The sequence below is a fragment of the Neoarius graeffei genome, chromosome 2 (assembly GCF_027579695.1).
Source record: "Neoarius graeffei isolate fNeoGra1 chromosome 2, fNeoGra1.pri, whole genome shotgun sequence".
Taxonomy (NCBI): domain Eukaryota; kingdom Metazoa; phylum Chordata; class Actinopteri; order Siluriformes; family Ariidae; genus Neoarius; species Neoarius graeffei.
In genome coordinates, this window is record NC_083570.1 from 28338853 (window position 1) to 28410941 (window position 72089).

Here is a 72089-nt window from a genome sequence, read left to right on the forward strand (position 1 = left end):
TACCTCTCCCAGGGACTCCAAGAAGGCCGGATACTCTATACTGCTATTTGGGCCATAGGCACAAACAACAGCAAGAGCCCTCTCCCCAATCCGAAGGCGCAGCGAGGCGACCCTCTCGTTCACTGGGGTAAACTCCAACACATGGCGGCTGAGCTGGGGAGCTATAAGCAAGCCCACACCAGCCCGCCGCCGCTCACCACGGGCGACTCCAGAGAAGTGGAGAGTCCAGCCCCTCTCGAGGAGCTGGGTTCCAGAGCCCAAGCTGTGCGTGGAGGTGAGCCCGACTATCTCTAGCCGGTACCTCTCAACCTCCCGCACAAGCTCAGGCTCTTTCCCCCCCAGCGAAGTGACATTCCATGTCCCAACAGCCAGCCGCTGTGTCCGGGGATCAGGTCGTCGAGGCCCCTGCCTTCGACTGCCACCCAATCCACATTGCACCAGTCCCCTACTGCTACCTCTGTGGGTGGTGAACCCACAGGAGGTCGGGCCCACGTCAGCTCTTCGGGCTGAGCCCGGCCGGGCCCCATGGGCAAAGGCCCGGCCACCAAGCGCTCGCATACGAGCCCCAACCCCGGGCCTGGCTCCAGGGTGGGGCCCCGGCTGCGTCATCCCGGGCGACGTCACGGTCCTCGGATTTTTCTCCATAGGGGTTTTGGTGAACTGCTCTTAGTCTGGCCTGTCACCTAGGACCTGTCTGCCTTGGGAAACCCTGACAGGGGCATAATGCCCCCGACAACATAGCTCCTAGGATCATTCAAGCACACAAACCCCTCCACCACAATAAGGTGGCAGTTCAAGGAGGGGCGGAATTAACTGGGTAGACTTATTTAATTTAATTTAATACATTTGAAGTTCTTCATACTAATATAAATGTATGTAGCCTCGAAAAATAAGTCTACCCCGGAATTAACTGGGTAGACTTATTTTTCGAGGCTACATACATTTATATTAGTATGAAGAACTTCAAATGTATTAAATTTATAACCAGGTTTTTGTGTTACACCTAGATAATCATTATAAATAACCGCAACACCTCCTCCTCTGCCAGTTAGACGAGGCTGGTGTATATAACTGTATCCAGGAGGACTCGCTTCATTTAATGCTATATATTCATTTGGCTTAATCCATGTTTCAGTTAAACAAAGTACATTAAACTCCTGATCAGTAATGAGTTCATTAACCATTAGCACTTTAGATGTAAGAGATCTAATATTTAATAGCCCCACCTTTAGATCAAAGGTGCTGGCATCTGCTGTACAGTCAGTATGATCTAATTTTATATTGATTAGGTTACTGGACCAAACTCTCTGAATATTTCTACCTTTTTGTTTAGCTCAGGGAACAGACACAGTCTCGATGTAGTGGACCCTGAATGGAACAGCCTTCCAAGTAGTGTTCGGGAATCAGACACCGTCTCAGTGTTTAAGTCTAGGCTGAAAACATATCTGTTTAGTCAAGCCTTTTGTTAATGGTGTTTATGAGGTAAAGGTGTAGATCTGGAGGGTCATCAGACATAGTGTGTTTTGGTAAACTGGGATGTATGGATGCTGTCAGTCCCCACTCGCTTGCTCACTCGAGTTTGTTGACGGTGTAGTGGCTGGCTGCTTTATGTCCTGGGGCGGTCTCATGCTTGTGTTACCTTCTCCCTCTCCCCTTTTAGTTATGCTGTCATAGTTAGTTGCCAGAGTCCCTGCTTGTACTCAGTGCAATATGTATACTGTTCCTACTTATTCAGGTGACATTGGGCATACCTAACAACCTGTGTTTTCTCTCTCTCTCTCCCTCCTCCCAAATCTGTCCCTCTGAGTTACATGCTGGTCCTGCTACTCGGACCTGCTTGATCCATCCTGGTGCCCTGTGTCTGGTTGGAGTCTCATCACATCGCTCCTGTGGAGGACGGCCCCATGAGGACAGTTGAAAGTCACACCTGGAGGATGCTCTGGACTCTTACAGTAATGCTTTAATGGCTGAGGACTAAAGTTGACTTGCTAACTTTAGGACTGCAGTTGTCATGAACAGTTTTGCACTCAAGTTTCCATCAATGAAGAATTTATAACATCAACTAAACTGACTTCAGGTTAAAACTGTTAATGTTTGTGGCAGTGGGGGCGTGGTCAAGCATCAGTCTGTGAATGGAGGGCAGAGTTAGGGAAGGTAAGTGGCAGAATCACTACACCTGATGGGAATTAACCTGTGTCTGCGTGTCTTCCCTTGTGACCGTGCCCTATAAAGGAGAGGGAGAGCAGAGGAAGGGAGCTCTCCCCCAACCTGGATGCTTGTGTGTGTGTGAGAGTGAATATAAAAGCTGAAAAGCTAAATAAAAGAGTTTTTGAGAACTCAGTTCTGGCCTGCCGTGCTTCTGTGCTCCACCCACCTAGAACTCTTGCTACAGTGGTGCTGAAACCCGGGACACGGAGTACGGAAGAGAACAGCCCCATGGAGTCCTCCCCCTTCAAGGACCTGGTCCATGCCCTCGCCACGGCCCAACAGAGCCAGCACCAGGCGCTGGTCGCCCTCCGGAAGGAGCAAGAACAACGGTTCGAAGCCCTGGTGCTGGCGCAGCAGGATGATCTCCAGGCGTTCTGGCACCTGCTCGCGTCAGCGGGGTCCGCCATCACCACCGGCGTGGACCCTCCTCACCTCACCCTAATGAAGATGGGTCCGCAGGATGACCCCGAAGCCTTCCTCGCTCTTTTTGAGCAGGCAGCAGAGGCGTGGAGTTGGCCGGTGGAGCAGCGCGCGGTGCGCCTCCTCCCCCTGCTAACGGGCGAGGCGTAGCTGGCTGTGCTACAGCTCCCCGCTGACAGCCGGCTGGTCTATGCCGACCTCCGCAGGGCCGTCCTCCAACATGTGGGGTGCAGACCGGAACAGCAGTGGCAGCGCTTCCATGTGCTGTGCTTGGAGAAGGTCGGCCGGCCATTCGCGTTTGGCCAGCAGCTCCAGGACGCCTGCCAGTGGTGGCTGAGGGCCAACAACCGCGACGCCGAGGGAATCATCGACCTGGTGGCGCTGGAACAATTCGTCGCCCGACTTCTGGGAGGAACCGCGGAGTGGGTCCAGTGCCATTGCGGATCGGGCCATCGAGCTGGCGGAGGACCATATGGCAGCTGTTCCAACAGCAGGACAATGTGTCTCCTCTTCTCCCCTCTCTTCTCTCTTTCCCTCTCCCCCTGTTCCTCATCCTCGCCCCGTTCCCCCACCGCAGAGGCGGGGGCCAGCTCTACCCCAGCTGGCCCGCCGCACCCGGGGTGCCCTACTGTTTCCTACTTCCGTGTCTGTGTCCCCCCCCCTCAGGTGAGTGAACTCCGGAACACCGGTGCAGAGGGAGAGCCTGGGCCGGTATGCTGGCGCTGCCTGGAGCTGGGGAACCTCCAGCATCAGTGCTGAGCAATGGAGGTGGGCGCGGTGGTCTGGATCCCCGATGCACCAGAGACCACCCTCGATTGGGCCGGAGCATATCGCATACCGGTGAGTATCCATGGGGATATGTATCAGGCTTTGGTGGACTCCGCTGTAATCCACCAAAGCCTGGTGCAAGACGAGGCATTGGGAAGAGCACAATTGCTGAAGGTGTTGTGTGTGTGCACAGGGATGTTCACAACTACCCTTTAGTGTCGGTCCACATTCTATTTCGAGGGGAGAAATTTAGACTACAGGTAGCGGTTAATCCTCGCCTTTCCCCAAAATTATCGAATGGGTCTGATTGGCCGGGATTTGGGGAATTAATGACTCATTTAGGGAAGAGTGGGGCCTGCCATAGTTTAGCGGGGGGAGGTCCCGGTGTGGCATTGGTGGGAGCAGCTGTCACAGAGCTGTCTACATCATCACCGCGTCAGAGTGAGGAGCAGCAGGCTCCTCCTCCCTCTGTCGGGGAATCCCTCACGGATTTCCCATTAGAGCAGTCACGAGACGAGACTCTGCGGCATGCGTTTGACCAAGTGAGAGTAATCGATGGTCAAATGCTCCAGCCAAATGCCACCCCTATTTCTCCATTATGAAGGATAGGTTATACCGAGTGACGCAGGACACTCAGACTAAAGAACTGATAACTCAGCTTTTGATCCCAAAGAGCCGCCGGGAACTTGTATTCCAGGCAGCTCACTTTAATCCCATGGCCGGACACTTGGGGCGGGATAAGACACTAGCCCGAATAATGGCCCGGTTCTATTGGCCAGGGATTCGCGGCGATGTCCGTAGGTGGTGTACAGCATGCCGCGAATGCCAGTTAGTAAATCCAGTGGCCATTCCAAAAGTGCCTTTGCGCCCTCTGCCATTAATCGAGACCCCGTTCGAAAGAATTGGGATGGATCTCGTTGGGCCATCAGATCGGTCAACACGAGGATATCGCTTTATTTTAGTTCTGGTGGACTATGCAATGCGATATCCGGAAGCAGTGCCTTTTCGCAATATCTCAGCATGCAGTATTGTGGAAGCGCTCTTCCACGTCATCGCCCAAGTCAGAATCCCCAAAGAGATTCTGGCACTACGTTTATGTCACGCACACTGCGCGAACTGTATGGGTTACTGGGAATTAAGCCTATCCGCACCAGCGTTTATCACCCACAAACGGATGGCTTAGTCGAATGGTTCAATCGCACCCTCAAAACCATAATTAAAAAATTCGTAAGCGAGGACGCACGCAACTGGGATAAATGGCTCGAGCCCCTGTTATTCACAGTGCGAGTGGTCCCACAAGCCTCCATGGGGTTCTCCCCGTTCGAATTATTATACGGGGCGTAAGCCGCATGGCATTCTAGATGTGCTGCGTGAAAATTGGGAGGAGGGACCTTCAACAAGTAAAAATGAAATTCAGTACGTTATCGACCTGCACGCCAAACTCCACACTCTCACGCACTTAACCCAGGAGAATTTGCGGCAGGCCCAAGAACGTCACGTCCGTCTGTATGACAGGGGCACACGCCTTAGGGAGTTCACACCGGGAGATAAAGTACTCGTGTTGTTGCCCACGTCAAGCTCCAAATTAATCGCCAGGTGGCAAGGACCCTTTGAGGTCACATGGCGAGTCAGGGACGTTGACGTATGAGGTGAGGTGAATGGACAGGGGTGGGGCGTTAGAGATTTAACACCTCAATCTGTTAAAACTTTGGAACAAGGAGGTCCCTGTGGTGTTGGTGTCGGTGGTTCCAGAGAAGGCGGAGCTGGGGCTGGAGGTTCAAAAAGGAAAATTGACATCGCCCACCGCTCCGGTCCCCTGTGGAGCCCACCTCTCCCTGACCCAACTCACGGAGGTTGCCCAGTTGCAAACAGAATTTTCTGATGTGTTCTCGCCCTTGCCCGGCCGCACCCACCTCATAGAACACCACATTGAGACGCCCCCGGGGGTCGTAGTGTGCAGCCGCCCTTACAGACTGCCCAAACACAAAAAAAAGGTGGTTCGGGAAGAACTCGAGGCCATGCTCGAAATGGGCATCGTCGAGGAGTCCCACAGTGACTGGAGCAGCCCGGTGGTCTTGGTGCCCAAGGCCAATGGATCGGTCCGGTTCTGTGTGGACTATAGAAAAGTCAGTGCGGTGTCTAAATTCGATGCATACCTAATGCCTCGTATTTACGAATTGCTCGATCGACTAGGCACGGCTCGTTTTTATTCAACACTGTTTTTGACAAAGGGATATTGGCAGATCCCCTTGACTCCGCTAGAGAAAACTACCTTTTCCACACCGTTTGGCTTACACCAGTTCGTCACACTTCCTTCTGGGCTGTTTGGGGCGCCCACTACATTCCAGCGGCTTATGGATAGGGTTCTCCGTCCCCACGCCACCTACGCGGCTGCATACCTTGATGACATCATAATTTACAGTAATGATTGTCCACGGCACCTAAAACACCTGAGGGCTGTCCTTGGGTCGCTGAGGCGAGCGGGTCTCACAGCCAACCCAAAGAAGTGTGCAATTGGGCGGGTGGAAGTACGGTATCTGGGCTTCCACTTGGGCAATGGGCAAGTGCGTCCCCAAATCAACAAGACAGCAGCGATTGTGGCCTGCCCGAGGCCCAAGACCAAAAAGGGGGTAAGACAGTTCCTGGGGCTGGCTGGCTACTATCGTAGGTTTATACCTAATTATTCGTACGTCACCAGCCCGCTGACTGATCTCACTAAAAAGGGGGCACCAGATCCGGTCCAGTGGACAGCGCAATGCCAGCGGGCTTTCTCTGAGGTAAAGGCTGCACTGTGTGGGGGGGCCACAATTACACTCCCCTGACTTCGCTTTCCCCTTGGTTTTGCAGACAGACATGTTGGACAGGGGGCTGGGGGCTGTTCTGTCCCAGGAGGTGGAGGGGGAGGACCGTCCAGTGCTGTACATCAGCCGGAAGCTGTCGGTGCGCGAGGGCCGCTACAGCACAATGGAAAAGGAGTGCCTCACCATCAAGTGGGTGCCCTTTCACCCTCTGTTCAGACCACGCGCCCCTGCAGTGGCTTCACCGCATGAAGGATGCCAATGCGCGGATCACCCGTTGGTATCTGGCACTCCAGCCATTTAAGTTCGAGGTGGTCCACAGGCTGGGGGCACAGATGGTCGTGGCAGACTTCCTCTCCTGTCAGGGGGGGAGTCAGCTTCAGGCCGGACGGCTCCCCGGCCTGAGTTGGGTGGTGGGGGTATGTGGCAGCGGGGGCATGGTCAAGCGTCAGTCTGTGAATGGAGGGCTGAGTTAGGGAAGGTAAGTGGGAGAATCATTACACCTGATGGGAATTAACCTGTGTTTGTGTGTCTTCCCTAGTGACCGTGCCCTATAAAGAAGAGGGAGAGCAGAGGAAGGGAGCTCTCCCCCAACCTGGACACTTGTGTGCATGCGTGTGTATGAGAGTGAATATAAAAGCTGAAAAGCTAAATAAAAGAGTTTTTGAGAACCCAGTTCTGGGCTGCCGTGCTTCTGTGCTCCACCCACCTAGAACTCTTGCTACAATGTTATAGTCATGTTGTCTGTTGTTGCCCAAATGAGGATGGGTTCCCTTTTGAGTCTGGTTCCTCTCAAGATTTCTTCCTCATGCCGTCTGAGGGAGTTTTTCCTTGCCACCGTCACCACTGGCTTGCTAATTGGGGATAGATTAGGGATAAAATTAGCTCTTGTTTTAAGTCTTTCAAATTCTGTAAAGCTGCTTTGCACCAATGTTTATTGTTAAAAGCACTATACAAATAAACTTGACTTGACTTGACTTGATGAGTCTGTGCAGCTAGCAGACAGTCGGTTTAGCCTGTCCGTCTGCTCCCTGCCCTTGGCTCTGGATTGTCAGAAATTAACTAGGCCTGTTCTGAGACTATGACCTATGCTGCAGGAAATGACAGCAGCACTTTCCCAAGTGGGATGGATACCGTCCCGCCCTAACAGGCCAGCAGTGCCCTCAAAATTAGCCCAATTATCTATAAAGCCCACACTGTTTCCAGAGCACCACCTGGACAACCAGCAGTTCAGCGACCATAACCTGCTGTAAGCTACTTTGCCTCGCCGCATTGGGATGGAGCCAGAGCATACTACAGCATCGGACATTGCCTTCGCTAATTTAAACACCTCCTAGAAAGTTACTCTTAGTAACCTCAGACTGACGAAGGCATATATCATTAGCTCCTGCATGGATAACTATCTTTGAGAGCCTGTGTTTGCCTAGGACCCTAAGATTACCTGCTATGTCCGGCACCCTGGCTCCCGGTGTACACCTGACTAAAGCTGCTGGTACCCCTAAAGGCTGAGCTAATTTCACGTGCTGTATGATAGAATCTCCTATAACCAGTGCTCTTTCAGGTTTCTCAGCGGGTGCATCACTAAGGAGAGCAAACTTGTTCGACACATGATGCGGAGAGGAGTGGTGGTGCTCCTGTGGGCGAGCCTCAGCGGTAGCTTTGGCTCTACACTTAGGCCGCCGAGTCATCACCCATTCGCCCCGCTGTAAGGGCTCTAATGCCGGAGTTGGGGGATTACTAACTCCACCTAGGGCATCCAGACTTTCTCCTACAGAAACTACACTGTTCTCATTCTCACTGGCCTTCTCTAAAGCCTGGACACGTGCTTCTAGCACTGTAATCTTCTCCGTCAGAGAGCTAACTTAATCTGCACTTATCACAAATAAAGCTATCGCTAGCGATGGAGGAAGAATGACTAAACATCCTGCACTCAGCTGAAGGTTTGCCATGATGAAAAGATTCACGTACCTTAATCGAAGATCTGTTGATATTAAAGCAGATCAGATGTGGATGGCCTCTGCTTATGGTCTTTACGCAGGAGGAGAAAAAAAAGAAAGCTTCCGGTCTTGGCATTCTTCCAAAAAAAGAGAGTGAAGGGGAAAAAAAGCAGAAAAAGGAAAGTGCAAGTGGAAAGTACAAAAAGGAAAGCGACAGTACAATAAAAATGAAGAGGATACTGAGAATTATCTGTAGAAAATGTTTTTAAAAGATTAGTAATTAACGCCAACACTCGTGGAAAAAAAGACTCGTCACAAACAACTCAGGAACCAGGAAGTGTGTAGCACATCACCTGTCATTACTACTGTCTTATCTTACCTTTCACTTTTGTTTGGACTTTCCTATCATAAATGACTCCCGAAATCCTTCTCCAACTGCTCCACCCTGCCTGCACTCTCTTTCTCACCTCACTATCGCAGCCCCTATTTTCCTGCACAGTTGACCCCAGGTACTTGAATTCACCAACTTTCTTTACGTCTACTCCTTGCATCTTCACTACACTCTCATCCCCATTCTCACTGATGCACATGTATTCTGTTTTGCAGCTGCTCACCTTCATTCCTCTTCGTTCCAATGCATACCTCCGTCTCTCCAAACCCAGCTCAACCTCCTTTCTACTTTCACCACATATCACAATATCATCCGCAAACATCATGTTCCATGGTGACATGCCTCACTTCATCCGTCAAGCTACCCATCATGAATAAATACTGTAGTAATATACAGGGTTTTTTTTCATAACAAAGAAAAACACGACAGTGAATACATTCTGGACCATCAGTATGAGCTGAATTTCCTGTATTTATATTGTCATAACTTGACTTTTAATCACTTGAATGGCTTGACAGTGATGTCATGACAGTCCTTGCGAATGCTAATTTTAGTTCAATCACTATATACTCTGGGGACAAAGCATTGTGCATATGTGTGGGAATAGGAGATGGACTGAAGGAGTAAAAAAAATAAAATAAAAAATTGAATCTTATTCAACTCTATGTATTTAACCATCAAAGACAGTGACCGTCTCGACAAATTTGGACAAATCTTGTTTAGTGCTCCTTTAAAACACCTTCTGACATTTAATAAATTGATATTAGTAAATGCCACCAGTGGTTTTGGTATAGCAAATGTAACATGAGAACAGTTTATGCCCAAGACTGTAGACTTGCTCACTTGAGTTTGCTGACAGTGTAGTGGCTGGCTGCTTTACGGTATGTCCCGGGGCTCCCTCATGCCTGTGTTACCTCCTGGCTCTCTCCTTTTAGTAATGCTGTCATGGTTAGTTTTGCTGGAGTCCCTGCTGGCACTCAGTGCAAAATGTATACTGTTCCTACTCATCAGGTGACATTGGGCATACCTAACAACCTGCATTTTCTCTCTCTCTCTTCCTCTCCCCCCAACTCTGTCTGTTCCTCTGAGTTACATGTCAATCCTGGGATTGAGATGCTGACCTCTTCTGCTCCTCGGACCTGCCTGCTCCATCCTGATGCCCTACGTCTGGCTGGAGTCTCATCACATCGCTCCTGTGGAGGATGGCCCCATATGGACAGTTGAAAGTCACACTTGGAAGACGCTCTGGACAGTTACAGTAATGCTTTTATGGCTGAGGACTACAGTTGACTTGCTAACTTTAGGACTGCAGTTGTCATGAACAGTTTTGCACTCAAGTTTCCATTAGTGAACAACTTATAACATCAACAAAAACTTCATGTTAAAACTTTTAAAAATGTCATAATCATACTATCTGTTATCACTCAAATGAGGATGGATTCCCTTTTGAGCCTGGTTCCTCTTGAGGTTTCTTCCTCATGTCATCTGAGGGAGTTTTTCCTTGCCACTGTCGCCACAGGCTTGCTCATTGGGGATAGATTAGGGATAAAATTTACTCATGCTTAAAGTCATTAAAATTCTGTGAAGCCGCTTTGTGGCAATGTCTATTGTTAAAAGCACTTTAAAAATAAACTTGACTTTTGCCTAATAACGCTGCTGTAATCATAAAGACTGGCCTGGGCTCATCCAACAATGTTCACAATATGCTCAAAGTAAATATCTTTTCAACACACTTGTTGTTTGGAAGAGTGATGATTTATAATCCCACAATCTGTTGTCACCCAGATGAGTCTGGTTCCTTTCATATTTTCTTCACATGCTGTCTCAGGGAGTTTTTCCTTGCCACTGTTGCTACAGACTTATTAGGTATGGAGGATGGATTCTGATGAAATATTAATTTCATGTATTTTAATTATATATACATGGCACATAAAAAAATCTAAAAAAAAAAACTTTTATGTAAATGGGGATATTCAAGATTCCTATGGAGAAGTAAGACCAGTGATTTTCCAAATAAATAAATTTTTATCTTTTCATATGTGTGTTTGCTTTGATCAAGAATTTCAACGTACTGAGAAAAGAACAGAAAACATGTCCGTCAACTTGAAGCTCACTTATAATTGAAGATGTTGGTGACAATCAGTACAGCATTTATGCAAAACCTGTATTCTGGTAAAACACCTCCCTTCATTAATTCTACAGTGAATGGTATTTCTCAAATCACTAGAACAGCCACCGTTTCCATTTGTGAACTAAAGGGCAGGCTTTTGTCCCTAAACTTTTGAGTCAATAATTAACCTCAATAAACTCTATCAATAAACATTTATCCAAAACACATACTTTGGTAAAATGCCACAGTTTCTTGGTAAATGAAGGTCATCATAGACACAGAAACACCAAAGTGCCTTAGTTTTGACCTGATCATGTGCTCAATTGGTGCTTGAAAGTTTGTGAACCCTTTAGAATTTTCTATATTTCTGCATAAATATGACCTAAAACAACATCAGATTTTCACACAAGTCCTAAAAGTAGACAAAGAGAACCCAGTTAAACAAATGAGACAAAAATATTATACTTGGTTATTTATTTATTGAGGAAAATTATCCAATATTACATATCTGTGAGTGGCAAAAGTATGTGAACCTTTGCTTTCAGTATCTGGTGTGACCCCCTTGTGCAGCAATAACTGCAACTAAATGTTTCTGGTAACTGTTGATCAGTCCTGCACACCGGCTTGGAGGAATTTTAGTCCATTCCTCCATACAGAACAGCTTCAACTCTGGGATGCTGGTGGGTTTCCTCACATGAATTGCTCACTTCAGGTCCTTCAGCAACATTTCGATTAGATTAAGGTCAGGACTTTGACTTGGCCATTCCAAAACATTATTCTTCTTTAACCATTCTTTGGTAGAACGACTTGTGTGCTTAGGGCCGTTGTCTTGCTGCATGGCCCACCTTCTCTTGAGATTCAGTTCATGGACAGATGACCTGACATTTTCCTTTAGAATTCACTGGTATAATTCAGAATTCATTGTTCCATCAATGATGGCAAACCATCCTGGCCCAGATGCAGCAAAACAGGCCCAAACCATGATACTACCACCACCACGTTTCACAGATAGGATACAGTTCTTTTGCTGGAATGCAGTGTTTTCCTTTATCCAAACATAATGCTTCTCATTTAAAGCAAAAAGTTCTATTTTGGTCCCATCCATCCACAAAACATTTTTCCAATAGCCTTCTGGCTTGTCCATGTGATCTTCAGCAAACTGCAGACAAGCAGCAATGTTCTTTTTGGAGAGCAGTGGCTTTCTCCTTGCAACCCTGCCATGCACACCATTTGTTGTTCAGTGTTCTCCTGATAGTGGAATCATGAACATTTAACATTAGCCAATGTGAGAGAGGCCTTCAGTTGCTTAGAAGTTACCCTGGGGTCCTTTGTGACCTCACCGACTATTACACACCTTGTTCATGGAGTGATCTTTGTTGGTTGACCACTCCTGGGGAGGGTAACAATGATCTTGAATTTCCTCCATTTGTACACAATCTGTCTGATTGTAGATTGGTGGAGTCCACACTCTTTAGAGATAGTTTTGTAAGCTTTTCCAGCCTGATGCGCATCAACAATGCTTTTTCTGAGGTCCTCAGAAATCTCCTTTGTTTGTGCCATGATACACTTCCACAAACATGTGTTCTGAAGATCAGACTTTGATAGCTCTGTTCTTTAAATAAAACAGGGTGCCCACTCACACCTGATTATCATCCTATTGATTGAAAACACCTGACTCTAATTTCACCTTCAAATTAACTGCTAATCCTAGAGGTTCACATACTTTTGCCACTCACAGATATGTAACATTGGATAATTTTCCTCAATAAATAAATGACCAAATATAATATTTTACCTCATTTGTTTAACTGGGTTCTCTTTATCTAGTTTTAGGACTTGTGTGAAAATCTGATGATGTTTTAGGTCATATTTATGCAGAAATATAGAAAATTCTAAAGGGTTCACAAACTTTCAAGCACCACTGTAGATCACACAAAACCTTTGAAGTGTGAGTAACTGAAATGGCTTTTTGCTGCAGTGTTGGAAAGCTGGATAAAAGTATATAAACTACATAAGAGTAGTTTGGACTACTGGTATACCCAGTGGTATAGCAGGGATAATCCCTCTGTCTTTTAGAGACAAGAAGACAACAATAAAAGCTTTAATTTTTGCCATTTACATCAAACTACTGGTTGTGAAGAGCTGCCTTAAAGCTGATTATTTTAGATTTTTGTGGAACCATGCACAACAGCACAACCTTTGGTCCCAAAAAGAATCGGCCCAGCAAGCTGAACAACTTCCAACTGGTGGCACTCACTTCACATCTGATGAAGACGTTGGAGCGGCTCTTCCTCAGCCTCCTCAGACCCCAGGTGCAACATGCCCAGGACTGTCTGCAGTTTGCGTACCAGGCAGGTGTTGGTGTGGAAGACGCCATCCTCTACCTGCTACACCGAGCCCACTCGTATCTGGATAAGGGAAACAGCACAGTGAGGATCCTCTTCTTGGACTTCTCGAGTGCCTTCAACACCATCCAGCCCCTACTGCTTCAGGACAAACTGAACAGGATGCGAGTGGACCCCTGCCTGGTCACCTGGATCTCCAGCTACCTCACTGACAGGCCGCAGTACGTCAGGCTGAAGGATATCATGTCTGACACTGTAATTAGCAGCACCAGAGCACCCCAGGGCATGGTGCTGGTGCCTCTTCTCTTCACCCTGTACACCACGGACTTCTGCTACAACTCAGAGCTGTGTCACATTCAGAAGTATGCCGATGACACAGCCATTGTTGGGTGCATCAGTGACGACAGAGAGGAGGAGTATAGGAGCCTGGTAAGGGACTTTGCTGTGTGATGCAATAGGGACCATCTGCAGCTCAACACCTCAAAGACCAAGGTCATTGACTTTGGGAGGTCCAGACCAAGGTCACGACCAGTTCTGATCGAGGGAGTCAAGGTGGAGGCTGTGGACTCCTACAAGTACCTCGGGCTGTGGCTGGACAGCAAGCTGGACTGGACTGGCAACACCAAACACTTATACAGGAAGGGACAGAGCAGGCTATACTTCCTTAGGAGGCTACAGTCCTTTAACATCTGCAGGAAACTCCTGTGGATGTTCTATCAGTCTGTGGTTGCCAGTGTCCTGTTTTACACCGTGGTGTGCTGGGGGGGGGCAGCACATCCAAGAAGGACACATCCAGGCTGGACAAACTGATCAGGTGGGCCGGCTCTGTGGTCGGCATGAAGCTGGACTCTCTGGTGACGGTGGCAGAGAAGAGGTCTATGGACAAACTATTGAACATCATGGACGATGCCAGTCACCCTCTGCACATCGTCATCAGCAACCAGAGGAGCCTGTTCAGTGACAGAATGCTCCTTCCCAAGTGCAGGACGAACAGACTCAAAAACTCCTTTGTCCCTCACGCCATCAGACTGTACAACTCCTCTCTGGGGGGGAGGAGGGGTAACAGGAGGACAGAGGACGGGAAGGAGCAGTAGCCTAGCCTAGCCTAACAATAAGCAGTACCGGACAATGTGCAATATAATGTGCAATATAAAGTGCAATATCTTTCCTTACTCCCCCACACACACACTTACCCTAACCCCACTTCTCCCCCCTTTCCCCCCTCCCCCTTCCTCTCTTCCCCATATCTTATTCTTTTATATTTGTATATGTAAATACTTAATTTATTTTAATTTATCTAGAAGTTTTTCTCTATTTCTTTTCTCTGTTTATCTATAATGATGCTGCTGGAATCTAAATTTCCCTGAGGGAACCCTCCCAAAGGGATCAATAAAGTTTTTTCTAATCTAATCTAATCTAATCTAATCTAATCTAATCTAATCTAATCTAATCTAATCTAATCTAATCTAATCTAATCTAATCTAATCTAATCTAATCTAATCTAATCTAATCTAATCTAAGAAAATTACATACAATGATATGAAGAAGTGAGACTGGGGCTGATTTCTTTCTAGCTCAGACTGTGGATTTGTGCCAGCTATCAGTAACAGTCATATCAAGTTATTATACAGACTGAAACACTACCTAGATTTGATCTCCATGTAGGCTATAATTTTTTAGCACCTCACATGACAAAATGTCAGTGATCAGTCACATGTCAGTAACAGGTCATCAGCAGTGATCGAGAAGACACATGTGAATGAAACATCGTCACTCAGCAAAATCACAATGTGCTAATACATATATATTAAAATCAGGACGTGAGAATATAATTTTTTTTTAATTTTAATTCAATACTCAAGCCTGGTAGCATTTATATTTTTATAATGTTCCTTGGTAAAAAACAATTTAAGTCAAATAATCCCTGAAATGTTTTGTGCCACCTTTCACAATTAATAATCTGACATTATAATTTAAAATCATATGACAGAAACCTGCCTACTAAAGCATCATTTATAAATCGGCCGACGGGGGCCTTTCTGTGTGGAAACCCTTGTCTGTGTGGGTTTCCTCTGGGTGCTCCGGTTTCCCCCACCGTCCAAAGACATGCAGTGAGGTTAACATGGGGCAGCCTTGGGCTGAAGTGCCCTTGAGCAAGGCACTTAACCCCCAACTGCTCTCCGGATACTGTAGCATGGCTGCCCACTGCTCTGGGTATGTGTGTGTGCTCATTGCTCATGTGTGTGTTCACTGCTTCAGATGGGTTAAATGCAGGGAGGAATTTCACTGTACTTAAGTGTATGAGTGATAAATAAAGTTGTTAACTCGCACGGTCATAGGCCGATGAGCTGTTGCCATCATGCTGCATCTGTCCGTCCGTCTGTCGTCAATCCGTCTACAATTCACAAAAATTGCTACTCCTCCCTGAGTTTTTAGAGGATTTTAATTCTGATTGTTTTGTTTGGAAGATCTAATCAGTGTGTACAAAAATTACTCTTTGGTTTTGTGATTTCTTATTAGCAAGTTGCTCATTAGGCTGATTAACGAACTTTCAGGAAAATTGCTACTCCTTCCTGAGTTTTTAATGGATTTTGATTGTTTTGTTTGGCAAAGCTAATCAGTCTGCACAATACTTACTACCTGGTTTTGTGATTGGTATGGCTGTGTGTGTTACTGCATTGCCGATGCTCTGGTAAATAAATGAAATCCATTTGTTGCAGACCATTCCAATCAGAACAGTTTAAGTTCAAGTATATACAGATGAGATCAGAAGTTAACATACTAATGATCGACATAAATGTCATGGCAATTTTGGGCTTTCAATGATTTCTTTGAACTGTTTTTTTTCTTCCCTGGAGAAGAATGATTGCACAACTTACATCTTTAAGAGCAATAAAACCAAGAAATCGCTGTGTAAGTTTCTAAAATCAACATGGTCAATAATATACATACACCCACTTAGATTATTAATTCAGTTGGCAAGGCCTCTTAACGTCCTGTTAGTGATCATGCTGGACTGCAACTGATATCTTCTCTGTGGCAATATAAAAAGGGTTTGTTTAACAAATACAAGTTTTTGGGTGGTGTAGCCATTTTGCCAAGGTCTGGAAGAAGACCCAAACTGTCACCTTCAGCTGTGAGAAAATTACTTCAGATGGTTTGGAACAACCCTGCCATGAACTGGAAGCTGCTGAAACACCAGTGTCACTGTCTACAGTCAAGTGAGTTTTACATCACCATTGACTGAGAGGCTGCCATCCAAGAAAGAAGCCCTTGCTCCAAATTGACACCTTCTAGCAAGACTAAAATTTGCAGCTGACCACACAGACAAAGCCTTCTGTTTCATAGTCAGATGAGACAAAGATTGAGAAGTTTGGAAGAGTAAAGGTGAGGCATTCAACCCCAAGAACAGTGTACAAACTGTTAAGCATGGTTAAAGTGGATGTCATAATGAAGTAGGAAGACTACCTCATAATTCTTCAGCATAACCTCAAACCATCAGCTAGATGGTTGGAAGTTGGACACAGTTGGGTGTTCCAACAGGACAATGACCCCTGACACATCAAACCTGTTTGTGGAATGGATAAAGCAGCTTTTGGAATGGCTTTCCCAAAGTCCTGCCCTCAACCCTATTGAAATAAATGTGGACTGTGCTGAAAAGTTGGGTCCATGCCAAGAAACCAACACATTTATTTGAACTCTAAAAACTCTGCCAAGAAGACTGGTGAAATATCCAACCCAAATTCTGCTTGTTGATGGCTACCAAAAGCATCTGATCAAGGTGCAACTTGATAAGGGACATTTACCCAAATATTAGGTGTGCTGTATGTATAATTGTGACCCTGTGTTGATTTCAGAAAACCTAAAATAAATTAAAACTTGTGCACCAAGTTCTCTCTCTCTTTTTTTAATTAAAGTTGTACAATACTGAAAGCTCAATATTGCCATGACATTCATGTCCATGATGAGTGTATGTAAACTTCAGACCGCAACTGTAGTTCATCTCTAGATCATGTTTGAACAAAAGCCTTGAAATAAAGTGTCAAAAATGCAATGTATTTGCAATAGTCTTTAAGTAGCTTGCATTTTGAATGCAGGAAGGAACTTCAGCACTTTCAGCAATTTGAATCTGGTTTACTATATGGTCTACAGATTAAGTGTCATGGTAGAAAACGCTTTACAGTGACTAGGAGACTAGGAGTATGACTAGGAGAGATTAAGTCATTCGATTCATGTAGGATTTTTTTTCATGCTTCTGAGTTTGTATGAGGTTCTGCAGGAGTTGATTGAGTAGTTTCAGTTCTGGTTGGTTGCTTGGGGCCATATGTGGTGACATGCTGGATACCCAAGTTTTAGCATGCTTTAAGTCACCTGGACCTCTCAGTCACATGACTTCTGTACATGTTTGATCTGGTCATGAGTAATTTTTAGTCACTATAGTGTGTGTGTGTGTGTGTGTGTGTGTGTGTGTGGGTGGGTGGTAAGTAGGTGGGTATGTTTTATATCCTGTTGGGGACCAAATGTCCCCTCAAAGATAAGAATATCTGACAGTTTGGACCATTTGTGGATATTTGGCTAATCCCAATGAGATAAACTAATAATGTAGGGTTTTTTTTATTTTAAAATAAAATTAAAAAATAAAACAGAACCAAAATGTTTCCTTTTGCTTCCTGAGTATAGATTTATGGTTTAGGCATTAATTAGTTGCATTAATAATTCTGTCAGTGGAAGGTCCTCACAAGGGTAGTAAGACAAATGTGTGTGAGTGGGTGTGTATCTGAGGGGGTGTCCCTACTGAACTGTAAGGCCCCCTTGAGATTTAGTGCTCAGAGGGTCAGTGGAACATTTGTGACTTAGCTTGTGTGTGTGCGTGAGTGCAGTGTATACGTGAGAAGAAGTCTGGGGCTTTAGGGGATTTTTTTTTGCTTACACCTGCCATCTTCAATACAAGTTTTGTAACATAAAAGTCTGAAAACTATTAATTACACTTACTCAAGTCATGCTTGTTGTTAACTGATTCATTCCCAGAATCAGTAGTGAAATGTAATTTTAAGCTGAGGAACAACTCTTGGAGAATTCAAATCATCAACTGATGTCCTTCGTGACATGAATGAAGATTGTTAAATCAAGAAAGAACAATAAACTTGTTGTTGTTGAAATCCATGTGACTCTTCAGGACTTTGTTCATTCCTTAATACAGAAGTGTTTACTTTCAATAATTTCGTGAATTGGGACAATGTGTGTGTATGTGCTGGATGTTCAGTCATTTGATACAACATTTGTTAACAGGCCATTCTAAGGATATCTGACATTTTAGTTCATAATCATTTAAATACCCCATAATTTCTACATTAACATTGTCTTATGGGAGATTTTTGTGTCTTTTTTTTTTTTTTGTACATGCAGCACTAACCCTACAGCATCAGTATGACACCCCTGTTAGATCAGTGGGCATATCATATAGCCTATAACATACAAATATAATAAATAATATAAGTAATGTTAATTAATTTGTGAGAATTAAAAAGATAACTGCACACCAAGGCCTAAAGAAAGGATCTGAATCTAAACCAATAAACCAAACCACTCATGAACACTTTGTGTCTTAGCTAACCAAGCTGCAAAATCCACATTTTCAGATATATCACAATAACATCTATGTTAGAGGTAATATAATACTAATTACAGTGATGATTTGAGGATAAACTATTAAAAAAAGATTAGGTGACTCATTATGTTTGCATTTCTTCTAATTAGGTTTAGAAGAAATGTATGCATACCAGGAAGGCCTAAATACCCAGCTTTCAGCCATCTTTCAAACATCTGCCCAAGGTACATGATCTCTGGCTTCCTTTCACTCACCACATTTGATTAGGACATTTACTGTTTCTTGCTTTTGGAACAAGGTGTTGGACTCTTTTAGCAACACTGGTTTTCCGGTTTTTCTTTCAGTTCAAATGAGAAAAGCCTGTGAGCATGTTTTAGTATGTGAGAGCAAAAACATGGCAGCAGCTGTTGTCAGGATTTTTGGAGAGGGGGGCAAAGGGCACTGTTGCTGGGCAGAAATGTCAAATTTAAGCTTTATAACAATATAATTACCTGTTATATTGTGATAGGTGCATGTTTGAGGTGCCAATACTATTTATATCCACCTATTGGTTGAGAATGCATTTGTCTCTGGATTATTATTCAGTTATTTACCTTAAAATAGTGTAGTAACTACTGTGAATTATTCAGTATTAGTATAATAGTTGGACTTAATATTAAAGCTGTGTAGTTACTTGAGGAATGTGAATCTTGATCCTTGGAATTTAAGGGGTTAAAATAGCTGATTATGTTGTAGAGTTACACTGTTATCATATTATCATTATCATTTTAGCCATCCAAAATTAGTTATGGAAAGAGGTCTAGTCATTTTCATGTAAATCTTTCGGCTAGGCAGGTTGAAGAACCTCAGTCAAACAGATGCATGTTCCATATTAAAAATAAATAAATAAATAAATAAACATTATTTCTGGAAATGGTACTATTAGCTGATTACTTCCCTGTATAACACAACCATTCATGCCTTCACAACATTCAAAATGTTCAGTTATTCATGTGAACGATTTTGTAATTTATGCGTTCCGCTAAAAATCAGTGTCATTGCAGTGTTGTCTTGAAACACATATCAAGAGAGAAATTTCACCACTGAAAAATAAACCTGAAAGTGTGACTTTCTTCTCCCTGTATTGAGGGCTCAACGGAAAATGGAAAGCGCAACAAATTTCACTAGATATTGGCTTTCCATAATCTATAACAACATGTTAGTGTGTGTGAGGGAGAGAGAGAGAGAGAGAGAGAGAGAGAGAGAGAGAGAGAGTATGTCAGAGAGGTTATGTGAATAAAAAAGAATAAGCATCTTTCTTATTTTTAAATAATTCCTATTTACTGCTTAAAAACGTCACACTTTTATTTCAAATTTAATATTTCATGTTACAGGATCTTGATGCATCAGAATGAAAGAATGATTGGCACAAAAGTGAGAGGGTTGAGAAGAGTTGGAAGGAGTCTAGAACATTCTCATATGTTTCAGTTTCTGTGGAGGAAAATAAAATCGGCAAGAAAACAATGTTTATAAGAAGAACAAACATAATGTCGAATGCTCCATTAAAGTAAGGATACTTTTACTTGAACACTATTTCACTGTGTAATTAAACCTTCACTGAGAAATAACAACAAAAAACAATTAAATAAAATGTACATGACCCTGAAAGATCGAAATCTGAAAATGAGAATTCATGTAATATTTAGCTAAGAAATTTAGATATATATTATAAAGGATTCTGTATAATATTCTGCATAATAATCACAAAATGCTACTTTTTAAATAATTTTTTTCTTTAGATTTATTTTTTCTTTCTTATTTTATTTTTATAACAACATGACAAGCCTTTTTTACATCACAGCTACATAATATTGCCTCATAATATTTCTTTCTTTCTTTTTTGTAACTAGTTTCTAACTGAATTTTTAACCATCTAAAATAAAGGCCGCTTACTTTATGGACTATATTATATTATTACAGCTATTTTTCAGAAAACACTTCATCAGTCTGTCAAAGAAGAACAAATGTTTTGTTTTCATTTGATAATGATGATCTCTTTCAAAAATTATATATATATATTGGAAAGCTTGGTGTTGTAGTGAGTCTATGTGAAGTATCATGATATAAATTGTTGATTATATTAATGATTATTATTAGTTATTATAATGACACTTATGTATATTGATTCAGATTGGAATACTTTTCTTCATGTCACTATAATTAATAACACATACAGCAGTGTTTGGCTCTTGAATGAATGAGCTGTGTTTATTATATGTTTATCTTCGTTGATCTTTGGTATTGCATTGACTCAGCAGGTTTTTGAAAGCCATCATATATGCGCTGCGTAATGATAAGAACAGGTGGCCTGCGGGAGGGGTATGGTTCATTTGAATACCTGACTAGCAACCGCAAGATGTACAGATTTCTGGGAAAATCATTTAGTGAGAGAAGAGGGAGGGGGACCAGACATTCGTGGTTAGGTTGACAGCCAAGCATAAGATAGATAGATAGATAGATAGATAGATAGATAGATAGATAGATAGATAGATAGATAGATAGAATTGGTGTTTATTTAAAATATAAAGTTATTTATATTTATTACTTTATTATTAATAAAAATAACAAAACTTTGTACATTTTAGTGAAGTGAATATGCACTCACCGGCCACTATATTAGGAACACCCATCCACCTGCTGTTTTATGCAGTTATCTAATCAGCCAGTCCCTTGACAGCAGCACAATGCATAAAATCACGCAGATACAAATCAAGAGCTTCAGTTAATGTTCACTTCAAACATCAGAATGGGAACATTTGTGATCTCTGTGACTTTCACTGTGGCATGGGTGTTGGTGCCAGATAGACCGGTTTGAGTATTTCAGAAACTGCTGATCTCCTGGGGGTTTCACACACAACAATCTCTAGAGTTTACACAGAAGGGTGTGAAAAACAAAAAACACTGAGTGAGCGACAGTTCTGTGGGTGGAAACGCCTTGTTGATAAGAGAGGTCAGAGGAAAATGGCCAGATTGGCTGCCAGGAAGGATATCATAACTCATATAATCACTCTTTACAACCGTGGTGAGCAGAAAAGCATCTCAACATACAACAGCAGAAGACCACATTGGGTTCCACTCGTGCAGCCAAGAACAGGAACCTTAGAATCAAAAACAAGTTTCTAATAAAGTGGCTGGTGACTGTAGATGATTAACACTTTTCACACCTTGTTAAGAGAACCCAACATAAACTCCACATATTGTATTATCACAAAATATCTCATTTTTATCATCGTATAAATTGAAAAATTGTGACAATGTTTACAGTGAGCAGCAGCATTTTCACACTCAGGTTTGCTTACTTGCTTAATTTTGATAGAATTTAGTTTGAAGGGGAAAATAAGCCCTTTATCTTTCGTACGGGTTTCGCTGAAGCTGCACACATTTGGAAGAAGAAAAAAAAAGCCTAAAAAACATAACTTACAGTACAGGCATTTAGCGACACCCTTATCCAGAGCGAAGTACAGCACACCCTGGGGAGCAGTTGGGGGTTCGGTACATTGCTCAAGGGCACTTTAGCCATTCCTGCTAGTATAGGGAATTGAATCAGTGACCTTTTGGTCCCAAAGCTGCTTCGCAAACCATTAGGCCATGGCTTCCCCCCTAAATAATTGAACGAATGAATGGAGTAGTTTAGTAGTAAGATTGTGAAAGAAGGCATCATTCAAAAGCATTTTTTTCATTAATTACCCTGTAAAATGCTGTCTTTTCTCTTGTGTGTGTGTGTGTGTGTGTGTGTGTGAGAGAGAGAGAGAGAGAGAGAGAGAGAGATGTGAATGCTGAGTAACTATTAGGTCCCAGAGGACTTATAGTGGGTGAGAAGTTCAGATCTAGTCATCTCTGGACAAATCGCATTAAATAGCAGATGTGACTCAAGCTTAAGCGGAAAATGTGCCATGTCAACTTGGTGTTCAGCTGGGGGGAATTTGGGGCTTTAGGTAACTAATTCCTCTGAATCAGAAAGAACACATTTGGTTCATGAACATTTACAAATATAATATCTCTTTATTTCTTTTTGGGAAAACCACAGAAGAGGTCCATGTTCTTAATAACAATCCTGTTTGATTCCACATCATAGGGCTTTCCTGTGAGCATTTCAGTGTTTTTATTTCCAAGTCTACAAACGTCATTTTAGCGAACCTGATCAAGCACCAAATGTTTTAATACACTACTATGAGGAATATAACAGCATTAAAACTATTATAAACACTACTGTCTTGCGTGTTTGGTGTGTGCGTATGAACTCTGGTGGAACCCCTGGCGCACATCTGGCCACTGCTTTGAGTTTGGATGACGCTGCGCCCCTTGCAGGCAAATAATCAGGAAAGTTGCGGCTAAAATTTGAACGACAGGAGTTTCAAATGTCAAAATATCTGCGTGAGAGTAAGGTGAGAGCAATGTTTTGAGTAAAACCTTCAGAATTAGCGTTTTTAATAATAATAATAATAATAATAATAATAATAATAATAATAAGCCTACTAGATGGCAATTTATTATTATTATTATTATTATTATATGTCGGCTTTTTCCCATATCCCCGAAAGGAGACCGGTGGCTGAATGGCTGGAATCTCGGGTAACGGAAAACTTCGCCAGTGGCTGATTGAGCAGGTGGATGGAGGGAAATACCCCGGGTTGGTGTGGGAGGACCGCGAGAAGAGCACGTTCCGTATTCCGTGGAAACACGCCGGCAAGCAGGATTATAACCGCGAGGAAGACGCGGCGCTTTTCAAGGTGGAAAAAAACGCACTCAAATCCACCCTCAAGTTCACATCATGGAAAGTCAACTAAACAAGCTGTGTGATTAATGTTTTTTTTTTCCTAAACACACCAGGCCTGGGCGCTCTTTAAGGGCAAATATCGCGAAGGCATCGATAAACCGGACCCACCGACTTGGAAAACGCGCCTCCGCTGCGCGCTCAACAAAAGCAACGACTTCGAGGAACTGGTAGAGAGGAGTCAGCTGGATACTTCTGAACCTTATAAAGTGTACAGGGTCATTCCGGAGGGGACCAAGAAAGGTGACTGAGGATGAGCATAAATTATATATGCCCCCCTCCCCTCCCCTTCCATTCTGGATAGAAATGTGCGCTCAGTGTGCGCTCTGTTGTAACTTATTTGATTACTTGCTTATATATCTAAATGGTGTTTTTCTCTATTCCTTCTTCTTCTATCTGTTTCAGTGTCCTGTGAGAGGACTCCCACAATGACAAACCCTCAGAGCTTCCCACTGTACCCGACGCACACACATCTGCATAATCAAGTAGAACAAAAAACCCTCTGTTCACACTAAAAACACTGCTTTTAGGGGAGTGTTTTGTGTTGTAAATCTGTACTCATAATCTTATGATAATTTAATGGGCTGTATGGTGTATTCTTGGTACAGGTTTCTAACTTCCTGTCTCCAGCTGAGAAAGGATGGAGAGATTTGCCAGAGCAAGCTCCATTTCCAGATTTCTACTACCCTTACAATCCTAACTCATACACTGCGTCCTGGGATTCAGGTAACAAATCTGTATGTGAAAGGGAGGACACGCTTCCCTCGTAATGTTATTTGAGCAGAATTATATTTACTTCAATTTTTTTTCCTGCTGCAGTCGGTTACCAGATCAGCAACTCATTCTACAGCTGCAGTGGTTTTGATCCTTCGCCATCCACCTTTAACTTGGAGCAGAGCATGAGAACTGCAGCTTTCTCTGGTATGTCCACATGAACTCAAACACACACTGTATTCTGTATTCCCATATCCTAACTCCCCCGGCGTATGGTAGATCCCAGACTACAGGTGTCTGTATTCAGTGGGGATTCTCTGATCAGGGAGATGACCGTCCTCAGCAGTGAGGGCTGCAGGTTGGCTCCTTATGAAGAGAACCAGAATTATGGAGGCCCTGAGCTGGTACAACTTCCTCAGGGTGAGGGTACAGAGCTGGAGCATGGTGTTGTGGTCTGGATGGCGCCTGAGGGCCTGTGTGCCCGTCGGCTCTGCAACGCCAGGGTCTATTGGGAGCTGGTGCCCACCACCACTGCTGCTAAACCTAATAAACTGGACAGGAACCAGACCTGCAAACTTCTGGACATCCAGCAGTTCATCGCAGGTGAGGACAATCGATGAAAGGTCAAATGTGTAAGGTCACATTTGTTTGTTCCTTGAATAAAACAGGAAATTAAATGAACCACAACATTCAAGCCCTAGATTCTAGAAGTAAGCACATGAGAAAGAGGAAGAATAACCACTCGCTTTTACCCATTAATCTTCTATATCTTTGTCTTTTAGAGTTACAAGGCTACTACCTACAGACATGTCCTCCTCCTTGTTATCAGGTGCTGTTATATTTTGAGCAGTGCCATGACATCCACACTCACAGGAGACCCATAACAGTGCAGGTACATACAACAATCCCATTTCACTGGTCACTGATATGTTTGCAAGGTTACATCTAGAACATGCTGCATAACTTGCTAGGAGTGTTGGTGGACTATAAAGACCAGTTGTTGCCAACAATTTTTCACCTATAGGTGGAGCCACTATTTGCTCGCCAGTTGTTCATCCTGAGTCAGCAGAACAGTACACACCACATGAGGGCTCCCGATAACGCACCACTGATGTGGGATCAGATGCCTCCTTCTCAGCAGAACTACTACACAGGGAGCTCTCAGCAGCATGACACTCTGCAGGACTAAATTCCATGTGACACAAGTGAGGAGGTGACAATATAGCATTTTACTGTTTTATTACATTGCATTAGGGGGAAAAAGAATTATGTACTTGAAGGCAGAAGTCGACAGATTTTTCTTTTATTACTTTTGTATTTCTGTAGTAGCATTACTGTATGGCATCTCATGGACAATGCATGCTTAGACATATTCATTATATAGATTTTTATTTGCTGCACTGATAGATAAACCTCATCAAGTCTGAAGAAATTAAATATAAATACCTGCAATGAACAAAAATAATTTTGGCAACTACTTTAGAGCATTTCTTTGTCAATTACAGCTTATTCAAAAATAAATTCAGGAACTTTAATAAAAATGAGTCATGTTATATATATATATATATATATATATATATATATATATATATATATATATATATATATATATATTTATTTTTAATTCAATTCAGCATAGCAACAATAAATAGAACATTCAATGATAACATACAATAACTAGTTATGCTACTGCTCTATGAACCCCTGATAACAGCCAGAGGTAGTGTGGAACACCTGGATACCACACTGGGCACTGCACAGGCATGCAAAGATATTCCAGCAAGGCCATGCAGTGACCAATAACGTAGTGTTTGCTATAAAATACTTCCATCATACAATTATTCCCTACAACCTTCTTGCCTTAATGGTTGACCAGGAACTCTGGTGGTTATCTAGGGCAGAACTGAACAACACATACACATTTTATAATACACACACACACACACACACACACACACACACACACACACACACACACTTTATTGGAATTGAAGCATCTGATCAATGTACCATCCATGTCAAGAGGAACAGGCCTCACCTTAAGATAACCCTGAAAAGGTGGTCAGAGAACTATGCCCATGGGTTGAGGAGACATCAGCAAGAGGGATAGAATAGGTTTAACCTTATGCATGGTAGCAGGAGCATAGACTATGGAATGGAACCTCCACATAAGGCGCACGAGTAGAAACTCCAGGAACTCTTGGCAGAGTTGATCGTCACAGTGTCAGCTGGTGGTTCAGCCTGTCTGTAGCCTACAATGACCTACACTACGCAGTGGGCTGACCTTTAGTGCCAACAGTATAATCTGGTCAAGATGACCTTGTACCACGCCCAACAAAGAATGTTCTGTAAGCTTACCCTCTATCGACTACAAGGCTTGTTTATATAAACTGCTTTACAACGTGAGCAGGGGCAGAAACCCTGGATTCAGCTGAAAGGTCAAACTCAAATCATCCTGTCATCAACACGTACAAGGTGAACTTATGTTAAAAGTGCATAACTTATTAGTTGAAGTCACTGAAAATGGTCTTCTTTCAAGCAACTTTACACATAGGCTGATAATGAGGGAATTTAATGGACTCTGGGGGTGGGGGGGTCCTCATACCCTCCAGGTGCCATGGAGGGCAGTGGCATTATCCCTGCTTCAGAACAGCAGTATTAAGTCTATGGGACTGATCCACAGCACTACAGTGTGCTGCAATGGTAGATCAGGACTTCCAGGTGGCAAGTACCACACCATTTAAACTGTCTAAGACAGCAGATATGCAGGGAGGAAGAAGCTGTCAGGGTGTGATGACAACTTATGAAACCTGGCCATTTAGGGGCCAGAAGTAGGACTTTGTAGCCTAGTTACTGAATCTTCCACAGAGCAGCATTAAGAAAATAAATGCTGGAGGATATAATTAGTGAGGTCAAATGTGTGCCATGATATCCTGTCCCAGAGGACTGTCTGTTCTCTCTGCCAGAGACCACAACTGGAACTGGCCAAAAAGAGCTGCAAATTACTTGGAATTCAAGTAAATTTGCAGGTCCAGCAATCAACAGTGCATGCCACATTGAGGAGAACTGCTCTATATTGCTAGCAATGTGTTAGTCCCAATCTCTGTTGCTCAGAGCTAGTTGTTAGGGAATGTGAAGTATTTGAAGGAGAAAATGCCCAGGAAGTAACAGACATGGCGGGCGGGGGGGCTTGTGCCACTCAAACAAACAAACAAACAAACAAACAGTCAATGGAAACTGGCATAAGAGAAACAACCACTACTTATCACTACGGATGGTACAGAACCCAGTACTGTTGTATGAATAATGCTTGTAATATGGAAGAAAAGCACATTTACCATGGTGGTAAGAAATAAGAACAACAAATCCCAACTTTGAAGGAAAGAACACCTACAGCTCTGCAAAAAGCTCCATACTGCGTTCACTGACTTCGGTCACTGCACAGCGGAGACGGAAGATGACAATGACGGCAGTTATAGCGAGCACTGCATCATACAGCCCTAAACAACCTTGTCGGAAGATCTCAGGACATGAGCACACATGCACAGGCTTGTGGGACACACTAACACTGGCAGTTAGGAGGGGTGAACTAGAACCGGACACATTTTAGATTTAAGGAAAAAACACTTTGGGACATTTAAAGTGAAATGTTTCATGGACATCATTTCCCTTTTGCATTTGACATTTAAATATGGCAAGCTGTTTAAAAGATTAGCAGGAATTTAGTGCACATACTGCTGCATTGAACTGAAGTGACCAATCACATCGAGGAAACAAAGCTTAATTAAAAGTGGACCAAGCACACCAATACATGTATATGGTGTTAGTTTAGGTAAACATGAAAAGGGATTTCTGACTGTAGTATTAACATTATCCAACCATTAAAGACCTCACGCTTTCCAATTACTTTCAGTGTCAGTTTTAAACTTTGTTTCCTTTACAACCTGTCAAAACCAAGAGACAACCTTTACAACACACTTAGCTTCCTTTTCCCAAGTTTGCACAATAAACAGGGAGTTAGTAATTCATACACTTAGTGCTTCATTCCATTAATTTTTACATAATTCACAGCTTTTGTTCTGAACAAACTGTAGAGTATGAGAGACCAGTTGAGAGGAATAAATCACACTGGAAATGCCAAACCATTAATGAAAGTATGCAGTGACCTGTTGGTATGACTAGTATACTACCATTACTATCCATCACTGAAGTGTTTACTGGCACTCATAAGTAAGTATTAGACCGCATTGTGAATAATGTTGGTGTGAATTAGTGGGAGACCTGTAACACTATCACAATGAAAAATGGTCAACAATTGTATCAGTGGCAAACCTGAAACACTGACATTACATCCATCATGTGCCTTTTCCAGCTTAGCATTGACCAAACAATGTTCTTATAATATAAATCATATAAATGCACAAAACTGAAGTGAACATAATCCTCACATAGAGGAAATACACAACTTTCAATTAAAAAGACATTATTTCAAATATTAAAAAAAAAACCACAACATAAAACAAATTCACATGGAAAGGCATAAATAAAAAGCTTTGGTCAAGACAATAAATTCTCTTATCAAATGGAATGTGTTTCACACGAATGTCATGCCATTATTCGTGCTTTTAGTAAACCAAAGATTCACCAAAATGCTTAAATCACTACCAAACTGATCTCATCTTCCTTTTGTAAACATCATAGTCCCTGTTTGACAAACCCATAGAAGTTTGGAGAACATTTCAAATATAAAACTTCAGCTCATTCCAAGGTTCTGTAGCATGATGAATATGGCTAAGGCTCTGCAGTCACAGCCTATAAGGGTTATATTTATGCAGAGCTTGTATATACTATTGCATGCTGGGATACATGTGTAATATTAAGGCAGTCTATGTGAGGCACAAACAGAAGCCTGCTTCTCTCTTTACCCTTCATCCTAATCTAAATTAACTCAACACGCATCCTGGTAAACTTGTATAGTTTGGTCTCATGTCAAAATTAGTGCCCTTGAAACTTTTTTTTTTGATTCAGTGCATCTTGAAATAACCAGCAGTAGACCATGTCTCCAGCATTTTGTATGACTTGCTATTAGTTTTGTTTTTATGGTGTGTGTGTGTGTGTGTGTGTGTATTTGAATATACGTTTATGGACGTCACTCAAAGGCCCAGACCTCGAGATTTTGGACAGTGAAGTCTTGTTGGGATGACAGTGGTTGGTTGTTAAAAGTGGAGCATTTGGAGGTGGTTCCATGATACAGGTCAGCATCCAGCCACAGGCCAATATGACCCCTAGCAAGATATGTTTGAGATTAAATGCCAGAAACTCTACATACTAACTTGACTGACCAAATACACATTTTCTCTTACCCTCCACCTCCAATCTGGAGAGAGTCCAAGTTTCCTTTCACAAAGTAAGAGTTTTCACCAGTCCAGCGGAACACCTTGAATAAAAGGATTAAAAAAAAAAAAAAACTTTAGAATCCAAGATCACAAAAGGTATACTGGTCAATGAACTACTGCAAGGACATCCAATCTTGACAACTGAATTTAAGCCCTGTCTGTATGAGAGTCTAAATCCAGTGTAATGTGTACTGACTTAAATCAGATTTTTTTTCCCCCCTTGTTATTTAGGTGCAGCACTTTTTTCTTTTTTAAATCAGAGATTTTTCACATCAGAGAATAAAACATAGATGAAATCTAGCATAAACAAAAACAAAACATGAAAGCAGCAGCAGAGCATCAATTTCTGCTGCTTTTTCTCAAAGACAAAAAACAAACAAATCAAAAGATATGAAAAAAAATCAGATTTGGCCTGCTCTGCGATATAGATGTTGGCCTAGTGATGACCATTTGCAGGGTTGTATCCTGACCTTAATTTCAGGGCTGAAAGTGTAGAGGAAAGTCTCCCCAGTGCCATAATAGTGCTCACTAACTCTGAAAGGGTGAGTGGAGAAAACTCCAAAAACCTGCCAATAAAAATCATTAAAGAAAAAAAAAAAGAGCAAGAATAAAAACACAGCCAATGTCAGTTACATGGAATTATTGCTCAGTCAAGTTGTATTTCATAAAGCAGTGGCTGGCTTATCAAGTATCATCTGTGCGCGTGTTTACCTGATCGTTCATGTCTTTGATGACTAGCAGCACGGGGCAGTCCAGCTCCCCCAGGTTCCTGTATAGTGTCTTTAAGCTGGTTCCATGCACCACTGTACTGTAGGCCAGCCTCCATGGATAACCCTGAACCCGAGCTGGGAGCCGAGCAGCCAACTGCAGGAGCCACACGCAGGTTATTGGGCTGGGCCATTTATTGCATTGCATGCAATTAAGTGTACATGTATTTCTGTAGAACCTTCTCAACGTGTGTATCTTCAAATAATGTGCTGGGGTCCGTCAGAATAGACAATAGGTCTAGTGGGTCCTCATCCTCAAAAGTGCTAAAACTCTGCCTCCTCCTTGCTTCATTCATGGTGATGATCTGAGGAAAGGTTTGAGAAGCACTACACTCAATACATAACCTCATAACACTATTTAAAACAAAGAAAACTGCCCATATGTTGAACTGCAAAACAAGCTCAGGTAACTGGCATATACCTCCCAATTTCTGGGCACTGGGTCACTGAAGAAGTTATCAATCATGTTCAGTTCATCCTTCTCTACAACTACAAAGCCCTGCTCCTGTGCATCTTTCCCATAGGCATCAGGAGACCACTGGATGAAGAATGAGTAGAGATGGTCCACCCTGAGAAAACCAGTCAGGACAGTTCAGTAAAACTAGCAATTTTCACAATTATATTATAACCAGGGCTTGACATTGACTATACAGATGACTTGCCACTTCAGCTAACTCTTCTTCAAAACTTCATAGCAACTAGCATTTTATAACAACCTGCAACTGTATACATCTTTATTTAATGCAACTTTTAATTCAAATGCAATATGCATCTCTAACAACCACCTGTGGAAAGATTTCAGCAGCACCTAAACCCAGAAAACAGGATACTAAATAAGCATAAATTCCTAAAACAAAAGGCTAACTTGCAGACACAAAATGATATGGTTTTTACTTTACTGTTTCCACATCAATAACAACAATTTTGCCTTGTTAGCTGGGTCATGGATGTACATGGTTTTTCTGTAGTCTTCACCACATTTTAATTTTGACTTTCACAACAGCTGTAGGTCACCATATTCTGTCGAACTATGTGTCAAGAAAAGATGTATAGAAATAATTTACATATCCAAGTACAAGGTAAAAGCACAGTAGAGTGCGGAGTAAATTAATGAATTTAGCAAGGTGACATTTTACAAGCGATAAAGGAAAATACAACAATATGCTGGGGGACTGGGGGGTGTCTATATCTCACCTTAGAGGGAAGGGTCACTGCAAATCAGTACAGTACAGACCAGGGGTCGGCAACCCGCGGCTCTTTCATCCTTATGCTGCGGCTCTGTGCGGCTTGGGGAAGTAAATTTTATAAGTATCCAATTAAAGTGCATTTTATTTTTGTTAGTTCGTTTTTTATTGTAGTTCTAAATTGGAACATTATTGTGATCTTGAAATATTAAAATAAAATTATATAAATTTTTTTCGTCTCTCAATATATGCGTCACTCGCGGAAGCCGGTAGCCTATATACCCGCCAAAACGCTGTGCATCTATCGAGACTTTCAACCCCAGGTAGGCTAAGCAGGGCTCGAAATTCATATTTTTTCACCAGCCAGCCCGACTAGTTACCTTCCAAAGCAACTCGCCAAAATTTGTTCATGTATGAATTTTACTTCTGTCAAAAATAACACAAAAGAGAGTAGTTACCGTTGTTCATGACTAATGTGCATTTATTTCAAGACCCGAGTATTTTGATACTGTTTTTTTTGCACACTTTACAAATTTGGCATTTGCTGTTCCACATCCCCCTCGCGATATCCAAAAAAATGCCAGATGACTGACCCCTTACTCGTTCTTTTAGGAACCAATTCGTCTGCTTCCATTTTTAATTTGTCACTGAAATTGACAGAGCTTACACGGTAGCCTATGCAACACCAGGGATTGCACGAACTGAGTCAGCGCTGTGTTGCCAGATACTGCTGACGTTTTCCAGCCCAAAATATGTTCAAAACCCACCAAAATGCACTTGAAACCGCCCAATCTGGCAACAGGTTCCTTTCAGCACCGAAATGTCGCCCGGGATTGGTTGCCGACTGCGTGACATTATTATTATTTATTTATTTTTTAAACCCTTAGGCAGCCTCTCACGTTACTGCCCGAGGGACATGGAGAAAACCACCGGAAAAGGTTTGAAACAAATGCAACAAACACAAAACAAACGCAAGTCGGCAGATGACCATAAAATACTCGAAAGTTACGATATAATAATTTTATGTATCTCACACAGAATTTTCGGAGATATATCGAGTATATTCGATATATCGTAGATTCAGACTAGGGCTCTTCGCTTCATATATATTTTTTATTTTCAACTAGCCAGCAGGGCTGTCTAGTGACAGGAATTACCTGCCAAATGACAAGTTAAGTCGTCTTGGGCGACCGGACCACCGCGAATTTCGAGCCCTGCTAAGTATGGAGAAAATGTAATCCCCGACACCTACATAAACATGAAGAAATATACATTTGGAGTCCCGTCGATCTTCGGATCCACATACGTATGTGAGCAGCTATTCTCCACCATGAACTTTGTTAAAAACAAACACCGCTCACGCCTCCCAGATGACAGCTTACAGTCCTGCGGAAAGATGAAAGTGATTTCCTACAGCCCTGATTTGCAGACACTGTGCACATAGGTTCAGGAGCAGAAGTCCCATTAACCAGGTAAAATAAATATTTATGCAGATATTTTGCAAATATTTAATTTTTCATTGTTCAGTGAAAGTGCTCTTTTTTTTCCAATTTATTTTTTAAATTCAGGTCAAGGCTCCAATACACGCCCCAAAAGCCCAAAGGCAATATGAGGATGACGGCTCATGGCATTTTTTGTTTGCTACATGTATAATTTAAGTTAAACTTTTTAATTCATTTGAAAGAGACCCTTAACTTGGTGTTTTTTTTTTAAGAGTCCAAAATGTCTTCATTACATGAATAAAATTCCATTTTCTCTGTAGCACTTCATGGATTTCCTAAGCAACACACTATACTTGTTTATACAAAGCGTAAAGGTAAAATAATAATAAAATTTATATATATATATATATATATATATATATATATATATATATATATATATATATATACACACACATACATACACACACGTACACACAGTGGGGCAAAAAAGTATTTAGTCAGTCACCAATTGTGCAAGTTCTCCCACTTAAAAAGATGAGAGAGGCCTGTAATTTTCATCATAGGTACACTTCAACTATGAGAGACAAAATGAGAAAAAAAAAAATCCAGAAAATCACATTGTCTGATTTTTAAAGAAATTATTTGCAAATTATGGTGGAAAATAAGTATTTGGTCAATAACAAAAGTTCATCTCAATACTTTGTTATATACCCTTTGTTGGCAATGACAGAGGCCAAATGTTTTCTGCAAGTCTTCACAAGGTTTTCACACACTGTTGCTGGTATTTTGGCCCATTCCTCCATGCAGATCTCCTCTAGAGCAGTGATGTTTTTGGGCTGTCGCTGGGCAACACGGACTTTCAACTCCCTCCAAAGATTTTCTATGGGGTTGAGATCTGGAGACTGGCTAGGCCACTCCAGGACCTTGAAATGCTTCTTACGAAGCCACTCCTTCGTTGCCCAGGCGGTGTGTTTGGGATCATTGTCATGCTGAAAGACCCAGCCACGTTTCATCTTCAATGCCCTTGCTGATGGAAGGAGGTTTTCACTCAAAATCTCACAATACATGGCCCCATTCATTCTTTCCTTTACACGGATCAGTCGTCCTGGTCCCTTTGCAGAAAAACAGCCCCAAAGCATGATGTTTCCACCTCCATGCTTCACAGTAGGTATGGTGTTCTTTGGATGCAACTCGGCATTCTTTGTCCTCCAAACACGACAAGTTGAGTTTTTACCAAAAAGTTCTATTTTGGTTTCATCTGACATTCTCCCAATCCTCTTCTGGATCATCCAAATGCTCTCTAGCAAACTTCAGACGGGCCTGGACATGTACTGGCTTAAGCAGGGGGACACTTCTGGCACTGCAGGATTTGAGTCCCTGGCGGCGTAGTGTGTTACTGATGGTAGCCTTTGTTACTTTGGTCCCAGCTCTCTGCAGGTCATTCACTAGGTCCCCCCGTGTGGTTCTGGGATTTTTGCTCACCGTTCTTGTGATCACTTTGACCCCACGGGGTGAGATCTTGCGTGGAGCCCCAGATCGAGGGAGATTATCAGTGGTCTTGTATGTCTTCCATTTTCTAATAATTGCTCCCACAGTTGATTTCTTCACACCAAGCTGCTTACCTATTGCAGATTCAGTCTTCCCAGCCTGGTGCAGGTCTACAATTTTGTTTCTGGTGTCCTTTGACAGCTCTTTGGTCTTGGCCATAGTGGAGTTTGGAGTGTGACTGTTTGAGGTTGTGGACAGGTGTCTTTTATACTGATAACGAGTTCAAACAGGTGCCATTAATACAGGTAGCGAGCGGAGGACAGAGGAGCCTCTTAAAGAAGTTGTTACAGGTCTGTGAGAGCCAGAAATCTTGCTTGTTTGTAGGTGACCAAATACTTATTTTACCGAGGAATTTACCAATTAATTCATTAAAAATCCTACAATGTGATTTCCTGGATTCTTTCCCCCCATTCTGTCTCTCATAGTTGAAGTGTACCTATGATGAAAATTACAGGCCTCTCTCATCTTTTTAAGTGGGAGAACTTGCACAATTGGTGGCTGACTAAATACTTTTTTGCCCCACTGTCTGTGTGTGTGTATATATATATATATATATATATATATATATATATATATATATATATATATATATATATATTTTTTTTTTACAAAGTGTTATTTGCGGCTCTCAGTGTTTTCTTTTCCGTGGAAACCGGGTCCAAATGGCTCTTTGAGTGTTCAAGGTTGCCGACCCCTGGTACAGACTGACTACCTTTATCCTATGAGAAAAAATCTATTATGATGGGAGTGGACTTTTTAAGGATGACTCATGACCCATGAATTGGGCAGAGAGGTTGAGGAGATGAGATGTTTTAATGTGTAAATCATAAGGGTGTCGTCATCGGCTGTCCATCATGAGCGAGAATTACTGCTTCATTAGGATGCACAAAAACGCAGATGGGCTGCGATTTCCTAATGAAGCACCTTACACAGTTAGGGAAGACAAACGATGTTGTGCCCCCATCGTGCTGTCTCTCTGGACCTCCAGACCTGATGCCAAGTGGTGCACAAAAGTGCCACAGACCTGACAGGTATGGAAGTTACGCCGCAGTGACAACTGACTTGCCAAGTGATGCCATCCACTGGCCATTTGAGAGGCTCTTCTGCATGCCATCAGGTGGTGTGCCAATGACCCTGTTGGGGTCATCTGTCACACTGCACCGAAAAACACCCTGCTGCCAGCGCCTTATTGGTGATGTATTATTTAACCCATAGCTGGAACCCAGGCAGGTGCTACCACTCCAGGCCAGAGCAGACCTGGGAGCAATGGTGATTAAGGGTGATCAACTTTCCCCAATACTCAAGTCCTCTTGGACCTGAGACTCACCACCAGTTGCAGTTTAAAAAGTCATACCCAGGACTAAGAATATAAAATCATACAGGCGTGATGATCTAGGGTCTAATCATAAGGGTGTAATGATGCATCGTAACACAATACTTTGCAATGCAAATGTTGAAACACAGTCATATGCCTTGTGAGCTAGTTTAGCATACAAAACACACACAGACTCGATTAATTAATACACAACCAACACACCTTTCCTGTGGCACTGCAAACCAATACTCTGGGTGTTTCCCTTTGCTCCCATACATGCGAGTTGGGCTAGAGGTTCGACCAGCAGCAAAAGATTTCTTCATGGGCTTCCCCACTTTGAAGCAGAGGAACATGGGTGGTTTCTTGCTTTTCTGTTCTGCAGACAGTAACATATCTACAAAGAAGTTACACACAATGATGTCCAATACACAATGATGCAAACATTAACTTGACAGTGGTACAACAAACAGGCTACATAACCTTTTTTTTTTTTTAAACACAGACTCTAAAATGAGTTCAAGAACTGAAGAGAAGTGTTACGTATGCGTCTCACACGGCTTTTTTCTTCACATGGCAATGAACAACAAGAGTGCTCTGAGAGCACAATATCCCCCGCTGGCAACTATGCCATAACTCTGGTAAAACGCGACTGAATTGAACGAAATTACAATATGTGCATTACCAACATAAGAATCCTGTCAAGTTTTGTGAAATTCCTCCAAAAATTGTGAGAGGAGTTGATTTCAGAAGGTGAGTACCCTTCGCAGGACAGACAAACAAACATCGCCACAACATAATACCCCTTCGGGCCTTTCGACCAGCGGGGGATAAAAAAAAATGAACTTCAGTTGTTATATATCGTTGCCAATTTATATTTTGACATACACTGCAATTTATCAACTGTAGGTTATAAACAGATACTTTCTCACACAAGCTTCACATCCCCTTACCTTCAATTGGACCCTGCATCCTTTTCATCAGCCAAGACATCTCAGTTTCATTGTTTTGCAGCTCTTCCTGCTTCTTGCCCAGTTCTTTATCTGCATTCAGTATCTTCACTGTCTCCTTATCATCTTCATAGCTTGGTCCAGAAAAACTACATTTTCCAGAGTCCCCAGTCACATGATCAGAGCTTACAATTCTTTTATGGTCCCCAGCTACTACTTCTTCCACTTGCAAAGAATCATGAATGAGAATCTTTGCCTTACTTAAGTCCTCTGCATTCTTCATTTCATCCACTACAGTAACCCCATGCTCTTTTTCACTAGGCTTTGTTCCGGTGTCCAGTTTGCTGGTTTTTTCCCCATCCAAGACCAGCTGCACATTTTCATCTGTGGAATGATTATGAAGGCCTTCATCCACATCCTCCACTTGGTCTGCATCACATGACTTTACTGCCTCTACTGACTGATCTGTGAGGACCAGCACTCTCCTTTTTGGTTCCATGGAATCACTCAGCTCTTGTAAGGATGTCTCTTTCAGACTCGGGCAGGTAGCATTGGCAGTCTCTGGCCTGCTGTGAGAAGTTTCAGTGCTTCCGTGGTCAGTTCCTGATTCATTCTGCAACACCTCGAGCCCAGTGAAGCCTTCACCGGATGGTGACTTGTCAGTGGGGGGGCAGTCAGCCGCTGTCTCAACGTCATCTAACACGATGGGTTGGTTAGGTTTGCCGAGGGCCTCATAGCGGCTGAAAGGGTTCAGGTCCTGTTCAGATGGAAGTTCTACCCACTCACCTGGCCTGTATAATGGACACAGATCCTGAGGTATGTCACTATACCGTTGAAACAGTGGCCATCATGTGAGGGTGATGGAAAGGAAAATTAAAGAGAGAAACAAAACAAAACAAAAAAAAGAACTTAAATATGAAGGACAAACTCAGGAAATACAAAATTATAAACTCATAAAACTAAAGGAAATCTAATGAATATGAAAGAAAGAAAAATGGAATAAATTACAGAAAAAATGATATACAAGAACTGCATAGTACATCATGATAAATGAAAAAGGCAACTGCAGCATTAGAAAGAAAATGAGAAGTCTTGAGCAAAAAGAGAGACTGAAATACAAACAAGCCAGTGTCAATAATATCTCTAGCAGTGCTTTATCATGTAATAGACCATGTCTGACATTACATAAACGCTCTAAAGCACCCATCATTAGATATCTGAGGCAGAACACACTTTACGCAGGTGAGAAAGAGAAGCATTGCTGCTTACGATGGCAGAGCATCCTTGAGCTGCATGCGGGACACGTCATCATACAGAGCCATGGACAGCACCTCTTCCATGGGGCAGATGAGTCCATACTCCTCACAGCCATGCTCGATCACTAAAGGATCCGACTTATGCGGGTCAAACATAATGTTATTGGGTGTCACAATCATCACACCGCCAACAACTCCCTAAGAAATGAGAGAAATATTCAGTTCAAGTCCCTTTTTCAGTCTTGTTTATGCGAACAAGATTTCCACAACTCTGATCCAAGACTGATACTCTAGCAAACTGACGGAATGCATCAATCAAGCTTTTTACCATGCCATCGGTAAAGTACTTGCAGCTCATCTTGAGGAATTTGACCGGGCTCTCGTCCTCAGAAGGGGGAGAGAGTTCCTGGTGCCTCAGCATGCAACTTGATTTGTCATCCTAAAACACAACTTTGCCTTAGAAATTGCATCCAAACAGAGACGACGGAAACTGGCAAAATATCCTGAAATCAACTGCTTGTGACACATAAATTTAAAACAATATGCCATCAATACAAATAATTAGTAAGAGGTCCATTTGTCTACCAGTAAGTCTTTTTCTGATCGTGCCATGTTCACGGTATCTGAGAAAACCTTGGACATCTCGGACTGCCCCATATCAGGGACAAAGAGTTTCTGTGAAGAAATGATGCAAGAGAAAATCAATCAGAACAATATACAGGCCACAACACGATGTGAGAACTGCCTCAAGTGAGCATCTGAATAAAAAGGGAGCTCAAGAGAGCAAGCAAGTGACTAGCGAAGCATAGAACGGGACTCACCTGTCCTGGAACCACACTGCGAGAGAAGAGACGGTTCAGCTGCACTAGTTTATTTGGGGTGATATTGAATTGCAGTGCAATGCTATTTAAGGTGTCCTTAGGGCCCACCTGCATCCACAAACACACATCTTTTAATATTATAATGAATGACTGAAAACTCATTTTTCTGAAAACTCATTTTCATCCATCGGCTTTGAACTATTCACACACACACCTAAATAAGTTATTTAATGCCATAATGCATATGTTGAGAATATGCTGTGCTAGAGGTTAAAGAATGCGAACATTCACTCACAGTGTATTCTACAGTCCCTGGAGGCTTTCTTTTCTCTTTCTTTGCCTGTTCGTTGGATTCGTAGTTGTCAGCTGAAAGAACAATAAAAGCAACTGACCTATTTTTATAATGCATAATAAGGTTAAGTAGGGTTTATCACCTACATGTATGTACAACCCCGATTCCAAAAAAGTTGGGACAAATTACAAATTGTAAATAAAAATGGAATGCAATGATGTGGAAGTTTCAAAATTCCATATTTTATTCAGAATAGAACATAGATGACATATCAAATGTTTAAACTGAGAAAATGTATAATTTAAAGAGAAAAATTAGGTGATTTTAAATTTCATGACAACAACACATCTCAAAAAAGTTGGGACAAGGCCATGTTTACCACTGTGAGACATCCCCTTTTCTCTTTACAACAGTCTGTAAGCGTCTGGGGACTGAAGAGACAAGTTGCTCAAGTTTAGGGATAGGAATATTAACCCATTCTTGTCTAATGTAGGATTCTAGTTGCTCAACTGTCTTAGGTCTTTTTTGTCGCATCTTCCGTTTTATGATGCGCCAAATGTTTTCTATGGGTGCAAGATCTGGACTGCAGGCTGGCCAGTTCAGTACCCAGACCCTTCTTCTACACAGCCATGATGCTGTAATTGATGCAGTATGTGGTTTGGCATTGTCATGTTGGAAAATGCAAGGTCTTCCCTGAAAGAGACATCGTCTGGATGGAAGCATATGTTGCTCTAGAACAGGGGTTTTCAAAGTGTGGGAGTCAGCCCCCCCTCAGAGAGCAAATAAACAACAGCGCCCCCCCCTTACAATTTTTGTTGTTGCTATACTTAATGTTCCATTCGTATTTAAAAAAATGGTTGTTGTACACATTTTTTTTCTTTTACACATTTTAAACATCTGTGCTTTTTTAAAACATTTTTTTTTACACATTTTTAAACATCTGTGCTTTTTTAAAAACATCTTTTTTACACATTTTAAACATCTGTGCTTTTTTAAAACATCTTGTTTTACACATTTTAAACATCTGTGCTTTTTTAAAAAACCTTGTTTTACACATTTTAAACATCTGTGCTTTTTTTTAAAAACATCTTGTTTTACACATTTTAAACATCTGTGCTTTTTAAAACATCTTGTTTTACACATTTTAAACATCTCATAGCATCGTTAGCTAGCACCTCTTGGCAGACAACACACTGTGGCAGTGGAGCATCTTCAGATCCAGTCCATGAAAATCCAAACTTTAAATAATCGTGCTCATACTTCTTTTTTTTTGCTTGGCCCAGACTCTGTCTCCTCACTCACTGTAGCTTTAGGTACTAAAAATCGATCCATTTTGTCTCTGGCAAAGGCTAGCTGAAGTTCGCTAAATGTCCGCAATAGTAACTTATTCTGGTTTATTTTTCCTCACGTTGCGCCCCCCCGGAAGAACTCTGGCGCCCCCTAGGGGAGGCGCGCCCCACACTTTGAAAAGCCCTGCTCTAGAACCTGGATATACCTTTCAGCATTGATGGTGTCTTTCCAGATGTGTAAGCTGCCCATGCCACATGCACTAATGCAACCCCATGCCATCAGAGATGCAGGCTTCTGAACTGAGCGCTGAGAACAACTTGGGTCGTCCTTCTCCTCTTTAGTCCGAATGACACGGCGTCCCTGATTTCCATAAAGAACTTCAAATTTTGATTCGTCTGACCACAGAACAGTTTTCCACTTTGCCACAGTCCATTTTAAATGAGCCTTGGCCCAGAGAAGACATCTGCACTTCTGGATCATGTTTAGATACGGCTTCTTCTTTGAACGACAGAGTTTTAGCTGGCAATGGCGGATGGCACGGTGAATTGTGTTCACAGATAATGTTCTCTGGAAATATTCCTTAGCCCATTTTGTGATTTCCAATACAGAAGCATGCCTGTATGTGATGCAGTGCCATCTAAAGGCCTGAAGATCACAGGCACCCAGTATGGTTTTCCGGCCTTGACCCTTACGCACAGAGATTCTTCCAGATTCTCTGAATCTTTTGATGATATTATGCACTGTAGATGATGATATGTTCAAACTCTTTGCAATTTTACACTGTCAAACTCCTTTCTGATATTGCTCCACTATTTGTCGGCGCAGAATTAGGGGGATTGGTGATCCTCTTCCCATCTTTACTTCTGAGAGCCGCTGCCACTCCAAGATGCTCTTTTTATACCCAGTCATGTTAATGACCTATTGCCAATTGACCTAATGAGTTGCAATTTGGTCCTCCAGCTGTTCCTTTTTTGTACCTTTAACTTTTCCAGCCTCTTATTGCCCCTGTCCCAACTTTTTTGAGATGTGTTGCTGTCATGAAATTTCAAATGAGCCAATATTTGGCACGAAATTTCAAAATGTCTCACTTTCGACATTTGATATGTTGTCTATGTCCTATTGTGAATACAATATCAATTTTTGAGATTTGTAAATTATTGCATTCTGTTTTATTTACAATTTGTACTTTTTTTGTACTCCCAACTTTTTTGGAATCAGGGTTGTAGTACCTTTTACTGTAAGAGGATATGCATAATTTTCACAGCCTCATATGGAGGTACAGTGGGGTCCAAATGTCTGAGACAACACTGAAAATCTGGGATTATCTTTTTATTTAAAATGGGTAATAAACCATAGGTTTTAAGATTATGAATATTAAATATTCAAGATTCTGCATCATTTCTAGGTCCCCATTTAATCTGCAACATTGACCAAGATAACTGCTTCATACAAAAGTTTCTCACGTTTTCCTCTTTGCTATTGAAGCATGTGTTCAGACAACACTATTGGATTCGATCGAAAACAAAATCATAAGGTTTTTCACATACTTGGAGCTCAAGTGCACAGGGTTATTAAAGCAAAAACGGGGACATACCAAATACTAAAACATGGAAATTTAAGTAAATATTTCAAAGCTTTTACATTTGACTCATGTTGTTAAGAATATAATTTGCAATGAAACCTGATGTATTGGGCAGCACGGTGGTGTAGTGGTTAGTGCTGCCGCTTCACAACAAGAAGGTCCGGGTTCGAGCCCCGTGGCTGGCGAGGGCCTTTCTGTGCGGAGTTTGCATGTTCTCTGCGTGGGTTTCCTCTGGGTGCTCCGGTTTCCCCCACAGTCCAAAGACATGCAAGTTAGGTTAACTGGTGACTCTAAATTGACCATAGGTGTGAATGAGAGTGTGAATGGTTGTCAGTGTCTATGTGTCAGTCCTGTGATGACCTGGCGACTTGTCCAGTGTGTACCCCGCCTTTTGCCCGTAGTCAGCTGGGATAGGCTCCAGCTCGCCTGCGACCCTGTAGAACAGGATAAAGCGGCTAGAGATGAGATGAGACCTGATGTATTAAATTAGAAAAGTTTAGAAGCATTTTCACTTACTGTCTCAGACTTTTAGACTGTACATGTTATACAGAAAATGCCACTTCTAGTGCCAAGGCCTAGTAGCTATGTAACTTCCATTACAAACAAGTCATGAGCTTTCACCTAGTACCATGTCATTGTCCACTCAGCAAATAGTTTGAGAGGCCTGTGTTTATGTTAGGGGAGAGAGAGCGAGCGAGCGTGTATGTGCCTGTGTGCATGCATGTAGGCCTGTTTCCTGTAATATAATGATATTCCAGCTCTCGAAATGTTCAGTACAACACAAAGGAATAAACAGTTGAAAAAGATTTCAAGGGCTTACTGACCGCTATGAATTAATTCAGTGCTTACAAATGCTCTGCACATTTCAGCCTTTCCCCTCTTCTAACTCACCAAATTCTCCCTAGTTAATGTGTGTGTGTTAGCCTTGAAGGTAATTTGGGTGCAGGGAAAACACCAGTGTGTCCAAGGTGGTGGTACTCCAGCACCAGGACTGAGAAAGGTTTGATTAATTCATGCAAATTCATGTATTGTAATATTTTGCCACTGCAGTTATGACTGCTGTTGTTGAGTATGTCTTACCTGATTCTTTACTGAGTGTTCTTTCAGTTTTACTGGGCTTTTCACTTTCTCGATTTTTCTCTTTGAGCTGTGTAGTGGGGGCAGGCTCACAGATGACTGATCCCTTCAAGTCTGTATCTGATTGGCTCTCCTTAACCACAGCTCTTTCCGAATGGCCTTGCTTCAGTTGCCGCCTCTTCTTCAGCCTGAGAGTCGTAACATGACAGGGCATTATTGGCATCAAAATGAAACGTGAGCTCAAAAAACGAGGCACTGTTCTGTTGGACAGAGAATGTTTACACTGAAATTGCCAGGCTCCATCCCTGCCACACAATCCCTTCCCCTATCTCTCACTCTCTCTCATCTGCAAATGACTAGAAAACCTTTCACAGTGCTGAAAAATGTATTATCTGAATGTGTAGGAACATCAGTGTAAATGAAGGGAAGGTTGTGGTCTGCATGATCTGAGGCAAGAGAAAAAGCTAGCTAGCCAACAATAACAACCTAACAACCAATTTATTTGGAAATGCAATTATTCTGGACAAACTTATTTTATGACGAAAAAGCATCACATTGAGTCTCCACTCTAACAAGAACAAAATAAATAAAATCCCAAATATACAGAGCCACATGCCATAAGCACTGTTTTCAACAATCTACAGTCAAGCCGGAAAGTCTGCACACCCCTTTCACCTTCTCCACGTTTGACTACATTACAGACTTATTCTACAATAGATTGAGTTCATTTTTTGTCACAAAATTCTACACAAAATAGCCCATAAAGACAAAGTGAAAACAGGTTTTTTAGACATTGGTGCGAATTTATTAAAAATCAAAATGTAAAATATATGTACACAAGTGTGCACACCCTTTGATATGACACCCAAAAGTGAGCTGGGGTGCATTTTGTTTCCACCGATACTGCTTGAGATGTTTCTACAACTTAATTGAAGTCCACCTGTGGTAAATTCAATTGATTGGCAATCCCCAACACCTACCTACCGGTATATAAAGTCCCACAGTTGACAGTGCATGTCCGAGCAAATACCAAGCCATGGGGGTCAAAGGAATTATCTGCAGGCTTCAGAAACAGGATTGTGTCAAGGCATAGATCTGGAGAAGGGTACAGAAAAATTGTTGCAGCTTTACAGGTCCCAAACAGCACAGTGGCCACCCTCATTTGTAAATGGAATGAAGTTTGGAACCACCAAGAATCTTCCTAGACTTGGCCGCCTGGACAAACTGAGCGAATGGGGAAGACGGGCCTTGGCCAGGGAGGTGAGCAGGAACTTGAGGGTCACTCGGACAGAGCTCCAGCGTATCCTTGTAGAGATGGGAGGACCTTTCAGAAGACCATCAACCATCCAGGCAGCACTCCACAAATCAGGCCTTTATGGTAGAGTAGCCAGACGGAAGCCACTCCTTAGTAAAAGGCACATGACCGCCCGCTTGGAGTTTGCCAAAAGGCACCTAGAGGACTCTCAAACCATGAGAAACAAGATTCTTCATTGGGGATAGATTAGGGATAAAATTAGCTCATGTTTTAAGTCATTCAAATTCTGTAAAGCTGCTTTGCGACAATGTTTATTGTTAAAAGCGCTATACAAATAAACTTGATTTGATTTGATTCTCTGGTCTGATGAAACCAAAATTGAACTTTTTGGCCTGAATACCAAGCGTCATGTCTGGAAGAAACCAGGCACCGCTCATCACCTGGCTAATGCCATCTCTACAGTGAAGCATGGCGGTGGCAGCATCATGATATGGGGATGTTTTTCAGCAGCGGGAAGAGGGCAACTAGTCCTGATAGGGGGAAAGATGAATGCAGCTAAGTACACAGAGATCCTTGAAGAAAACCTGCTCCAGAGCGCTCCGAACCTCAGACTGGGGTGAAGGTTTACCTTCCAACATGACAACGACCCGAAGCACACAGCCAAGAGAACAAAGGAGTGGCTTCGGAGAAAGTCTGTGAATGTCCTTGAGTGGCCCAGCCAGAGCCTGGACCTGAATCCTATTGAACATCTGTGGAAGGAGCTGAAAACGGCTGTGTACCAATGCTCCCCATCCAACCTGACTGAGCTTGCAAGGATATGCCAAGGGGAATGGGCAAAAATGTCCAGAAATAAGCGTGCCAAGCTCGTAGCATCTTTCCCCAAGACACCTTGAAGCTGTAATTGCTGCCAAAAGGTGCATCGACAGAGTAATAAGCGAAGGGTGTGTACAGATATGTAACCGCTAAATAACCTATTTTTGTCAGTAAAATAAAATTGCATATTTTCTAAAAACCTACTTTTGCATTGTCATTCTGGGCTATTTTGTGTAGAATTTTGTGACAAAAAATGAACTCAATCTATTGTAGGATAAGTCTGTAACGTAATAAAACGTGGAGAAGGTGAAAGGGGTGTGCAGACTTTCTGGCTTGACTGTATATCAGCCACATCAAACATTAGCGCACTCAGAGCCGGAAGGGGAAGAGGGAAAAAAAAAAAAAAGCACACTCCTTCCATACACTTAGACCAAATCACAATCTCACCAGTCAAACATGCTGAGCTCATGATCGCTTTTAAGTCTCAATAAAAGACCGGAGAGCTGGGAAACTCCTACTGCAGAACTACACATGCTGCTAATGCCGTCACTGTCCAAAAAGGATTCCATGCTCTCTCTCCTATAATTCTAAGTACTACAGAGAACTTGTGTGAAAGAAATGTGATCGATCATCTGAGAGAGAATGACGGAAAACACCAGATGTACGAACAAAAGGTCCCCCCAACCAGTGTTACCTGTGTGCATGATAATACTTTGGAAGGATATGATGTAAACATAAGCCAAGCCTAGTCACATGTTTAATTAATAACGAAGGGAAGGAGAGCCAACAGAGACTCTTAACAACCCTGACCCACTTTCACTTCTTATATTTACAATACCAAACAAATCATTTTCCTCACTGCCTTCTATACTACGTGTGCAAGTAGCTTGAATCTGATTTTTAAATACATTATGCATCAATAGACAAAGTCACAATTAATTTGGTGAAAACCAGCTAAACAATTTCACTGCAGCCATCTGTAGCCAGAAGTCTAAAAGTGCAAAACTGGCTGTGCTCAATCGCAAGGAGTTATGACACCAAGGCGACTTATTTTAGATTTTTTGGATCACGGCTCCGTCGACGGCAGTTAAATACTACCACTGAAAAAATAAAAAGCCTGTGTGTATTTTTATTTGAACCACTGAAACGTACAAAAAGAAATGACAATTTTTGAGTCACATTTTTCTTGTAACAGCATTGTATCCCCAGTACTAGATCCTATTTGTCACAAGTAAAAAGGAAAAATCGTAAATACAAACGACAACGTGTGTTGTATATATCCACTTCAGCCAAGTCAAAAAACGAAACTATTTACGACATTGCATATTCACTTGAATGCTAGATTCGAATGTTGTAAATTCTACAGGGTGATTTACGACCACTTTACGACAGTATAAACCTCATGCTGATCATGGCTGATGCTGACAGCATGGCTTCCAAGCCATCAACTCAACTCTATGTAAGCATAACATGTGGTAAACAAAAATCTTTTCATTGTCTCACCGACCAAAACGTGGGTGATTTCGTCTCTCAAGCATTGAAGATAAACAATGAAAAGATCAAAATGATCTTTGGTTCACAGAGAGAAGGTAACGATTTAACCAGGGCCATGCTGAACATGCCTGCAGTAATGTTAGTTCGAGATTTTGGCTGCAGGTATCTGACTGTAGAATTAGAAGAGGAAGGTGCCGGAGAGAGTCCTATCGAACCAAGTATCACGAAGGTATCAGCCCTCGATGTGCTAAATGAGAGCTCAACGGTCATATGACCACACACCTTCAGAGAAGTAAGTACTGGAATACTAGTCCAGTTTTATATTAGAACACACACACACACACAATGTAATATACACAAATGTGTTGTGTGCCTACTTAGGATTTGCGCATTCTTAAGAATTGTCATTGGGAATACTAGGCTAGCACTAGGATTTCAAATTGATTAACCACATTACAGTAAATCAAAAGAAGAAAGACATTTTTGGCTAATTTGTATAATTTTTTCAAGATTTTCTTTAAGTGACTGATGGCTAGCGATAGCCTCATGAGCATATGTATGGTACTTGTACAGGTAATTGATGGTGTATAGAAAAATAGCTCTGATATATATGGATCAATGTTCCTGAGATCAGACAAGTACATGTATCTGTGGTACAAAATATCTCTTGCTGCGTGCTTTTAAGAAATGTTGAAACTGATTTTTTGAAGGTGTTCATTTAAAAAAATATAAATATACTATTCATGATAAATATTGATATGTAGGAAAACAAATTGGACGATATGGTCAGTTAGGTTTATTTTTTTCTTGTATTGGTGATGGTAGCATTTCTATTTTATGCTGGTAGCATGCAAGCTTGCCTGTAGATGAACTGATGATTTTGATTTTTTTTATTTCCATATAGAATTATGTGAACACATTTTATTCAAACATATATATGGCGGCACGGTGGTGTAGTGGTTAGAGCTGTCGCCTCACAGCAAGAAAGTCTGGGTTCGAGCCCCGTGGCCGGGAGGGCCTTTCTGTGCGGAGTTTGCACATTCTCCCCGTGTCCGTGTGGGTTTCCTCCGGGTGCTCCGGTTTCCCCCACAGTCCAAAGACATGCAGGTTAGGTTAACTGGTGACTCTAAATTGACCATAGGTGTGAATGGTTGTCTGTGTCTATGTGTCAGTCCTGTGATGACCTGGCGACTTGTCCAGGGTGTACCCCGCCTTTCGCCCGTAGTCAGCTGGGATAGGCTCCAGCTTGCCTGCGACCCTGTAGAACAGGATAAAGCGGCTAGAGATAATGAGATGAGATTTTATAAAGGGAGTCTCTTGAATTCAAATTATTTGATCATCTTAATCTGACATTGAAATTTTGCCATGTGAAAAAAAAAAGACAAGGACACTTATTTTTATTTTGACCGACATCAGAAATATGTTGAAAAAAATCCGTGAACCTAAAAATAAAAAATGGGTGGCCTAACTAATCATGGGTGTTTGTGAGCTCATGCATATGGAGATGGCTGAATAGTGCATTTTAGCGGTAAAACAACACACATATAACTTTCATATATAATTGACACTTCTCACAAGGACATAATTAAAAAATCATTATGCTAGACAACAGCTCTCAATGTAAATATACACCAAGAACTGAAGTAGTACCATTTCTGCAATCACTTCTCACTGTTCTTTCATGCAAGCTAAATCTTCTGGCATGTTAGTGGACAACTAAGATGTATAAAAATGAAATCTATACACACACCACAAACCTGAGGAATCCATTACACATACACATGATGCATGGCATTCATCTCACCCTTTGCTCTATTTATTCACTGTATATTTTAATTACCTGGCAAAGTAGCTGGGCCTCTTCTCCTTCTTCTCCATTTAGAAAAAGATGACTGATGACTCTTACAGATAAACAAGTCCAGCCCTCAGGTGCAGAAGTTTCAACTCCTGGCCAACACTTATTTATCTATAAAAGAAGGGAGACATATTTACGAAATATTTATGAAACCTTTAAATAGTACACGGAACTGAACCTAACCAGAGCAAAATTAGATATGTAAAAGGATTGTTAGTATGCTGGGATATTTGCTTGCTCAGCCCAGCTGGAATAATGCTATTTTCCTATATGAAAGCTAACACTGTTTGCTAACACTAAGAATACAGAATATCGCCCACTTTAGCAATTTGCCTGTATTATTAGCTGCTGAATAGATTAGATATTATCGAGCTAGCGTGGTTCTGTTGGTTAGCAAGATAACCAGGTTAATACAGACAGTAGCTTTGGAGAAAGGAGAAGCTAAACAGAAAACAATAACACCACAAATTCTTAATAGAAATCTTTTAACTTGTTTGCTCGCTTGCTAAAAGCTATTTTCAATACTCACTGACCAAGCTACATCTTCTTTCGAGTCACTGGTATAGTTTCCTCACACGGATCCCCGTCTCAGGTTATTAGCTGGATAGCTGCCTGAGGCTTTTCCCCTCCCCGTCGTCTTTTAACGTAACACAGGACCGCTGAAGAGATGTGTTTACACTAGAGTATTATCTAGCCAGCCTTTACGATGCTAACATGCCACGGCTAGTGTATTTATATCAAAATATAATGTTCACACCAAAAGCTAACGCAAACGGAAGTCCCAGTGTTAAACGTGTGTTTACAAATGTAATGTGTTTCTATGCGGACATGGTGATAGGCCGGAGTCTTCAAACTCCACCTTCTCCTACACCAGTATGGCCTGAGGGGTGTTGAACTTAATTCGGCGTCTTTACATCAGGGGGTAAAAGGTCTTTTTTTTGGGGGGGGGGAGAATAATTTTAAAACAGCTAACTAATGTTTCAAATTTGTCGTGATAGTCTGTATATAATATATAATCATTTGAATATATGGTATATTATGTGGCCAGACCTGACCATCAGAATGATATGTGATTCTTCTCCAAAGTTCTCTAGCATGTCTTTGCATTACAGTTTCCCTAATACTGGGATAAGACTACACAAATTTTGCCCTGTGTTGACAAGATTTTGTCATGGACAACAAAGTTCCAGCATCTGGCCCTAATAGGAACATCAGGAACAACGAACAGGCCTTGTAGTGTAACATAATCAAAGAACAGCAATATGGCCTCTAGGATGCCCCACAACACTCATCTCATCTCATTATCTCTAGCCACTTTATCCTGCCCCATAACACCCTAAAGAAAAATCTACCATATCGGATTTTTTTGTATTTTCTTGCCTAGTTTGATAAGTCTTACAATGTGTTTTTGATAGTCATGATTGACAGTTTCTTGACCTTCCTCCCCAACGATGTGTAAGGGGCCAAACTTGTAGTGTTGGCAGTCTCTCGACCAAGAATTTATGGCCATCATGGAATACAACAATATCATGTCGTCTGATCCTGGCGTTAACTGGAACTAAAGAGCTCGAACCTGTTCCAACACAACAAGCAAGCTCCCAAGCTTGCCAAGGTTGTAGTGGAAGTCAAGTCAACTCAAGTTTATTTCTATAGTGCTTTTAACAATAGACATTGTCACAAAGCAGCTTTACAGAGCGTTAATGACTTTAAACATAAGCTAATTGTATCCCAAATCTATCCCCAATGAGCAAGCCTTGAATTCTTCTTAGTGGAAGAATTCGTGGTCTGCACACAGCCCTGATGTCAACCCCACTGAACACCTTTAGGATGAATTAGAATGCCACCTGTGCACCAGACCTTCTTGCTGACATCAGTGCTCAGAAAGCCTTCTCAGAGTTGTTGAGGCCGAGAGGGGACTAAATAGCAAAGAGGGGACCAAACCTGTGTTAATACCAATGGTTGTGGAATGAGCACATATGGGTGTAATAGTTAGGTGTAATAGTTGTAATAATTAGTAATAGTCCACATACTTTTGTCCATATACTGTAATCATGTGGCAGCATGACCGTGCCATGGTGCTCGGTGCCAGATGGACTGGTTTGTGCATTTCTGAAATATCCTGGTATTTTCTACAGTTATGCAGCATGGTATGGAAGAAATGCATCCAGTCAGTGGGAGTTCTGCTTCTGGAAATGCCTTGTGGATGAGAGAGGTCAGAGGAGAATGACCAGGCTCATTCAAGCTGACAGGAAGGCCAAATAACTGTTTCCAGTCTTCTCCTGTCCTGTTTTGCTGAGACTGTGTCCACTGTAGCCTCAGATTCTTGTTCTCAAGATTTCAACATGCATTCTGGGATGTTTTTCTGCTTACCATGGTTGTAAAGAGTGGCTATTTCAGCTGCCATGGGCATCATATCATCCACAAAGCATTTTCACCTGAGGAACTGCTGCTCACTGGATGTTTTTTGTTTATCGCACCATTTTAAGTAAACTCTAGAGCTTGTTGAGTGATGAGCCTGATGAAATACTCCTGATTTTCCCATGTATGGAGTAGTGAATACCATTTTGAACAGTGCATCTGTATATGAATTCCTTCAGGAGAGAAAGAGAGAAAAGAGAGGCTGGTGAGACAACAACTACTGTATTTAAAGCTGTTATAATGAAATAATTCAGTTTAGCATCCAGTCAAGTTCACTGATGTAGAAAAAACTATCAAGACTCAAGTCAATTTATTATCTCCAGGAACCTGCTCATGCCACACATTACATTATCTAAAGCTATCTCTTAAACTAGAGAGTCAAACTTGTGGATAAGTGCCCTGGCCTTACAACAGTAAAATATCTCATCTCATCTCATTATCTCTAGCCGCTTTATCCTGTTCTACAGGGTTGCAGGCAAGCTGGAGCCTATCCCAGGTGACTATGGGCGAAAGGCGGGGTACACCCTGGACAAGTCGCCAGGTCATCACAGGGCTGACACATAGACACAGACAACCATTCACACTCACATTCACACCTACGGTCAAACATTTGAAGTTCTTCATACTTATATAATGTATGTAGCCTCAAAAAATAAGTCTGCCCAGTTAATTCCGTTACTTATTATTTACAGGCCCCTGGGGCCATATTCTGAGTTTCTTTCTGAATTTGCAGATTTTATCTCAGATCTGGTTATTTCCTTAGACAAAGCTTTAGTTGTCGGAGATTTTAATATTCACTTCTATAACCCAGAAGACCCTTTGAAAACAGTGTTTGTCCCCATTTTAGATTCAGTAGGGTTTAATCAGAATGTCATAGGACCGACCCATAATGGTGGTCACACCCTCGATCTAATGCTAACATTCGGGTTCAATGTAGAAAATATAGTCACACTTCCACAGTCTGAAGTTCTCAGATCATTATCTCATCTCATTCAAAATATGTTTGAGTAATAATATATACACCTCACCACGTTACTGTATTAAACGTACATTCACGTCAACTACTGCACAGAGCTTTATAAATGATCTCCCAGAGTTATCAACTTTGATTGGGTCACTGTCAGCCCCTGTAGAACTTGATCAGGTAACTGAATCCTTAGTCAGCGCTTCGCCATATTTTAGATAATGTAGCTCCTCTTAAATGGAAAATGGTCAGAGACAAAAAATTAGCACCCTGGTATAATGATGACACTCGCACTTTAAAACAGACCACTCGAAAACTGGAATGTAAATGGCATCAAACAAAATTGGTAGTGTTCAAATTAGCGTGGAAGGAGAGCTTCCTGAAGTATAGAAAAGCTCTTAGTGCTGCAAGATCAACATATCTCTCCTCCCTAATAGAAGATAACAAAAATAATCCTAGATTCCTATTTAATACTGTAGCAAAATTAACCAGGAATAAGTCCACTATAAACACATGTACACCTGTGTGCATGTGTTTCTATGTATGTAGTAGCAACGACTTCATGAATTTTTTTATGACAAAATTGAGAATATCCGACAAAAAAACTACTAATTTAAGGTCAGACAATGTAAGTGATCCTGTAGTTAACAATATAACTGTATCAGATCAGCAATTAGATTGTTTTACTCCCCTTAGAGAAACTGAATTACTTTCATTAATCTCTGCATCAAAAGCCTCAACTTGTGTACTAGATCCCTTACCTACACGTCTATTCAAACAGATAATACCTGAAGAAATTGAACTGCTTCTAAAAATAATAAATTATTCTCTTAGGATTGGCTATGTACCCAAATCCTTTAACTAGCAGTTATTAAACCCCTGATTTAAAAAACCTGACCTTGATCCCTGTCAGCTGTCCAATTATCAGCCAATATCAAACCTCCCCTTTATCTCCAAGATCCTTGAAAAAGCTGTGGCACAACAGTTATGCTCATATAGGAATAACATCCATGAAATGTATCAGTCAGGATTTAGACCTCATCATAGCACAGAGACAGCACTGGTTAAAGTAGTAAACGACCTACTGTTGGCATCTGCTCAGGGCTGTGTCTCACTGTTTGTGTTGCTTGACCTTTGTGCAGCATTTGATACCATGGATCATTCCATTCTTCTGGATAGACGAGAAAATGTTGTGGGAGTTAAGGGAACAGCCCTCTCCTGGCTCAGGTCTTATTTAACTGATCGCTATCAGTATGTTGATATAAATAGTGATATTTCTAAATGTACTGAGGTAAAGTTTGGTGTTCCACAAGGTTCTGTCTTGGGTCCACTGCTTTTTTCTTTATATATGTTACCTCTGGGTGATATTATTCATAAACATTGTATTAGTTTCCACTGTTATGCTGATGACACACAGTTGTATGTTTCTGCAAAACCTGATGAGAGACACCAGCTTAATAGAATTGAGGAATGTATAAAGGACATTAGACACTGGATGCTTATTAACTTCCGTCTGCTTAACTCTGACAAGACTGAAATACTCGTACTAGGACCACATACAACTAGAAGTAAGTTTTCTGATTACACAGTAACTCTGGATGGCCTTTCTATTTCTTCATGTGCAACAGTAAAAGACCTCGGAGTGATTATTGACCTCAGCCTTTCATTCGAAACTCACATTGATAACATTACCCAGATAGCTTTCTTTCATCTCAGAAACATTGCTAAGATAAGAAATTTAATGTCACTACATGACACGGAAAAACTAGTTCATGTATGTGTTACCTCCAGGTTGGATTATTGTAATGCCTTACTGTCTGGATGTTCCAATAAGTGCATAAACAAGCTCCAATTAGTTCAAAATGCAGCAGCAAGGGTCCTTACTAGAACTAGAAAATATGACCACATCACCCCTGTCTTATCCACACTGCATTGGCTCCCAATCAAATTTCGTACTGATTATAAAATACTACTATTGACCTTTAAAGCACTAAATGGTCTTGCACCACAGTACCCGAGTGAACTTCTGGTCCTCTATGACCCGCCACGCCTACTTAGATCAAAAGGTCAAGCCTTTAGTCAAGCCTTTTGTTAATGGTGTTTATGAGGTAAAGGAGTAGATCTGGAAGGTCCTCAGACATAGAGTGTTTTGGTAAACTGGGATGTAGGGATGCTGTCAGTCCCCACTCGCTTGCTCATTCGGGTTTGTTGATGGTGTAGTGGCTGGCCGCTTTATGTCCCAGGGCTCCCTCATGCCTATATTACCTTCTGGCTCTCCCCTTTTAGTTATGCTGTCATAGTTATTTGCCAGAGTCCCTGCTTGTACTCAGTGCAATATGTATACTGTTACTACTTATTGAGGTGACATTGGGCATACCTAACAACCTGTGTCCCCCCCTCCCCCAAAATCTGTCCCTCTGAGTTACATGTCGGTCCTGGGATTGAGATGCTGAACCTACCTGATTCATCCTGGTGCCCTGTGTCTGGTTGGAGTCTCATTGCATTGCTCCTGTGGAGGACAGCCCCATGTGGACAGTTGAAAGTCACACCTGGAGGACGCTCTGGACTCTTACAGTAATGCTTTTATGGCTGAGGACTACAGTTGACTTGCTAACTTTAGGACTACAGTCGTCATGAACAGTTTAGCACTCAAATTTCCATCAATGAAGAGTTTATAACATCAACGAAACTGACTTCATGTTAAAACTGTTAATGTTATAGTCATGTTGTCTGTTGTTGCCCAAATGAGGATGGGTTCCCTTTTGAGTCTGGTTCCTCTCGAGGTTTCTTCCTCATGTCGTCTGAGGGAGTTTTTCCTTGCCACTGTTGCCAGAGGCTTGCTAATTGGGGATAGATTAGGAATAAAATTAGCTTGTGTTTTAAGTCATTCAAATTCTGTAAAGCTGCTTTGCGACAATGCTTATTGTTAAAAGCGCTATACAAATAAACCTGACTTGACTTTGCAAAGTCAACTGAAATTTTCAAATTTTTTTTATTGTGCATGTCATTTTCCTATGTCTCGCAAGAACAATATCATGTGGACGAGATGTGATCATTTCACATCAGTGCTGAGGGTCGCTTTTCTCAGTTTTGGCACCAAATATCCTACCTCTTGAGGTAAACAGTATGGCCCTACGGAAATAGCTGAATGCGATGAGCTTTAACTAATTAGCATAATTATGGAACTGCGTCACACCAAGATGGTGACGCATGGAAAACATTGTGACTCTGCATTGACCTCGGAGAGTTTTGAGTAACAGGGACATAGTTTGTGGTTGACATTCGCAAACAGATCTGTGAAACAAAAGACGAATATATCTTTTCTCTATTACTGCTTTTATGTTATTGTTTCTTTCTCTGCAAGATCAAAGCATTAAGTGTATAACGCCATACTTGCTACCATGGAGTCAAGCCCATGCATTCTAAGGCTAAGATACAGTGGTGCTTGAAAGTTTGTGAACCCTTTAGAATTATCTATATTTCTGCATAAATATGACCCAAAACATCATCAGATTTTCAAAGTCTTAAAAGTAGATAAAGAGAACCCAGTTAAACAAATGAGACAAAAATCTTATACTTGGTCATTTATTTACTGAGGAAAATGATCCAATATTGCATATCTGTGAGTGGCAAAAGTATGTGAACCTTTAGGATTAGCAGTTAATTTGAAGGTGAAATTAGAGTCAGGTGTTTTCAATCAATGGGATGACAATCAGGTGTGAGTGGGCACCCCATTTTATTTAAAGAACAGGATCTATCAAAGTCTGATCTTCACAACACGTTTGTGGAAGTGTATCATGGCACAAACAAAGGATATTTCTGAGGACCTCAGAAAAAGTGTTGTTGATGCACATCAGGCTGGAAAAGGTTACAAAACCATCTCTAAAGAGTTTGGACTCCACCAATCCACAATCAGACAGATTGTGTACAAATGGAGGAAATTCAAGACCATTGTTACCCTCCCCAGGAGTGGTCGACCAACAAAGATCACTCCAAGAGCAAGGCATGTAATAGTTGGCGAGGTCACAAAGGACCCCAAGGGTAACTTCTAAGCAACTGAAGGCCTCTCTCACATTGGCTAATGTTAAATGTTCATGAGTCCACCATCAGGAGAACACTGAGCAACAATGGTGTGCATGGCAGGGTTGCAAGGAGAAAGCCACTGTTCTCCAAAAAGAACATTGCTGCTCGTCTGCACTTTGTTAAAGATCACGTGGAAAAGCCAGAAGGCTATTGGAAAAATGTTTTGTGGATGGATGAGACCAAAATATAACTTTTTGGTTTAAATGAGAAGTGTTATGTTTGGAGAAAGGAAAACACTGCATTCCAGCATAAGAACCTTATCCCATCTGTGAAACATGGTGGTGGTAGTATCATGGTTTGGGCCTGTTTTGCTGCATGTGGGCCAGGACGGCTTGCCATCATTGATGGAACAATGAATTCTGAATTATACCAGCAAATTCTAAAGGAAAATGTCAGGACATCTGTCCATGAACTGGATCTCAAGAGAAGGTGGGTCATGCAGCAAAACAACAGCCCTAGCACACAAGTTATTCTACCAAAGAATGGTTAAAGAAGAATAAAGTTAATGTTCTGGAATGGCCAAGTCAAAGTCCTGACCTTAATCCAATTGAAATGTTGTGGAAGGACATGAAGCAAGCAGTTCATGTGAGGAAACCCACCAACATCCCAGAGTTGAAGCTGCTCTGTACGGAGGAATGGGCTAAAATTCCTCCAAGCTCGTGTGCAGGACTGATCAACAGTTACTGGAAATGTTTAGCTGCAGTTATTGCTGCACAAGGGGGTCACACCAGATACTGAAAGCAAAGGTTCACTTACTTTTGCCACTCATAGATATGCAATATTGGATCATTTTCCTCAATAAATAAATGACCAAGTATAATATTTTTGTCTCATTTGTTTAACTGGTTCTCTTTATCTACTTTTAGGACTTGTGTGAAAATCTGATGATGTTTTAGTTCATATTTATGCAGAAATATAGAAAATTCTAAAGGGTTCACAAACTTTCAAGCACCACTGTAGCTAAGCGCTAGCTAGAATGATTATCTGTCGAGAAAAATGACATCATCTAACCTTGCTCTATCTTGCAGTTGCACTCACTAGGCAGGCTTTCCTTTTCTTTTCCGCTAGCTTTTAGCTGGCAGGAGAGCGGAGTGTGCCACGTTTGCCCATGCTGACTTGTTTTGGTTAAAAGTCGATCAAAAACGCCCCATGGTGGTCACATGATATTGTTGCTCACTTGCTTCGGTAATCTCTGGAATCGTAAAATGCGGGACATGTTTTATCTTAGCAAAACATTTACACATAGGATACACGGTGTGTGCAGCAGCAAAACATCGACACTCTAACAGCAACAGAAATAGAACATTTTGCCCAGAATTCAAGTTTGAAGTCAGAACCTTTAACTGTTAGCCTGTTTTTCTTTGCTAATACCAAGTTAGATTAACATCAATTCCAGTAGCTAAGATAAACTGGCTAGGTAGCAAGATAAATCTAGCTAATGGTAAATATAAAATACAACTCCGATTCCAAAAAAGTTGGGACAATGTACAAATTGTAAATAAAAACGGAATGCAATGATGTGGAAGTTTCAAAATTCCATATTTTATTCAGAATAGAACATAGATGACATATCAAATGTTTAAACTGAGAAAATATATCATTTAAAGAGAAAAATTAGGTGATTTTAAATTTCATGACAACAACACATCTCAAAAAAGTTGGGACAAGGCCATGTTTACCACTGTGAGACATCCCCTTTTCTCTTTACAACAGTCTGTAAACGTCTGGGGACTGAGGAGACAAATTGCTCAAGTTTAGGGATAGGAATATTAACCCATTCTTGTCTAATGTAGGATTCTAGTTGCTCAACTGTCTTAGGTCTTTTTTTGTCGTATCTTCCGTTTTATGATGCGCCAAATGTTTTCTATGGGTGAAAGATCTGGACTGCAGGCTGGCCAATTCAGTACCCGGGCCCTTCTTCTACGCAGCCATGATGCTGTAATTGATGCAGTATGTGGTTTGGCATTGTCATGTTGGAAAATGCAAGGTCTTCCCTGAAAGAGACGTCGTCTGGATGGGAGCATATGTTGCTCTAGAACCTGGATATACCTTTCAGCATTGATGGTGTCTTTCCAGATGTGTAAGCTGCCTATGCCACACGCACTAATGCAACCCCATACCATCAGAGATGCAGGCTTCTGAACTGAGCGCTGAGAACAACTTGGGTCATCCTTCTCCTCTTTAGTCCGAATGACACGGCGTCCCTGATTTCCATAAAGAACTTCAAATTTTGATTCGTCTGACCACAGAACAGTTTTCCACTTTGCCACAGTCCATTTTAAATGAGCCTTGGCCCAGAAAAAATGTCTGCACTTCTGGATCATGTTTAGATATGGCTTCTTCTTTGAACTATAGAGTTTTAGCTGGCAATGGCGGATGGCACGGTGAATTGTGTTCACAGATAATGTTCTCTGGAAATATTCCTGAGCCCATTTTGTGATTTCCAATACAGAAGCATGCCTGTATGTGATGCAGTGCCGTCTAAGGGCCCGAAGATCACAGGCACCCAGTATGGTTTTCCGGCCTTGACCCTTACGCACAGAGATTCTTCCAGATTCTCTGAATCTTTTGATGATATTATGCACTGTAGATGATGATATGTTCAAACTCTTTGCAATTTTACACTGTCAAACTCCTTTCTGATATTGCTCCACTATTTGTTGGCGCAGAATTAGGGGGATTGATGATCCTCTTCCCATCTTTACTTCTGAGAGCCGCTGCCACTCCAAGATGCTCTTTTTATACCCAGTCATGTTAATGACCTATTGCCAATTGACCTAATGAGTTGCAATTTGGTCCTCCAGCTGTTCCTTTTTTGTACCTTTAACTTTTCCAGCCTCTTATTGCCCCTGTCCCAACTTTTTTGAGATGTGTTGCTGTCATGAAATTTCAAATGAGCCAGTATTTGGCATGAAATTTCAAAATGTCTCACTTTCGACATTTAATATGTTATCTATGTTCTATTGTGAATACAATATCAGTTTGAGATTTGTAAATGATTGCATTCCATTTTTATTTACAATTTGTACTTTGTCCCAACTTTTTTGGAATCGGGGTTGTATTTCATGATACAGTTGGGTCCATAAATATACAGTATACAATGACAATTGTTGTAATTTTGCCTCTGTACACCAACACAGTGGATTTGAAATGAACCAAGATGTGACTGAAGTATAGACTTTAATTGAAAGGGTTTAACAAAAAAATTGCATTAACCATTTTAAAATTACAGCCATTTTCTACATAGTCCCTCCATTTTCACAGGCCTAAAAGTAATTGGACAAACTAACAATTATAAATATCCGGATTATTTTTAATACTTTGATGCAATACTTGGATGCAAATCCTTTGCAGTCAATGACTGTCTGAAGTAATCACTAAATGCTGAGTTTCCTCTTTTGAGATGCTTTGCCAGGCCTCGATTCTTTGTTTTGCAACATTTGACAGAATTTTACAAAGACTGTCTCACTGTCTGAATACTTATGGACCCCAGCTGTAGTTTTCTAAATAGCTTCATGTATATGATCAGCATACGAAGAGATTAAAATTATGTTTTCAGGCAAAACCCCCCCAAAAACTAAAAGATACTTTTTTCTTTTTTTAAAGATATATTTGAAAAAAATATTTTTTAAATATGAAAATACACATTTTAAAATATATTTGAAAAAAATATTTTTAAAATGTTTTTGGCTGGATACTTCCACTTTTAACTGATTATGATTTTGTCAAATAAATATAATGAAGTAGCTGAGGTTGAGGAACTTGAAGTTCATAAGTTATGTTATTAAAATTCTATTTGTTACAGAAACCGCAACAAAGAGCAGTAAACGTATACAGATACAAATAATGCCATTGTGTTACACCCCTAGTTTACGTTGGCTCCCTCTGGCACAATATCGCTGATAAAGTTATTTTACGTATTATGTCACCTGATTAGAAATGATTTCAGACTGTACTTTCACTCGCAGGTAAGATACAATTTTATATGTAAACGTTATGTTTATCTGAAACTGAAACCACATTTAAAACAAATGGTGGTTAACATGTCTCAGATAGCAGACAGTTTCAAGCTATATATGGTTAGGTTTAGACATATAAGCATCAGTTAAGGCAATGGCACCTGTACTGTGGCCTAATAGTGGTGTGAATCACGTTCCATGTCGTTTCAGTTATGGTCTTTCAAAGTTGTGAAAACATCCTCAGTCAATCTTACATGATGGATTTATCAGTCCCTTGCTGATTGGGAATAGGAAAAGCAGTAGAACTGGCAAGGATGGAGGAATTCCAGAATGAAGATTGACATTAACTTGTTGACTAGACAATTCAGCTAAAACAAAAGAAGAAGCCTTTGTCACACATACACTCAAGCACAAACTTAAGCACACAGTGAAATGTCTCCTCTGCATTTAACCCATCTGAAGCAGTGAACACACACCCAGAGCAGAGGGCAGCTATGCTACAGTGTCTGGGGACCAGTTGGGAGTTTGGTGCCTTGTTCAAGGGCACTTCAGCCCAACCTCAGGCCATGGCTGTCCCATGTTAACCTAACCACGTCTTTGAACTGTGAGGGAAATCAGAGCACCCAGAGGAAACCCACGCAGACATGGGGAGAACATGCAAACCACATAGAAAGACCCCCGTCGGGTGCTGGGCTTGAACCCAGTACCTTCTTACTGTGAAGCAAGTGTTAACCACTACACCACTGTGTTGCAAAAGAACATGACCAAAACTAGAATCATCTAAAATACTATGCACATAAGCCTACAGTGAACCAATTATAAAACACTAAACATCCAGAACTCTAATGGAGAAAATGAGAAATTACATACTTGACAAGTTCATAACTTACAATGCTTTAATAAAGATATAAACTACAAAGCATTGCATCAAGTCTGTACTTCCTAAAAATAGTAATCAATTTTCAAACATCAATATAGTATTAGCCTTGCTTATGATAAAGACCATGTGCCAAGACAGGGGTAGGTTTTATAGGTATTGTGTCCAAAACACATTAAAACTGAAAGAACACCCACCCACCCAGTGTGTGTGTGTGTATATATATATATATTAATTTATACACATGTATATATAAAAAAGACCTCCCAAAGGAGGGGCAAGTGGGGTATATTATATAAAATATATCCACATTCACTGGATATGACCAATCGTATGCTCTGATTGGCTACTCTACTACTAGGCTATCAGCTCGTACACCATGAGTAGAGAAAAACAAAATGGCAGTGTTTTGCTGAACCAACAGAGGATGAGAAAACCTCTACTTGAAAACAAACCCCCAAGAAATACAAAAAGGAAAAAAAAAGCAACAAAATATGGAGAGTATTTGATTGTAAGAACATTTTTTTTTAATTTTTCAAGAATTATTATAGCATTTTCACAAATTCCTACTGTCATTTAACTGTTTTTTTCATCTCATTATCTCTAGCCGCTTTATCCTTCTACAGGGTCGCAGGCAAGCTGGAGCCTATCCCAGCTGACTATGGGCGAAAGGCAGGGTACACCCTGGACAAGTCGCCAGGTCATAACAGGGCTGACACAGACAACCATTCACACTCACACCTACGGTCAATTTAGAGTCACCAGTTAACCTAACCTGCATGTCTTTGGACTGTGGGGGAAACCGGAGCACCCGGAGGAAACCCACGCGGACACGGGGAGAACATGCAAACTCCACACAGAAAGGCCCTCGCCGGCCACGGGGCTCGAACCTGGACCTTCTTGCTGTGAGGCGACAGCACTAACCACTACACCTCCGTGCCGCCCTAACTGTTTTTTTTACATACTTAATTTAAAATTTGTTGACTATTTTTAGACTAGTTCAAAAGCTCAAAGAAGCTTGAAAATTACATACTTGAAATGTCCAAGGAAGAATGAAATAAATGTCTAAAGCTATTCTATACCTCGGCACAACGGCACTTTCTACAAAAAAACCCAACACTAAAGTCAATTCATGCAGCAATCGATAGGTTTTTAAGAAGTGGAAATGATTTTTGTCGGATGTTTTGTATAAAGTTTTTATTTATCAAATTATCAAAAATAAAAATGGACTGTTTCTTAAAATCCAGTGAATGTAGATATAATAAAATAATTCCACTCAATCTTGCTACACGCGTTGTTGGCTATCAGCTCATGTACAACTTGATTTCAAGGAATAAATAAATAAAATATTACACACTGTCAAAAATAGTCAACAAATGTGTGTGTGTGTAATTTTATATATATATATATATATATATATATATATATATAAAAATAAAAGATGAGAGGTCTGTAATTTTCAACATAGGTACACTTCAACTATGAGTGACAGAATGGGGGGAAAGAATCCAGAAAGTCACATTGTAGGATTTTTAATGAATTAGTTGGTAAATTCCTCGGTAAAATAAGTATTTGGTCACCTACAAACAAGCAAGATTTCTGGCCCTCACAGACCTGTAACAACTTCTTTAAGAGGCTCCTCTGTCCTCCACTCATTACCTGTATTAAAGGAACAGTCCACCGTACTTCCATAATGAAATATGCTCTTATCTGAATTGAGACGAGCTGCTCCGTACCTCTCCGAGCTTTGCGTGACCTCCCAGTCAGTCAGACGCGCTGTCACTCCTGTTAGCAATGTAGCTAGACTCAGTATGGCCAATGGTATTTTTTGGGGCTGTAGTTAGATGCGACCAAACTCTTCCGCGTTCTTCCTGTTTACATAGGTTTATATGACCAGTGATATGAAACAAGTTCAGTTACACAAATTGAAACGTAGCGATTTTCTATGCTATGGAAAGTCCGCACTATAATGACAGGCGTACTAACACCTTCTGCGCGCTTCGGCAGCGCATTGATACGGAGCTCAGATATGAATGCACTGTCGAAGCGCGCAGAAGGTGTTAGCCTGTCATTATAGTGCGGACTTTCCATAGCATAGAAAAACGGTACATTTCAATTTGTGTAACTGAACTTGTTTCATAAATCACTGGTCATATAAACCTATGTAAACAGGAAAAACATGGAAGAGTTTGGTCGCATCTAACTACAGCCCCAAAAAATACCATTGGCCATACTGAGTCTAGCTACATTGCTAACAGGAGTGACAGCGCGTCTGACTGACTGGGAGGTCGCGCAAAGCTCGGAGAGGTACGGAGCAGCTCGTCTCAATTCAGATAAGAGCATATTTCATTATGGAAGTACGGTGGACTGTTCCTTTAATGGCACCTGTTTGAACTCGTTATCAGTATAAAAGACACCTGTCCACAACCTCAAACAGTCACGCTCCAAACTCCACTATGGCCAAGACCAAAGAGCTGTCAAAGGACACCAGAAACAAAATTGTAAACCTGCACCAGGCTGGGAAGACTGAATCTGCAATAGGTAAGCAGCTTGGTGTGAAGAAATCAACTGTGGGAGCAATTATTAGAAAATGGAAGACATACAAGACCACTGATAATCTCCCTCGATCTGGGGCTCCACGCAAGATCTCACCCCGTGGGGTCAAAGTGATCACAAGAACGGTGAGTAAAAATCCCAGAACCACACGGGGGGACCTAGTGAATGACCTGCAGAGAGCTGGGACCAAAGTAACAAAGGCTACCATCAGTAACACACTACGCCGCCAGGGACTCAAATCCTGCAGTGCCAGATGTGTCCCCCTGTTTAAGCCAGTACATGTCCAGGCCCGTCTGAAGTTTGCTAGCGAGCATTTGGATGATCCAGAAGAGGATTGGGAGAATCTCATATGGTCAGATGAAATCAAAATAGAACTTTTTGGTAAAAACTCAACTTGTTGTGTTTGGAGGAGAAAGAATGCTGAGTTGCATCCAAAGAACACCATACCTACTGTGAAGCATGGGGGTAGAAACATCATGCTTTGGGGCTGTTTTTCTGCAAAGGGACCAGGATGACTGATCCGTGTAAAGGAAAGAATGAGAATGAATGGGGCCATGTATCGTGAGATTTTGAGTGAAAACCACCTTCCATCAGCAAGGGCATTGAAGATGAAACGTGGCTGGGTCTTTCAGCACGACAATGATCCCAAACACACCGCCCGGGCAACGAAGGAGCGGCTTCGTAAGAAGCATTTCAAGGTCCTGGAGTGGCTTAGCCAGTCTCCAGATCTCAATCCCATAGAAAATCTTTGGAGGGAGTTGAAAGTCTGTGTTGCCCAGCGACAGCCCCAAAACATCACTGCTCTAGAGGAGATCTGCATGGAGGAATGGGCCAAAATACCAGCAACAGCGTGTGAAAACCTTGTGAAGACTACAGAAAATGTTTGACCTCTGTCATTGCCAGCAAAGGGTATATAACAAAGTATTGAGATGAACTTTTGTTATTGACCAAATACTTATTTTCCACCATAATTTGCAAATAAATTCTTTAAAAAATCAGACAATGTGATTTTATGGATTTTTCTTTTCTCATTTTGTCTCTCATAGTTGAGGTATACCTATGATGAAAATTACAGGCGCCTCTCATCTTTTTAAGTGGGAGAACTTGCACAATTGGTGACTGACTAAATACTTTTTTGCCCCAGTGTGTGTGTTATAAAAAATACACACACATTTTATAAATATATAAAAAAAAAAAGTGTGTATATAATTTTTTTTTTGAGAAAATTATGGGGGGAAAAAAAGGGTGATTCAGATCACAGACATTAAGACCAAAGTCAACAATATGGCTTTGTGGCCCAAGACTAAAGACCACAATACAAGTGTGCATTTCATCAGAATATGTTGTAATATTCAGTTACAAAAAGAAAATAGCAAATTCATCCAAATTATTTTTTTTTATAAATTAACTGGACTAGCTTTTAGTTTCTTCAAGCTGCTGTCTAATTGGTCACTTTCTTCAAAATGATCACATACTAGACTACTACAAAAATAAATAATCTTGACATATCTTTTGTCGCCTTGTGATGACCTGGCGACTTGTCCAGGGTGTACCCTGCCTTTCGCCCGTAGTCAGCTGGGATAGGCTCCAGCTTGCCTGCAACCCTGTAGAACAGGATAAAGCGGCTAGAGATAATGAAATATCTTTTGTCTTATTTTCTTTCCAATTTAGGCAAAATCAAAGTGCCATGTTACAAAAATTTTATATAATTTTTACATTAGCTTATATACAAAGTTCTAGCTAGATTTATTCATAAAGCTTTAATGAGGACAATTTTAAAGCCAAATACACTCCGATCCATCTCAGACATATCTAAATCTGGTTCACAGAGAAAAGGGAGAAAAAAAAAATCCAACACACACACCTTGACTCACTCATTATGCTACATTGTGCAAAAGCACAATATACCCATTTAAAGTAAACATTTAGCTAGAATACTAACAATGTTTTAAATTTGTGCACTCAAATTATATATTATGAGCAGTCAAAGAAAATTGTTAGTGAGTCAGACTGGGTAAACTGACTGATAAATTAACAGATTTATCTTCAAACAAACCAGAGACCATTTGCAAACAAAAGCTGGATAGCACAAGAAAAAAAAAAAAGCCCAAATAAAACTAATTAGCCAACAACAGGAGAATACCTAACTCACGTTAAGAGAATATCCACAAACAAGTCTCGCTAGCATCAGAAGAATATTCCCAAACAATAATAACTAGCTAATTCGTGAAACTTCCTAAACAAATATTCCCAAACAAAAGTAACTAATTATCATGACTTAAGTTCCCCAGGCGGCACGGTGGTGTAGTGGTTAGCGCTGTCGCCTCACAGCAAGAAGGTCCGGGTTCGAGCCCCGTGGCCGGCGAGGGCCTTTCTTTGTGGAGTTTGCATGTTCTCCCCGTGTGGGTTTCCTCCGGGTGCTCCGGTTTCCCCCACAGTCCAAAGACATGCAGGTTAGGTTAACTGGCGACTCTAAATTGACCGTAGGTGTGAATGTGAGTGTGAATGGTTGCCTGTGTATGTGTCAGCCCTGTGATGACCTGGCGACTTGTCCAGGGTGTACCCCGCCTTTCGCCCGTAGTCAGCTGGGATGGGCTCCGGCTTGCCTGCGACCCTGTAGAAGGATAAAGCGGCTAGAGATAATGAGATGAAGTTCCCCAAACAAAGCTAGCCACCATTAGGAGACTATCCCCAAACAAAAGTAATCAGCTAAGATTCGTGAAAAATCCACAAAGTCAGCTTGCTTTTGGAAAATATCCCCAAAACAGAACCATCTTGGCAACATTAGTGAAAATCCTGAAATAAAGCTAGCTAGCATTAACAGACCATCTCTAACCAAAACTAACTAGCTTAGATAAATGAAACTCTACAAAGCTAGTAGGAACAGAATAAACAACAAAAATCCACAAACAAAGCCAGCTAGCATTAACAGACTATCCCTAAACAAAACTAAGTAGCATAGATCAGCCAACAAAGCTTACTTTTGTGTTAAAATATTCTCCAAATGCAAGCTTTGTTGGCTGATCTATGCTACTTAATTTTGTTTAGGGATAGTCTGTTAATGCTAGCTGGCTTTGTGTTAAAATATTCTCCAAATGCAAGTAGCCAAAATGAGTGGACACCCCACCCCACACCGGTAGCAACCATTATAAGAATATTCCCAAACAAAACTAATAACATTTGCTAAAACCGCTCCCTTTCCAAAAACAAAAGCTAATCATGAAAATTGCCAAAGCTAGCATTATTATTTGCTAGTATTAGGAGAATAAACACAAACAAAAAGTGACTCGCTAACATGAGTAAAATCCACAAAGAAAGCTAGCTAGCATTAGGAGAATATTCCCAAACAACTAATTAGCATGAGGGGACTATTTCCACACAAAAATAATCAGCTAACATTAGTGGAAAAAACACCATCTTTTGAAATTACCCACACTAAAGCTGGCTAGCTAACATCGGAAAACGTGTGCCCATGTCACATCACTTGATTCACTCAATTTGGGGGAAAAACTGAGCTGGCCGAATTTATTTATTACTGTTTTTTTTGGTTGGGGCTGGACACTTATCCTAAAAAGCATGATATTGGGTACAGTTATCTATCTAGTTGCAACTGTTTTACTTGGTCATTAAAATGACATGATTATTTTTGAAGTAACAGCAACATATTTTGGCTGCATATACAGTACTACACTAATGTGGAAGACCAGAAATAATGCTGAAGGTAATTTACAGAAACAACAGGACAAAAGAGGAAACATGAGAATGAGTTGCCTATACAAATGCTATTATGCAGAAAAAGGAAAAAATAATCACTGTGATAAGCACATGAAAATGTTTTATACATTGCTAACAGTCTTTGATGTGTTTGTTGGCATGGTTTGGCGTGGCCTGGAGGACGTTTGGGATACAGGACAGACTCAGCGGCCCTGCATGTCAGCACTGTTTGGGGACTGACTGGCGTTTAGGTACTGCCAGCTGAAAAAAGCCAAAATTGTAACAGCAGAAAGATAAATATGTGAGAAGTGATGGGCACGGGAGGGCAGCACTGCCTTGGAAAGTGTCTTTTCCTGAATCATGCTGAGTAGACATAGAGTGCTGGCCCGCGACGGATCAGACAGGGACACTTTCTGCAGGATCTAAAGGGAGAGCAGGAGGATTACACTCGATTAGGATTAGGAGGACAAGAAACAGTTGGTGGGAAATAACTTGTTTACTGTTCATCAGACTGGGAAAGCGCTTGTTGCTTAGAGATTGGAAATATACAGTATGCTTCACAACCAAAAATAATGAACATGGGTGTTAAAGCAAAAAATAAGAATACTGTACTTATTTAAAAAAACAACAACAACAACAACAAAAAAAAACTACAGAATAAAGTCTCTGCTTCTAAAGTGTCTTATCTGTTCCTCCCAAAAATCTGGTCAGTGTAGATTTGTACCCAAGACCTAAACAAACATTCTTTCAACACACTTGGTCCTGTTCGCATTTACTCTTCTAATCATTACAGTATTCAGATGTAATCTCACTATCCAGTGTCACCTAGAAGCAAATGGGATCCCTTTGAGTCCAGTTCCTTTGAAGATTCCTGTCTCATGTTGTCTCAGGGAGTTTCTTTGTCACTGTTGCATCTGACTCGCAACCAGATTTCTGTAAAGCTGCTTTGTACCTATTTCTATTATGAAAAGCATTATACAAATATAACTGAATTGACTTTCCTGATGCAAATTTGGCTAAACTTACATCCAGAAAAAGGAATATGCATTCAAATGGAAGTGTACAGAGTTTTTATCATTTTCTAAAAAACAAAGTCTGATCTCTGAACAGAAGATTTACCAAACTGGAACATCAGATGGTTCAGTACAAGACACACACATTAATTATTTCAGTGAATCAGAACCAGCCATTTCTGCTTTACACTTGCTGGTAAGGTTGCATCTTTCTATCCTTCAAATTATTTAAAGGCGCAGAAATATTACCATTAGTACAGAGTATCTACTTAATATGCAAATACAATAAATGTACACTGTTTTAAGGCCTCACCTCTTGGCTGTACTGTGCAATCATACTCTGTACAGCTTGCATATTGGTGGCCTCCATCATCAGAGTGACAGCCTGCCCCTTCCTGATCTTCACCACCCCCTGAAACACCAGTGGGTTGTTGTAGCAAGCAGAGAGAGTCGCTATTGCCATCACCTGGTGACAGAGACACATTACATTCTGCATTTTGGTGGAGTTGAACTGCAATAACATGCAATGGATCTATTCCCATCCCATGTCCCATTTCCACTCAATGTAATGCTAAAATTATTTTCTTCTCCAACATTCCATTTTCCGATCACTTTTTAAAAGTGACTTCAGTCATTTCTAACGCATCTGTTTTTCATACAACATACCTGCTTTTCTGGACAAATTATGTTTTCTGATAAGAAAGATAGATCATTATGATCATAAATGCTAGAAAACCAGATAAAATAGGATGACTCAATAAGGAGATCTACAAACAAGACTGCAAAGAGTGCATACTAGTATGCAAAAGTTTGGAATCGCTAGGAAATTGCTTGGGTTTTGAACAAGAATTTATACTTTTTAAAATCCATCTAGCATTGTTAAAAACATCCTCACATTCCCACCAATATTAAACGACAGCTACCAACATGTACTATGCCATCTACCCTCTTCCACATTCATGAGCTCACAGATGCCCATAATTGGCTAGTGTCACAGGGTGTGTTATCATACCCTTCTACACAGAGAGCATGACCAATTTTGCTCCACCAGCTCTCAGCAACAGATTTTCTGCTCTTGCCGATATTCCATCAAGGATTAGGTGAATGCGTTCCTGTTGAGTGCCAAAGAATCCTCCAAGTAAACGGAGTGATATTTTGGATTAACACCACAGACTCCAAACATTTCTGTTGTTTTAACAATCAGAATCAGAAAAAGCTTTATTGCCAAGTAATTGTTGCAGCTACAAGGAATTTGGCTTGAAGGTGCTAAATAAATAAATACTAAATAAGACATTATATTCTAAATAAAGGAGCTACATAAAATGGTCTATACTAAGAAATAAGTAATAAAATAAACAAGATAGAAATAAGATAAACTAAATAAACAACTGTGCAAGCACACAAATGGACGTAATAGTTGGCTTAGGATTTGAGATGCTACTTGGGACCAGTAGAAATCAGGCTTGTGTGTGTACATGTGAAAGAAAAAGGTATTAAGATGGCTTGGCAACTATAGTCCAGCTTTGTGCCTGGCTAGTTTGTGATCCACTGCTGGTTGGCATGGAGTGGTTACTGAAGATGAATGGCTAGATGGAAGTTTTAGTAAAATTTCCCACACTTTTTTGGAGTCGAGATATTAAAAAAAAAAAAAATCCCATTGCCTTGATTATCATGTTTAATCCAAGTTCTCTCCAAATGAAAAAGATACCATAAAAGCTGTATTATATCTGGAGTGCAGCAGTATGGCAGGCCCACCTGAGGGATGGCACAAAAGTTGAAGACACTCTGGTTGCGGAGACGGGAAAGATAAGCAATGACATCAGGAACATGGCGTAGAGCATCTGTCACCAACAGGTTAAGGCAGGCCAGAGCTGAGCTCAGGTGCTGTGGCTGAGAAAAGTCTTCCAAATGACAGGCAAACTGACTCCATGCCTGTTGCATATACACACACACACACTGCAATTAGTGCAAACATAGTATATTCAATAACCAGTAACTCTGCATTTCACTGTAACTCTTAAAAACAACCCTTTGTTGCAAGTATTAAGGTCCATGGCCTGAAGTTCATATTGTTTGTTTTTTTAACCATTTCTTTGGAGAGATAACTTCATCTCTGTTGCCATAACATGACTTAATGTGGGCTGTATAACTCCAGCTTCTCTCACTTTAGTCTGAAATTAATTATAAAAAAAAAGTTATACAACACTGTCATGCTTAAATAAAAGAAAGCAAAAAAAGAAATATAGTAACCTGATATATGTATTAGAAATGCCACAAGAAAAAAAAAACAAAAAAACAACAACAACTCACTTTTGTCTCACACAGAGACGCTCACGAGGGCCCCCTTGTCTTCTGTCAAGGTAAATATTTTAGGTTAAGTAATGTACCTCTACATTACAACTCTCAGTATACCTAGCCACAGTGCCCTCCACAAATTATTGGCACCCATTGTAAAGATTAGTAAAAGGGTTTACTAAATTAATTTAAAAAAAAATTCCAACCTTTAATTGAAATAAATTTATTCAGAGAAAAACAAATTCCTCACCCATAAATAATTATTTTCAACAAAAACACATGTGCCACTATTATTAGCACCCCTGGAAACTATCGTGAACACAAACTTTTGAGTTGATTGGGAGTGTGTAGGAACTTTCAAGCTGTAATCCATGACTTCCTGATTAACTGGGGTATAAATATAAGGTGCAACAGAGGCAAAATTCCCTTACATTAGATTTTTCCCTTAATCTTTATAAGGGGTGCCAATAATCGTGGAGGGCACTGTAAATTTATTAGAGATGTAGCAGAAACATTCTGCCCACAAATGGTCAAAAACTCGGTTTTTTGCCAAAGGACAACCCCAGGGTTTCCCCAGGTTTGACCACCATAAATTTAAGACTTTAAGACCTTTTTAAGACCACTTAAATGAGAATTAAGACCTACATCGCACCCATTATGCGGTCGTAGAACACCAGATCAAATTCCCAATAATGACAAATGTTTCAAGTAAAAATACTTTTATTATAAAAAGTTATATACTTAAGTCATTATGTGCATTGCTTGTCGAATCTTCACATTCAAGACAAAAAACCAAGTCTAAACCTGGAAGAAAGGAGCACAACGTAGGGTCCACGTCATGGCCTTAAAGGTACACAAAAATGCAATGGGCATACCAACACATTAATGCCAAAGGTGTGCACTCACCAGTCAAAAACCCAAACTGAGGACCTCACTCGAGGCCTAAAGAACTATCTCTGAACTAATTATGACCATGCACCCAGAGATGATCTTAAAATAAAAAAAGTGATGTGGGTGTATTTTTTTTTTAAATAAAATATCAAAACATTCACAACACTCTAAACAGACAAACCCTTTGTCTTAGTTTCCCAGCACTTGCTTCAACCATTTTACATTTTGTACCCTTGTAAATGAGGGAGGAAGAGAGATACAGAGGGGCACAGATAGATAAGAGACGAGGGGGATAGATGGGAAGAGAGATAGATCGATAGAAAAGAGGTAAGCCAAAAGTCTCTTAAAGGTGCACAAAAATGCGATTGGCGTACCAATACATTGGTACAATGGTGTGCACTCACCAGCCAAAAAGCCAAACCGAGGGCCCAACTCAAGGCCTAACGAACGGTCTCTAAACTAATTATGACCATGCACCCAGAGATGATAAACAGACAAACTCTTTGTCTTAGTTTCCCAGCATTCAACTTGCTTCAACCATTTTACATTTTGAAGAATAAAAAGAAATGTAAATACTCCTAGTAAACAAGGGAGGGAGGGAAGACATATGTGGAGGTGGATAGATAAGGCTGCTGGGCCATAGAAGGTTCACGCTGCACGTTCACGTGAAGAACCGGACCCTGGGCCATTAAACTTCATGCTTGGATGTTCACGTGTTGCGTCTGTTCTACTTTGACCGAGTAACCAACAATACGGACTCTTCGGATGACGACGATTGCCTCATTCTGCTTTTACTGAGACAGAGGAAGAGAAAAAGGAACAGAATTTGGAGCCGAGAACACTTCCTTCTGAGAGAAACCCGTGGTGAAT

General features: G+C 41.2%; 3 protein-coding genes across 5 annotated transcripts in view; 1 reads left to right on the top strand and 2 right to left on the bottom strand.

Moving 5' to 3' along the window:
• Positions 1-22986: 22986 nt before the first annotated feature.
• On the top strand, positions 22987-25612 carry irf4l (interferon regulatory factor 4 like). Its single transcript, XM_060914068.1, has 9 exons — positions 22987-23009; positions 23166-23354; positions 23455-23641; positions 23804-23883; positions 24007-24124; positions 24218-24319; positions 24392-24715; positions 24895-25004; positions 25137-25612. Exons 2-9 carry the CDS (start codon positions 23181-23183, stop codon positions 25299-25301), a joined length of 1260 nt encoding a protein of 419 aa, XP_060770051.1. The 5' UTR covers positions 22987-23009; positions 23166-23180; the 3' UTR covers positions 25302-25612.
• Positions 25613-25709: 97 nt separating this feature from the next.
• LOC132881519 (nuclear receptor coactivator 7) lies at positions 25710-49248 on the bottom strand. 3 transcript variants are annotated; one of them, XM_060914062.1, is made up of 16 exons: positions 48983-49248; positions 48435-48560; positions 43036-43220; positions 39087-39157; positions 38792-38899; positions 38556-38645; positions 38299-38409; positions 37984-38168; positions 36718-37505; positions 35990-36161; positions 30697-30844; positions 30455-30580; positions 30220-30372; positions 29979-30074; positions 29476-29549; positions 25710-29397 (listed from the first exon to the last, which is right to left on the bottom strand). In XM_060914062.1, exons 2-16 carry the CDS (start codon positions 48470-48472, stop codon positions 29262-29264), a joined length of 2481 nt encoding a protein of 826 aa, XP_060770045.1. In that variant the 5' UTR covers positions 48473-48560; positions 48983-49248; the 3' UTR covers positions 25710-29261. The 3 variants fall into 3 exon arrangements, with proteins under 3 accessions (XP_060770045.1, XP_060770043.1, XP_060770044.1); XM_060914060.1 differs by having other exon boundaries at positions 36718-37538; XM_060914061.1 differs by having other exon boundaries at positions 36718-37538; positions 48979-49248.
• A 17821-nt stretch (positions 49249-67069) lies between these two features.
• fdft1 (farnesyl-diphosphate farnesyltransferase 1) overlaps positions 67070-72089 on the bottom strand; it is a 19804-nt gene continuing 14784 nt past the window's right edge. The window contains exons 5-7 of the mRNA XM_060914067.1: positions 69789-69965; positions 68347-68499; positions 67070-67442 (exon numbers count right to left, since the gene is read on the bottom strand). Coding sequence (XP_060770050.1) covers positions 67224-67442; positions 68347-68499; positions 69789-69965 — 549 coding nt within the window. The 3' untranslated portion in view covers positions 67070-67223. The remainder of the gene's footprint in view (positions 67443-68346; positions 68500-69788; positions 69966-72089) is intronic.

Coding starts and splice junctions, on each gene's coding strand:
- LOC132881519 (XM_060914060.1), bottom strand. CDS start 48,472: ATGGAGAAGAAGGAGAAGAGGCCCAGCTACTTTGCCAG. Junction 38,646..38,791: donor GCAGTGTGGTTCCAGGACAG/GTGAGTCCCGTT, acceptor ATTTCTTCACAG/AAACTCTTTGTCCCTGATAT. Junction 38,169..38,298: donor AGTACTTTACCGATGGCATG/GTAAAAAGCTTG, acceptor CTCATTTCTTAG/GGAGTTGTTGGCGGTGTGAT.
- irf4l (XM_060914068.1), top strand. CDS start 23,181: ATGGCTGGAATCTCGGGTAACGGAAAACTTCGCCAGTGGCTGATTGAG. Junction 24,125..24,217: donor CACTGCGTCCTGGGATTCAG/GTAACAAATCTG, acceptor TTCCTGCTGCAG/TCGGTTACCAGATCAGCAAC. Junction 24,716..24,894: donor CATCCAGCAGTTCATCGCAG/GTGAGGACAATC, acceptor TTTGTCTTTTAG/AGTTACAAGGCTACTACCTA.